The 72,089-nt window shown below is 42.8% G+C and overlaps 1 protein-coding gene across 1 annotated transcript; it reads left to right on the top strand.

Annotated features, from left to right (window-relative positions):
- The first annotated feature begins 3,629 nt into the window (after nt 1–3,629).
- ice1 (KIAA0947-like (H. sapiens)) lies at nt 3,630–40,715 on the top strand. The gene is made up of 14 exons (XM_055659106.1): nt 3,630–3,945; nt 12,609–12,667; nt 14,083–14,117; nt 16,969–16,987; nt 18,453–18,564; nt 19,771–19,847; nt 19,941–19,978; nt 20,478–20,560; nt 21,376–21,412; nt 21,499–21,555; nt 22,326–22,418; nt 22,578–22,966; nt 25,520–30,563; nt 40,553–40,715. The coding sequence occupies exons 1-13, from the start codon at nt 3,835–3,837 to the stop codon at nt 30,368–30,370; spliced, it is 5,961 nt and encodes a 1,986-aa protein (XP_055515081.1). The 5' UTR covers nt 3,630–3,834; the 3' UTR covers nt 30,371–30,563; nt 40,553–40,715.
- The last annotated feature ends 31,374 nt before the right edge of the window (nt 40,716–72,089 follow it).

Consider the following 72,089-nt stretch of genomic DNA (forward strand, 5'->3'; position numbering starts at 1 on the left):
TGCCAGCACAAAGGTCCAAGCAGCAACGGGGCTTTATGAAGTTCTATTACTCTGTCATTACATACATTGACAAGTGGTTTGATTTCTCACCAGAAAATGTAATGATGAAACTGAAACCGATCGGCCTCTATGAGGAGCTATCCTATACTGACCTGGAGCAGGTGGTGACTGCCCTCAAGTGACAGAGACGGTCAATATGAACCAACTCCATGAAGTTTTGTGCTAGCCGGGAGGAATACAGAAAGCCAGACAGGATACCACAAAATCCACCAGTGAGAAGTGGGTGGCAGTTTTCCAAAACATAGTGAAAGCCAACTTGATCAACATGTTCAGGATTGTCTCATTTGTCCTCAGTGCGTCAGGCTCAAATGCCTTTGTAGAGAGGATTGTCTCTCTGGTGACCAGACTCAAGAAACAGATGCAGCACAGAGCTGATCTAAAATGAACTTCAAATATTTGTGAACTGTGACTGGTCATGTAAGGACTTGTCTCTGGCTGTACAAAAGGACAAAGGACTGCTTGAATCAGTCAAGGGCAGCAAGTCTTGACTGATTCAAGCAGTCCTTTGTCCTTTTGACAGACCCCCCCCCCCCCCCCCGTCTGACCCATTGGAGGGTGGGGAGGTGTCCGTCTCCCTGTCTGACCCCGGATTTGCACAGCCGAATGCTGCATAGGAATGTAATGCTGAGGCTCTATAAGGCACTGGTCAGACCATGTTTGGAATATTGAGAGCAGTTTTGGGCCTTATATCAGTAGATGGATGTGCTAGCATTGGAGAGGATCTACAGGTTAATGAGAATAATCCCAGAAATGAGTGGGTTAACATATGATGAGCATTTGATAGCACTGGCCCTGTACTCGCTGGAGTTTAGAAGGATTGGTGGGCACCTTATTGAAACTTACTGAATAGTGAAAGGCCTAGTTAGAGGTGATGTAGAGGATGTTTCCAATAGTGGGAGAGTCTGGGATAGGGTTGCCAACTGTCCCAGGACATCCTGTATATTGGGCTAAATTTGTTTGTCCCATACAGGACCACCCTTGTCCCGTATCTGACTGCTACTACACCGGTCGAGGGGACTGTCCGGTCAATCAATCAAATACTTTATTGTCATTCAAAAATACACCAACAAATGCAAGTCTGAACGAAATTTTGTTGCATCTGGCTCACCGTGCAACGTAAAATAACAAAAGGATAAAATAGATAAAAAGATTAAATAGATTAAAAGATAAAATAGATAATAGTGGCGGCACATTATATGGAATTCAAGAGTCTGATGGCTCAGGGGAAGAAGCTGTTGCAAAACCTGGCCGTTCTGCTCCTTATACTGCGATATCTTTTGCCCGATAGCACCAGAGTGAACAGTCCATGATGGAGATTTGTGGGGTCTTTTATAATGCCGTTGGCCTTGGACCAGCAACGTTTGTACGCAATGTCCCGGATTGAAGGAAGAGAAGTCCCGATGATTTTTTCAGCCATCCTCACCACTCTCTGCACGGACTTCCAGTCGGAGGCTTTGCAGTCCCCAAACCAGACAGAGATGCAGCTGGTCAAAATGCTCTCTATGGTGCCCCTGTAGAAAGTGGTGAGGATGGGATGGGAGAGGTGAGCTCTTCTCATCCGGTGCAGAAAGTGCAAACGCTGCTGCGCTCTCTTAACTAGTGATGCGATGTTTTGTGACCAGGTCAGACTGTTTGTGATCTGCACCACCAGGAACTTAGTGCTACTGACCAACTCCACATCAATGTCATTAATGTGTTGTGGTGTGTGACTGTGCCGGTTTCTCCTGAAGTCAACGATGACCTCCTTTGTTTTGTCAACATTCAGGATCATATTGTTCGTGTTGCACCAGTCCACCAGTTGTTTCACCTTCTCCCTGTAAGCCAGTTCATTGTCGTCCCGGATAAGGCCCACCACTGTTGTGTCATCTGGTTACTTCATGATGTGGTTTGTACTAAACCTGGCACAAGAGTCGTGGGTCATCAGGGTAAACAGCGGTGGACTCAGGACACAGCCCTGAGGGGAGCCAGTGCTCAGAGAGATGATGTTGGAGGTGTTGTTTCCAACCCGCACTGACTGGGGTCTGTCAGTGAGGAAGTTCAGTAGTCAGGGGGTGCTGAGGCCCAATGAACCCAATTTGCTTACCAAGTGCTGAGGGATGATTGTATTGAACGCTGAACTAAAGCCCACGAACAGCATTCGTACATGTGTGTTCTTCTCCTGTAGATGTTCCAGGCTCAGATGGAGTACGGAGGATATGGCGTGCTCTGTGGAGCGGTTTGGCCTGTAAGCAAACTGGAACGGGTCAAGTGTGGAGGGAAGTCTGGAGGTAATATGGTCCCTGACCAGCCTCTCGAAGCACTTTATCATTATGGGAGTGAGTGCTACAGGGCGGTAATCGTTGAGACATGTTATTGCGGATTTGTCTGGGACTGGTATGATGGTGGCAGTCTTGAAACACGATGGGATGACAGCCTGGTTCAGCGAGGTGTTGAAGATGTCAGTAAGGACATGTGCCAGCTGATCAGCACATTCCCTGAGCACTCGCCCTGGAATGTTATCAGGGCCTGCCGCCTTCCGTGTGTTCACTCCTTTTAGGGTCCTCCGGACCTCCACTGTATCAAGACTGCCTGTTCATCATAGTGAGGAATACCTTTTCTCGCAGGTGTGTTGAATGCCTCGAACCATCCAATATATTTATTGAGTTCATTGAGGAAATTTATGTTGGCTTCACAGGGTGGTGGAGCAGTCTTATAGTCCGTGATGGTTTTTATTCCTGCCACATGCATCGCGTCTGGCCCTGCCTCACCCATCCCGACATAGTGCAGCCCATGATGTGCAGCAGCAGCGCCTCGCCCGCGGCCCCGTCGGTCGGCAGCCCAGCCAGCTGTTTGTCCTTCGGACCTTCGTTTACCGCCAACACCACCACCCTTCCTTCTCATGGCTGATCATCGGTTCATGAGTTGGCGGGGTGCTGGACTTGCGTGTGACGTTGTGCGCCGGGGCCAAAACTCCTCAGCTGGCCCACCGGCTGGGCTTTGTGTGCACCCCCTCACTCAGGCCAACTCTTCGTTCACCCAGCCATGGCCGAGTCGGTCAACGAATTGCCATCGGGAATTTTTCCCTTTACTTTGACATTTTGTCACTTATTTGGGAGTGAGAAAGTTGACAACCCTAGTCTGGGACCAGAATAAAAGGGCATCCCTTTAGGAACGAGCTGAGGAGGAATTTATTTAGTAATGGTGACAAATCTGTTGAATTAATTGCCACAAAAGGCTGTAGAGGCCGTCAATGTATATTTTAAGGCAGAGATAGATGCATTCTTGATTAGTACAGGTGTTGGGGGGAGTTAGGATGGAGAGATTGAATGGCCAGGTAGACTCGATGGGCTGAATGGCCTCATTCTGCTCCTATCACCTGTGACCATGTGATTGTGACGCAGCTTCGCTCACAATCCACCATTGTTCAATCAGCTGATCCGAGACAATCGGGGCCTCGCGTCGCTGCAGCTGCCCGAGCCACTGCCTGTGCTTGAACGCATTTACAAAATAACGCCCGGCCCGCGCGCCCGCCCGCCCGTTGTGTCCCCGCGGCCCCTCCCCCTCCTCCTCGCGCTGTTGATGCGCCGCTCGGGGCGGGCGGGTGCGGGTGCGCGCGCATGGTGGCCGCGTGGGGTCCTGAGCAGCGCGCGGCGCGTTGAGTGAGACGGACGGCCGGAGGGAGGGAGCAATGGAGGAGCAGAGGCGGCGCCGGCGGTGGCCGCGGACATCGGCCCAGTGACCGATCCACCCACTCACTCAGCTCAACTCAGCGGCGGCGCTCGGCTGCCCGGCAACATGATGCCCGGGGAATCGCGCTCGCAGGCGGTCGACACCGGGCCCGGCTCCGGGGACTCGGGTTCCGGCTCGGGCCCCGGACCCTGTGGGAACTGCCAGAGCTTGCAGCAGGTAGAGGGGCCGAGCGGGCGGAGGGGGTCGGGCTGGGCACGGAGTGGGTGGAGGTCGGGCGGGGCTGCTGTGGTGTGAACCCACTGTCTTCATTCGCATCGCCTGCCCTTCAGGTCCGGTCACAGCACCTTCATCAGTTCAATCCTATGATCATTCTGAAGAATGGTCCCGCCTGTCCATCTCCCTCCACAGATGCTGCCTGACCCGCTGAGATCCTCCAGCACTTTGTGTTTTGCTCATCTGTCGCTGTCCGCCCACTCTAGCAGGTTGTTTTGGTACTTGGTGCGGCATTTTACAACGTCGTCACCCTATGTACAAACATTTTATTTTCTACACGGGGTCATTCATGTCGAGTAGGTGACCCAGTGGACCAAGGTGGACGTGAATAGGCGACGTATCCTAGTTTCGGGACCCTTCTTCAGACTAAAACCCCATAACGACCAGGTCCGCCAGAGATTCTGCCTGGCCCACTGAATTGCTCCAGCACTTTGTGCTCTCTACAGTCCTGAACTACTATCTACCTCATTGGAGACCCTTGGACTATCTTTGATTGGACTTTACTGGCTTTATCTTGCATTAAACATTATGCACATTACAGTACACAAAGCTGAAGGAACTCAGCGGGTGCAGCAGCATCTATGGAGCGAAGGATAAAGGCAACGTTTCGGGCCAAAACCCTTCTTCACACTTCGCTACATAGATGCTGCTGCACCCGCTGAGTTCCTCCAGCTTTTTTGTGTACCTTCGATTTTCCAGCATATGCAGTTCCTTCTTATGCACATTACAGTGTTCCCTTTATCAAACACACTGTCTTTCTGCTGTAACTAGTTAGCGTGGAACACAAGCTTTTCAGTACACGTGACAATAAACTAGACTCAATTTGACAAAATTCCTGCATTTGCAGTTCCTTGTATAGGGTGATTTCACGAAAGGTCACTGGAGCGTAGATCCGCACCCACGTGACCGATAATCAATAAGTCAATAATGCCTTACTTTCGATGAAATTCAGCGAGCTAACGCGATAATTCCCGATATTTTGGACCTTTAAATCTCCACGGCAAATGTCCGCTGTTCACTTCCGCTGGATTGGCACCTTCAGCTCCCTCTTTATTTTACCTTAGTTTCTATTTTTTTTACTGTAAATCTAGGTAGCTGTGCCTCACGATCACCCCGACTGGCACAATAAATTGCAGATCAAAACCTGGCCGTTTTCTATGTTTTTAACGGGTGGGAAAGTGCGTGTTTTCCCATCCACTAACATGTACCGGATGTCTAGCATGTCCTCCACTTGAGATTTTCGGTCACGTGGGTGCGGATCTATGCTCCAGTGACCTTTCGTGAAATCACCCTATCGCCAATCATGTAGAGATGAGCGTGCAGCATGTTTTTGCCAACCATTAGTAAGCCTCGAGTGATCAACGGATGTGAGGATACTATATTCTTATGGTCAGGTCTCATCCCCTAAACCTGCAGCTGCATTAAATTGATCTCTGCCTTAGATTAATCCAGCATTGTTTTTGAAGGTTATCTTTGCAACTGCTGTTGGAGTAGCCTGTTATTTCCATATATAACCACACAGGGAATTTTAACAGTGTATTTTTTGTTGTTCTTGATGATTTCATGGTATATCAACCTTGCTTTTTTTTTACTAAGTTATCAAAAGTTGTGCAGCTAACAATTTCCCAATTGTTAACTTCCTGAATTGCCCCAAACTATCTAAAATATAAAAGATTGACCGGCTGAACCCATCCCTTTGTGATTCTCCCTTGAGAGCCCATTTTTTCCTCTTAAGTTCATAAACCCCAACTCAATTAGTCCTCTGTCACCTGAAGGATCTTTTGATGGGAAAGAATTCTAGATTTGAAACATTCATAACTAGCTGAAATTCCAGGCAGAGTTTGGAGAAAATAAATAATGTATATTGCCTATCAATAATTCTCATTTATGAATGCGGAAGGAACTTTTCATCACAACTTATTCACGTGAAAGGCTTTTTAAGTTGCTTTTAAAAAAAAAGTTCCTCTAGATCCTTACAGCATGTTGGGTCGAATTTGGTTGATCAGAAATTAAATGCTGATGTTCCTGCAGGTACCGCTGACAGGATTCCATCTTAATTTCCTGTGATACTAATCACTTACAAAGAGATATTCCGAATAATGCTGAGGCAGGACCTTGAGCATTTTCTTTGACCTCTTAATCCATTGTTATTTCTCAGTCATTGTTGGCTATAGTAAATAGATGATAAAGAGCTGCTTGGTTTATTATTATTGTCACTTGTACTGAGATACAGTGAAATGCTTTGCTTTGCAAGTATTCATTCAAATCACACCATACAGGAGTACAATCGGGCCCAGTGGAGAGGAGAGAAGAGGTTCGTGCTTGAATAGGTTGGTCAGTTTCCTGAGGCTGCGTGAAGCATAAATGGTGTAGGTGGGTTATGGCTAGGAGGCTGGTTTGTTTGATGGTCTAAGCTGCATGTAAAATCTGAGCAATTTCTTGCAGTTTTGGCGATAGTGAAACACCTTTTGAAGCCACTGGTAACAATGAAAAAGACTAATATTTCTAAGTCAAGGTATTGTGTGTCTTCAAGAATAAGTAGGTATGATAGTGTTCTTGTGCCAGCCATGATATTAAAATATCCGCTTTCTGTGAAACAGTGGGGTGGGACTGATGATCGAGGGCGCCGATTGGACGAGAGAGACTTGGGTTAGTGGGGAGGGGGGGAACCATGATTATTCAGCTCGATGATTGGAGGAATGAGGTGTTGGTCAGGGGCAGAAGTAGGGGGGGTGGGACTGAGGATAGAGCGCGGTGATTGGAGCAGGGAGACGTCCTGGTGGAGCAAAGATCATAGAGTGGATTCATTGTCCGGTGCGGCGTAAAATCAGACAAGGGATTTTTCCAACGCCCCGTGGCCAAATTGCGTCGAAGCGTTCCCCCGATGTTGAAGCCCCCGCCGAGCGATGAAAGGCCCCGCGAACGGGCCGATTGAAGCCCACGATTTGGGCGGACAAAGCTGCTGTAGCTGAAGTTCGGAGTCAGTCACCAACCAGGTCAGCTCCCGATGCAGGGCTCGAAATTAACGGTTGCCCGGGTGCCATTGACCACTCAAAGCGCCGCCAGGCAACTAAACGCCGAGTCATTTTGCCCGGCTTGGCTACCAGATACTGGTTTGTACCGAAGATAGACACAAAAAACTGGAGTAACTCCGCGGGTCAGGCAGCATCTATGGAGACAAGGAACGCGACGTTTTGTGTCGGCGGTGACGACTGTATTGCGTGAGAAAGATACTAGGTGTGTGGTGACGAAGGGTCACAGTGAATGACGGGCCCTGAACAGCGGCCGCGACAGCGGCTTCATCTCCTCCTCCTCCCGCACCCCGCCCGTCCTGATAGCGGCCGCTGCTTGCAAATCTACTACCCGGCGCTTTAAAAAAAAACCCTACCGCACGCCGAGGTCGGGAGGAGGGAGAGGCCTCGGCGTGCGGGAGGGTTTGTTTTGAAAGTGCCGGGTAGCGGGTTTGCATGCAGCGGCCGCTATCAGGGCAGGCGGAGTGCGGGGGGGGAGGAGGAGCCGCTGGAGGCCGCTAGCGGGTTTGCAAGCAGCACCGCCGACACAAAACGTCGCGTTCCTCGTCTCCATAGGCTGCCTGACCCGCGGAGTGTGGTGATGGGTAGCCAAGCCGCTGCTGTGGCTGCCTGCTGCGCTTTGAGTGGTCAATGGCACCCGGGAATGGCACCCGGTCATTCGCTCCGACACTTCTGAAGCAGCTGCACCAAAGTTACTATAGCTATAGGATCTTTGAGCTGCACCGTTGGGAGGCGGTGGGGAGGAATTCCCAACGGCGAAGGCAGCGGGCGATGTTGTCCAAGGAGCGCTGACCTTCCTTCCACCCCACCTCGCCCCCCTTCTCTCTATCTCTCTCTCTCTCTCGTACGCCCCCTCCAACCCCCCTCCCCCCTTTACCCTGGGACCCCTCCTCTACATCCCGCACTGATCCACATTACCGCTTCTATTCAGTCCTCGCTGACATCCCCTGTGCTCCCCTCCCCATCTCCCCCCCCCCCCCCCCCCCCCCCCCCCCCCCCCCCCCCCCATTTATTCATCCTGCGCTGATCACCCTATCCACCTCGCATTAATTCTCCTGCCGCCATACCCCGCCCCCCCCCCCCCCCCCCCCCCATCTATCCTACACTGGTTCCCCAATTCACCCTGTACTTACCCCTTTCCCATCCATCCTGTACTGATTCCCCATCCATCCTGTACCAATCCATGCACCTTTCCCCATTCATCCTGTAGTGATTACCCATTCATCCTGCACAGACCCTCCGATCCACACTGTACTGACCCCCCCCCCCCCCCCCCCCCCCCCCCCCCCCCCCCCCCCCCCCCATCCATCCTGTACTGATTCCCCCATCCATCCTGTACTGATCCACCCATTCAAGAAGAATGGGGGGGAACAGTCTGAAGAAGGGTCTCGACACGAAACGTTGCCTATTTCCTTCGCTCCATAAATGCTGCCTCACCCGCTGAGTTTCCCCAGCACCTTTGTCTACCCCCATCCATCCTGTACTGAACCCCCCCCCCCCATTCAACACCACTGACATCCCCCGTGTTCTCCCATTACCTACTCCAACCAACACGTACTAATTCACCTGCCTCAATCCATCCATTCTGCACCGACTGCCTTCTCATCACCCCGCCCCCCGCCATCTATCCACCCTGCACTGATTCACACACACCCCCTTCCCTGACCCTATTGTCCTGGAAATGTCTTCAGAGCGAATATTGACTGTTTGATAACGGAATGCAAGCAAATGTGTTTTAATTCCCAATGTTATTATTTGTTTTAATCCATAAAGATGGATTAATTAAATTGTGAACATGTGAAACATTAAAACCGCAGCGTTTGATTGTCACTGCTACCGTTGACACGTTATTACAGAATTCATTTTAACGGCTCTTAATATGGAGTATCAGCACTGTAGTTATTTAATGAGCAACATTCACAACTATACGTACGCATATATGTTACCATGGTCCAGGAATTATTGACGCAGGTTGATCATATGCTGAATAATCCAACCATATTTTTGTTTGGAAGTGGAAAGAACTAATAGAAATTGCATTAATTGCAATATATAAAAAGAGTTGAGATACTGTCTTATAATTTTGCTGCATGTCATTGTGGGATATATCATGTCTTGATTGGTGAATGTTTAGTTTGTGACTTTATTTGAAGCAGAAATAATATGTGAATGCTTCATTGAGTATAATTCCGACTGGTAACTACGCGCTTCGTCCGAGCACATTATCTCACGCGTCATGCAAGCCATCTTAGATGACCACCTAAACTGTCATTTGGCAACCTAAAAAGCTGCCAAGGTTGCCCGGCTGGCAACAGGGAAAAAAAGTTAAGCGAGAGCCCTGCGATGGTACCGTCCACAGGGAACACGGCTGAAGCCCCCATAGCCTCGCCATAAGAAATCGTGTCCACCCCATGTTTTGATAGCGATTTCCGCCGCTGCTCAATACACTTGCTATCCTGAAGAAACAACTGCATTTTCGCAGCATTTAATATTAAACCAGTCACTATCTCTCTCCTCTTCCATTCGAACAAATTTCTACAAGTTCCTGCATCTCATCGAAGATTGAATGCAACCTCTTTTAGATGGCAAGATAAGGAGAGAAGAAGGTTGAAATGTGAACCCAGAGGAAGGGATATAGGTGGAAGGAGAGCACGATTGTGGGAGAAATGCGTGTGCATCCAAGTGGGTCTCGGGGAAGAGAGAGGATTGAAGTTTGTAGTATTCATACTGTTGAGTTGAATATGCGGATATGGCATACTATTCTTCAAGTTCATTTTTTGGCATAGTTAGTGTTGTTTCCTTTAAAAATCCAGTTAATTTCTCTATGGCTGGGATTAGGGTCTGTCCCAGGATGAAAAGCTGATGTTTAACAAATGGCTGATATATTGGGCCAACAGAAGGATCAGTCTATAGGAGGGATTCCATCAGTGCAGAGGTATTAGATTGTGATTTAGTTTATGTCATTCATCCATAGAAATAAAAAGTACAAACAAACCAAAACCTTTAAGGAAAGTTGGTCATATGGATGAATGTAACTATTAAAGCATCAAAACCTCCAGTCAGGCCTGTAGCTCTTGGCAGTTTGACATTTTAATATTTCAACTCGGACATGGTTTTATGGCTGCATTAAAATGCTGATATCAAGATGACTTTCATTACAGTAAATTTGAACATTTGCGCAAAATGGTGGTTAGGCTGTACTAGGGATATTGTGCGTGTTCTGGATACCACTCTAAAGGAAGGATGTGTAGATAAAGGGGGGCAGAAAAGGTTCACGAACTGGAGAGCCTGACTTATTAGGAGAGATGGAATATGTTGGGATTGTTTTCCCTGCAGTAAAAGAAGCTGATGGGGTAACCTGAAGAGAGGTTTATGAATTTATAAGGGGACCAGTTTAGCTAGTCAGTTTATTCCCCCCCACCGTAGGGGAATCTAAAACTAGAGGGCATAACGTTTAAAGTGGGAGAGAAAAGATTAAAAGGAGACAGGAGGGGCAGGTTTTATAGAGTGTGGGTATATGGAATGAACTGCCAGTGGAGGTGGTAGAGACAAGCCAGTTATACAAAAAAAAACATTTCAACGGGTACATGGATTGGGAAATATTTGAAGAAATAATAGGCCGTGTACCGAGGTACAGTGAAAAGTTTTTGTTGTGTCAGCGGAAAGGCAATACGTGATTACAATTGATCCATTTACAGTGTAAATGGGATTAGCTTAAAGGCATCTTGGGCAGTATGGGTGACTACACCGATGGGGCCCGTTTCAATGCCGTATAACTTGGACGTTTTGTTTCTATTTTTTTCAAATCTGTATGTGGACATTGAATGTTAGTAAGCAGGGGGTAAATTATCGAGCGTGTTGTACGTCTTCCAACAGCTGACTGGGCTGCACTGCTGATCTCTCTGGTGCATTTTCAGGAAGGGGAAAGATAAGTTTGGTATTGGGCTTCAGGTTAGCCCAATGCTTGAAATCTGATAGTCCCGTGAGAAGATGAGCTATAGGAACAGTTTAAGAAATAACAATTCAGTACAGGTGCACAACCTTTTATCCGAAAGCCTTGGGACCAGACACTTTTCGTAATTCAGAATTTTTCGGCTTTCGGAATGGAAGATTTTTAGCGTAGATTTTAACGGCTGGCGCAGTGGTAGAGTGCTCGGCTCATATACGCAAGGTCGCGAGTTTGCGCCTCGATCCCGGCAGTTACTCGATCGCGAGTTTGAGTCTTCAATGTAGTTTTTTCTTGCAGAATAGGAGAGAATAGGGAGGGTTAGGCTGGGATCATTCTCTGCGAGATGATCTTTGTGCGGGAGACAAGTGTAGGAGAGGTGTACTGACTGGGTGGGCAGAACTTTGGAAGTGATTGCCCACCATTCTCAAAAGCCGCTGTGTCTCCCTGTCCCTCCAACTCCAGAGGAATCCGCTCCCCGATGGGCCGCTACGGCGACAAGTGGCAGTTCGCCCACAGCCCGAGCTGCGCCCCCTCATCTGCAACCCGGGTTCCTCTGGAGTTGGAGCGGGGCTGGGCTAGAGTTGTTGCTGGCTGCGAGTCTCTGGGATCTTTGTGCTTGCAGTGGGCCTGGGGGTCGGTGTCCCGATGAGGCTCCTGTACAGGTCCTGTACAGGGGGGTGGCCGGAGACATCACAGCCCGAGCTGCGCCCCTCATCCGCAACCCCAAGACCAAGACGTACCTTGCACACCATCAGCTTCTGTCCCTACGGGGAGCGTGTTCCTCTGGAGTTGGAACGGGGCTGGGCTGCTGCTGGCTGTGGGTCTCTGGGATCTCCGTGCTTGCAGTGGGCCTGGGGGCCGGTGTCCCGTTGGTCCTGACGTCTCCGGTGACTGGCACTGACCTGCTGGCAACTCCGACGTGAAGACAGTGCAAAGCCCCCGCGCCGGTGCAATGGGCGGGGAGCTGGAGAGGGGAGGGAAGGGGTCACACACATGGCCGGGAAGCAGAGGGGTGTAGGTGGGGTGAAACTGAAGGGAGCGACAATCTGCTGCTGCCTGCCCGCTGAGTTAAAAAGTTCCCATGCAAGACTCACGATACACTGTATCGCGAGTCTACCGTGGGAACTTTTTAACTCAGCGGGCAGGCAGCAGCAGATTGTCAATTATTAACCCTCCTGCGCAATATACCCTCACCTTCTCTTTTATGAATGGGAATTTAGTTCCCCTTTCTTCGAGGACCGACCGGAGGTTCCGCTGTCACCTCTGCGGGCCGCCCTCAGTGAACGTATTCAAGGACCGAAAAAATGTCCGCTATTCGGAGCTTTTCGTTATTTGGAACTTCGGATAAAAGATTGTGCACCTGTAGTAACAATTACAACATTTATATGAGAGAAAGTCAGTTAGAGGGAAATAAACGGATGAATGGAAGTGATGGGAATGGTCCAAAATCCAGTGTAAACTCAATATCAACAATGTCAGTTACAAAACAGAACATTATGAGTAAAATTAGATTTTAGTATGTATTGTCCTTGATTACTTTCGTGTGCCTGATCCAAAAGTATGAACATAATAAAACATTTTTGTATTTTCTGCATTTTGATCTATAGCTTTTGTTTCTCTTTCAGAATTTAAATGAATACGTAACTGCATTTATTGCACTTAAACAAAAAATTATTGATACAGAGTAAGTATATGAACTAACAGCTCATGTTATCAAATATTTCATTATTTTCAGATCAAGGAAGAATATTTTAAAAGCCTCAATTATTTCCATTCTACTTCTGCAATTGAGAATTGAAAGCTACATCTTCAGTGTTCTGGCAGCTGTTTACTGATATATTTGTGATATTAATGTACTTAAGATCTTATTTGCAGCAGCACTGCGAGTGTGTGACCATCTCTACAACACTGCCTAATTGACTTCCACAGAAATCCACATATTTCCCTTTGTTACCTTGTGCACGAGGTATTCTAATGCCTATTGGTCACTTTTATCATCCATCCTACATAAACCTTAGCGCATTCAAAGCTCTGCTGTGTGTGTCATAGGTTGCAAAGCATGCCATCAGTTTTTAAATTCTCACCTTTACTTTTAAATTCCTTCGTAATCTTGTCCCACACTATCTTCTAGCCGCACATTTTTGAGAATTCAATCATCATCCCATTCTGAATAGGTATGATGCAAATCAACTCTCCCATTGATTAAGTTTCCTTTGAGCGTCTCTGGCATTCCTTCGTAATGCCAGAGACTTGGGTTCGATCTTGATTACAGGTGCTGTTTAATACAGATTTTGTACATTCTTCCCGTGACTGCGGGGTGCTCTGATATCCTGCTGCATTCCAAAGATGATCCCCAAAATGTTAGTAGGTTAATTGGCTTCTGTAAATAGTTCCTAGTGTGTAGGATATTGACTGATTGCATCATGGCCTGGTTCGGCAACTTGAACGTCCAGGAGTGGAAAAGACTGCAAAATGTTGTGACCACTGCCCAGTCCATCACCGGCTTTGATCGCCCCACCATCGAAGGGATCTATCGAAGTCGCCGCCTCAAAAAGGCAGCCAACATCATCGAAGCCACACACTCATTGCACAATTGTCATCCGGAAGAAGGTACAGGAATTTCCAAGTTCAGGAACCGCTTCTTCCCTACAGCCATCAGGGCTATTAAACACAACAACAAATAAGCTCTGAACTGCAACAGTATCATTATTATTGCACTATATTTGTTATTTATTGAGATTGAATATGTGTGCATGTGTATACGCACACTGAACTTTTTTTCTTCTCCCGTTATGTACTATGTTTACATATTCTGGTGTGCTGCTGCAAGCAAGAATTTCATTGTCCTATCTGGGACATATAACAATAAAACACTCTTGACTCTTGTCTTGAACTAGTGTATGGGTGATCATCAGTTGGCACAGACTCGGTGGGCCAAAGGGTCTGTTTCAAGCTGTATCTCTAAAACTAAAAAAATATGGTCAATACTCCACTGAAACATCTTGAAACATTGTAAATGGCGCTGTCTCATATACAAATTTTTTAAATGTTTTTGTTTGCTAATACTTTCTCTGACATGAAATATGTTTCTCTTTCCAGCCGTGTTCTCACAGAATATCAGAAAAAATGTGATGATATCCTTTGTACATGCAGAAAAGGTGTATTCAATATTGCATTTTAATTTCAGAAATGGAAACGTCAGTTTTCTTCTGTAGATTCTGTTTTCTTAAAGGTACTTGCTTTATGAAATTCATAGTTTGCTGTTTGATTGTCCCAACTGTTCTGATCTGGAAATTAGTTCCAATGCTTGTTTGCATATTTTAAATGGCTTTAATAACATGCATTGCTACTTTTAATGATTTACTTTTTATGCTTAAAAAAGTCCTTGAATCGGGAAGTACCATCGATACTTCTGATTTAGAAAACTGGGTTCAAATCGTACTCAGTCATTTTTTTGCATAAATTCTGAGCTGATATTCGAGTGCAGTGCAGAGGGTGTTACATTGACAACTGACAGGAACCTTAGAGTTTTCCAAGCAGTTTTGTGAAAAGCTTTCATACTGCAGATGCACACTTTTCGAAAACAGGCCACTCATACCAATTGGAATCATTGCCTTCTTGCCTGAAATGCTATAATTTGATGCACATATACAGGTCCTAGTTTGGTACAAATAAAATTCTTGTCAACAGACAAAAAGCTGGAGTAATTCAGCGGATCAGGCAGCATCTCTGGAGAAAAGCAATTGGTGACGTTTCGGCTCGAGACCCTTCTTCAGACTGAGAATCTTCGGTTTAAACCAGCATTTGCAGTTCCTCCGTACACAAAGTTCTTTCAAAAAATTTTTCAAAGATTCTCAGCTCCGGTGGCGCTGGTGCCAGCAGCCTCCACCTACAGCCCGGTATCTTTTTGTTTTTTTGTTTATTTAGTTATGTTAAAAGTGTATTTTTTTGTGTTTTTTGGTGTTTTTATGTGGGGGAAGAGGGCATGGTGCGGGGGATACCGTACTTCAGCCGCTTCCTGGTGAGGACGCGACTATTATTCGAGTCGCGTCCTCCCCCCCCCCCCCCCCCCCCCCCCCCACAGCGGCCTACCTACCTGGATTGGCGCGGCCTTTCCTGCCGGGATCGACCGGAGCTCCAGCAGCGGCGGGACAGTGCTGGAACATCGCGGGGCTGATGATGCCTTACCGGGGGTCGCCGTCTGGAGCCCGGAGTGCTGGACCTGCTGCACCAACATCATGGAGCTGCGGTTTGCGGAGCTCCCAACGCGGGCGGCGCTGACTACAACGCGGGGTCCTGTGACTGCCCGGCTCGACCTGTGGACTCAGGTGCTGCAGACTCCGGCAGCGGGAGGCGGCTGATCAGGAGGTCCGGGCCGCTGAGGAGGAGGATGCTCACCGTCGGGGTTCGGCGTCAGCGTTCCACCAGCCCGGCGTGAGGGCCTGAACATCGGGCCACCTGGGGCGGCAACTGCGGGTGCTCGGAAGGCCCCGACCACGGATGGACACGGAGGGGAGGCTGGCTGGACTATGGTGCCTTCCTCACCTGGGTGCCATTTATGTTATGTTGTGTTGTGGACTTTCTGTGTTTGTGCTTTTGTTAAATTTTTAATTCAATTTCAATTTTATTTTTAATATGTTTTATTATTTATTTATTATTTATTTTTATTATTTTTCTTGTGGTTTTTTTTAACGATACCGCCTGTATGGGAAATTCATTTCGTTGTCTCAAAGTGACTCCAGCTTTTTGTCTGTTGACAAGAATTTTATTTGTACCAAACTAGGACCTGTATATGTGCATCAAATTATAGCATTTCAGGCAAGAAGGCAATGATTCCAATTGGTATGAGTGGCCTGTTTTCGAAAAGTATGCATCTGCAGTATGAAAGCTTTTCACAAAACTGCTTGGAATATTGTTAATTTGCTGAACACTAAAAATGCAGATTAAGTTCATCAGCTGGTAAACATTTACCATTGCCAACAAATATATATTTAAACATCATAAACTCTAGGTGTGCATAAATACCAGCTGAATTTACAAAGCTGTTTAAGTTAAACAAAGCAACTTCTTGCAGTTGTCAAGGTATTTTGGCATTGTTTCATCTTGTTTTTTTAGTAAAGAATGAATTAGAAGAATTATATCGATATCATAATCTTTGTTAAGTACCTTTTTGTTCAGTTTATATTGAAGTGGTGGAGAGGTTATGTAATTTTGTTATTTAAGTGTTAATTGAATTTCTTTTTGAAAGGTGAAAATCAATATACCTGAAATCTTTGAATGCAGCACACATTCTTTCAAAGATAATATCGCTGAAAATATAGCTGTTGAAATATCACAGATTTCCACAATGAATATGTGAATGACTTAAACAACCAGAAATTTATGTTAGCTTGAGAATCATTTTTGTTTAGAAGGATATGGGATAGTTCAACCAGAAAAAGTGATGGAAGCAGATTTAAAAGTAGTTTCCAAAAAGAAAGTTATAATTAGGACAAGGTCATGTTTTTGTTTTTGTTTTTGAGAAACAAATATAAATGAATGTCTTTCAGGGGACCAAGTATCAGCTTTATATGTTCTAGCATTCCGTAAAGTGTCAGTACCTCCAGTTTCACCAAGTGAGGTGGGAAATGTTTTAAATATTGGATTATTGTCAAGAGTTCCATTCAATGTTTATGGTTTGGAATTTTTTGGAATTAATTTTACATTGTGTTCTTTACAGTAAAGTTTGCATAAACAGTGCCAAAGAACAACGAGGATATTTTGCTCTGTATTAAAAATCACCTCCGTGTTCGCACTGTATTCAAAATAATTTTAAGTATGGCACAGAGTAAATCCACTTAATTAACCTTGTGATATTCAAATAATTAAAATAATATGTTTGAGGGTGCACTATAAATAATGTACATGCTTTTATATCTAGTAATTTAGTTTCTCATTCTTTTGTGTAAGTAAAAGATGTCTGAGATTTTCTTAACAGATTATTACAGCTCCAGAAAACTGAACGGTAAGGAATGTTTCCATTTTTTTGCAATACAATTGCATTATACAATTCTCTCAGAACTGGGGACTTTTAGCACTAAAGTTATTTCCATGAATATTCTTTGTGCGTTCCTATTTATTTTTATTTTCATTTCATACAAACGTACCCTGGCCAGGCTGTCGAAAGAGGAAAGGTTTTACTGGCTTGGCTTGCATCCGCTGATGTTGAGAAGAGTGGGAGAGGATGTCACTCATTATTTCTATTAGAGTATCGCTCATCCCAAGTTGTCCCCTGGGAAGCTGGTGACAACTGACTGGTTTTCCAAGCCATTTAAATGATTAAATGGCTGGTTTGCCAAGCCATTTAAATAGGAGTCAACACAGGGTTGATTGAAGTAACTTAAAAGACTCGAGAACGTAAGGATGGCAGATTTCATCCACTTAAAGAAATATAGTGATTCTTGCCTTGATGAGATTTCACAAAGTAATTTGTACATTTTAACTCGCCTTACTTTTTTTTTAAAGCTCATACTGGCTGCAGATGTAGTACAATAAAGATGAATGACACTGTATGCTGAGGTACTAGGTTTGCTCTATAAGGAGAAGTTGACTAAACTTGGCCCGTATATTCTAAGGTTTTGAAGAATGAAAGGAAATCTCATTGAAAGGTACCAAGTTTTTCCATTGCACAATGGATTGAATGCTTGGAATGTGTTTTGCCTGTCTAAAGGATCTAGGATTAGGGTAAAGGTCTCAGAATAAGGGATAGGCCATTTAAATCGATGATCGAGAGAAATTTCTTCATTCAGACTTGAACTTTTGGAGACATATGAGGTCTTAGCACTGATTTTATTCAGAATGGAATCAATAGATTATGGATATTAAGGACAGCAAAGGATTTGTGGCTATTTCAGGAAAGTAATGTTAAAGTAGATCAGTGGATCTTGACAAATGCTGGGACGGGTTTGATGTTTTTTACTCCTATTGTTTCTCTTTTCTGAAGTTCATTTTTCTCTGGTTCTAGATATGCCAGTTAGCTTCAGTAGCATCCCCAGGGAACATATATCATAATGTAAGTTTCAGTATCTTAAAGTGCAGGGAGCACTGGAGCCGAGACTAGTTCTATCCACATCTAATATCCACTCAAATGCACTTTCAGTAAGAGATAAGATAGTAATCAAACAAGATAAGGGATAATAATGTCCTCGTTGTAAGCACTAAAATGGAAAATAAATAAAAGCCTTTGAGCAGTTGGGTGATTACTTTTTAAAAAGAAAACACAAACTTTAAGAATTTTTTGGCAGAAAAGTCCAAATTACCACCAAGATCCACATCCTTTTCCCTTCTTCTGAGATTACTTTTAAGCAAATAGTTATGACCAAATCGTGGTAAGATTCTACTTATTTATTTATTTATTTATTTATTTTTGCTTGCGGTGTGTTTAATCCCATTTTGCATTGTCCCATTTCTTTTTTTTTCCCCTTCTGCAGAGATCGGAAAACACTCCGAGATCAACTGGATGAGTCATTACAAAGAAGTGTACCTCTGGAAAAATGCAGGGAAGAAATGGATGCAATGCGGGTAGAACTGGAAGAAAAGAGGGTAATATGATTTAGGATAAAATTGTTATTGTACATCAAATTAGAAACTGGTGCTATTTTGGTTTTTAATTAATATATCTCTGATTACCATATTTCCCGACAATGAAGATGCACCTGCGTGAAGACACACCCCCAATTTAAGTTGCTAAATTTTGAAAAAAGGATGGCGGGACAGGATCAAGGGTTTGGTTTAGTCCAGGGGTCGGCAACGTCGCCTGCGTGCCCCGGGACTGGCTGCAGTTCCCAGATCCCTCAAAACCCCGGGACTAGCTGCAGTTCCCAGGTCGCCTGCGAGCCACGGAACTGGTTGTAGTGCCCAGGTCGCCTGCCCCGGGACTACTAGAGAGAGAGCGAGCCCGGGACGGAGCAGCCAACCTTCCGCCCAGTAGCTACCTGCCAATCACTACCTCCACCGGTTGCACCAGTGCTGAAGCATACCGTGGCTGGCCGGCCGGCAGAAGGCACTGAGGTGGCGGCCGGTTCCGCTATCCGTTCCCGGCGGCAGCTTGCAGCCACCCGAGCTACTTCCCTCCCGGCCACAAGCGGTGGCTTCGCGCCCGGAGCGCCACGGCAGCGGTGAGTGAGATGCCAGCATGATCCCCGACCCCCTCCTTCTCAACGCTCCTGCCCTCCCCGCAACCTTACCCCTGGCGGCCCAGCCAATTTGTACAGCCCAAGCCGTGCTGACCCAGGCCAGACTCCCCACAAGCTGTGAAAGGAGTTCACAGCGTCGTCGTCGTCGTTCCCCCCCCCGCCCCAGCGGCGCTGTCCTTTTACAGCCGCTTCCCATCAGCTGCCAGCAATGAAGGACAGATTTGGCTATCCCTCAGTACAGCAACATCGTTCTTGATGTTGTTGTACTGAGGGATAGCCAAGTCTATCTTTCTTGGCTAACGACCTAACCTTCGGCCTCCAAGACGCAGGTAAATTTCCATGCCTTATTTTTGGGTAAAAAATTGCGTCTTCATTGCCGGGAAATATGGTAAATTGGAAATATTTGAAAGTTTGGTGTAAATTTGACAAAATGAATGTCTTAGGTCTTAGGATAATGGATTAAGTAATGCCAAAATCTCATTTTACAATAAAAGCACACCTCGGTGCACGATCAAATATTAGAGTATTAACCAAAAAAAAAAAGATTCCACCAACACCACCACCCTTCCCATTTCTCAGTTTCTAATAAATAGTTTTATGCATTTTCTGACAGAGTTCCATCAAGATGTATCAGCAGACACATTTAGAATTCAGTAAATTGGAACAAGAGCAGATAAAAAATGATGCGTTGTGAGTAGTTTTCTTAATTGGCCCTCCATAAATTCTATTATTATATTTTAGTTATCTTACCTTTTATGGTTTCAACACTATTTTGTATTTCAGGAAGAAGAAATTGGAAACGCAGATTAAAAAACTGGAAGGTAATTACTTTCAGAAGTTACTGTCAAAAAGTTCTACAGCAATCTGTTATAAGTATACACACGGAATCTGTTATAAGTATACACACGAATGGTAAATGTCCATCCAGTCTTTGGTAAAAAGAAAAAAATGTATACAGTGGAATGCAATATACAATATTGTATTTATCAAATTAAAGCAGATCCTACAGTATGAACTAAACTCCCCCCCCACACACACTTCTTTAACCTACAGCAAGTGAAGATGTGAGAAATGATAGCCCAAGCAGAACATATTTCAATGAAGAATCTGAGGTTTCAAATTAATCTAATCTAAGTGGATAAATTTCATCTTGATAAAAAAATATTGTGTTTCTGTTCAATTAAGTAGAACAGTCAAGTATGACCAGAAGCATTCCTACTATTTGTCACATGTGAATAATTTGATTGTCTTGTGTGACTGCCCTGTGAATTAATTGCCACCATTTTTTTTGGTTTAAAAAAAAATTCCATTCAAATGAAGAAACAACGACTAAACAAAAGGGAGAAATAAAGCAGTTGAAAAAAGAGAAGACAACGTTGGAAAGAAATTTAAAGAAAACTCAGGTAAACATAAAATATAATTTCAATTCCTCCCAACATCAAATGTTTCCATGTTAAACTTCACTTGCTAAGCTTTTGCACATTTACCAAACAAATCTCTAACCTGCTGCAGGATCACGATATACTCTTCAAACATGTTTCTTGAATTTGTCCATACAAATGGGTTGTAGGATTTGCCTACATTTAAATGTGCCAACTCATCTGCCAGGCTAGGCTTTTTGCTATCTGATGCTCTGTTTCCCTACAGAGTCTAAACAACATAAGGTCATTGACACCCGACCCACTGCCATGCCTGGATCGCCCTTGATGACGGGGAAGGTTTATGATTGCTAAGCAGGATTAAAAACCAGACCTACCATAGGTTGAATGACCTGGGAAGGAATCTGCCAGCCAAAGGCCATTCAAGCCTGGAGAGGAAACCATCTCACTAACCTGCCCAAAGAATTTCCAAGAATAAAAGCAACCAAAGGAACCTTGCATTTCAAGAACTTCTGTTTTAATCAATCACAAAGATGTGCTAGCAGACACGGTGACTTGAGACGGACTAGATGAAGATATTTGGTATTAAGGAGCTACAGTAAAACTAGTAATCTGACACGTTCACAACTTTAGTAGTGTATGTAGTTTATGCACAACAGCAAAAAGCAAAATCACAGTGTGGTAAATGATTTAATTTATCTGGTAGATGCTGGGAGATAATACACAAAGATGATGGGATGCCACAGCATACATGAATATTTTTCCACCTTTACGTAAAATCTTTGTCATGAAGGTTTGTGCATTTTTTTGAGAATGATAATGTTTTTCAAAATCAACAGGAAAAACTGCTAGTTCGACAGAAGAATGGTGTAAAAGGTAAAATCACAATGTATATTCTTAAATACATTTTCACCAATTTGGCGTGTAAGAGCTTTTTAATATGTCTGCAATATGTTTTGCAGTTTTGAAAGATGCAGATTCAGAGAATTCCAGGCAGGAAGTACCAAGAGTAGACAAAAGTAAGTAATTCAGTATTCATGTAGACTTTACATTATTCATGTTTTGATTTTAAAATGGTTTTCATTATGATTAACATCACTACGGAAATGATTTGTATCTTTGCTCATAATTTAATAACAATATATATTTTCATTAGGCTGTGAATAGCCAAATGTAAATGTACCAATTCCATATTTAATTGACAAGATGTGAGTATGCTAATTGTAAATACAGTTTATTTTAATACATACTAGCTGAAATGTTTCAATGATGTGCTAAGATGTGTGTAATTTACATTTGTTGAACATTGGAGTGAATAATCATGTAATATTTCACTGAGCCTAAATGACACAATACATGAGAAATTGTTTATAAAATCTCAACATAAACTGAGACACACAAGATTGCAAATACTTTAATCTGGAGCAAAACAAATCAAACTGTTGGAGGAACTCTGGTGCAACATAAATTATATTGGTGATCTAAAAACTTCAAGTTATTTAGTGGTGTAGTAGGATATTCACTGTTTTTGTTTAAAAATAAATAAATAAAATGAACATGATTTAAAATGTCGCTCCAATTTCACTTTTTCTACCCATATTGAAATTACTGATTTTCGAACCATTATTTAAAAAAGTGAAAGACTGGGGCCAATGTACCTGAACTTTCAACATGTGCTCTTGATAGGAAAGTATTCATATTGGGAACGTGGCATCAAATAATTCTGTTAAGTTTAATTAGCAAAGTTAAAATAACAGAAAGGTGCATTAACTGCTTTTTGTATCAACAGATAAAGTGAAATTGTTACTTGATGAAATATGGATGTGCATTGAAAGGTCCAGTGTACAAGAGAAGCCAAGCATGGAAGCCATGTACAGCCCAGGTGTGCACAATTGTTTTATCCTTTCATTTGGTTATAAGCATTCCTTCTGTTCATCGTTAGAAATTAAGTGATTGTGATGGTTGGTTGGGAGTGATGAGCTTGTTTTATTGTAATATGTTCCATTTGAAAAGCAATAACGTTTTATTCTATACATTATAGATACAAAACCAAAATCATGGAAGAAATGCAAGATTCTTAACAGAAATGGAATTAACCCACATCACAGCAGTCCACTGAAAGAGCCATCATCTTCATCGTTGCAAAAGCTGAAATGTGACCAGGAAAATAATAATCAGAGTGAACTGGATAAGTGTCTGATTGATGAAGGACTGAAAAACAATGGTGACAGTACTTTCTGTGATGAGAAAACTGTAGAAGTGATGAGACATCAAGATCCTGTTGACAGTTCAAGTGCGGATACTGATAGTGACACTGAAAATGATGCTGAGCAAGATGCTTTAAGTCTACAGCTGCAAGAAATTCTTTTTTGGACACAACCTCTTCCACCTCAATTGTCTCCATTGCCATATCCGTCACCTTCTGGAAAGGCAAGTGTAAACAAATGTTGCACGTTATTAGAGAACAATTTTATACATTATCAAATAATTCCAATAGCTATAACCTATAATTTGTTAGATCATTAGGGTCATTGTCATGCAGCATATAAACAGGCCCTTCGGCCTAACTTGGCCATGCTTACTAAGATGAATCTCTAAGCAAGTCTCATTTCCCCACATATGTCCCTCTTATTGTTTCCTGTCCATATGTCTGCGCAAATGACTTTTGAATGCTATTGTGCCTTCCTCAACTACTTCCTCTGTCGGAGCCAAATACTCACCATCCTTTGTGTGGAAAAAAGTTGCCCCTCGGGCTTCCCACACCTTAAACCTATGCTTTCTATTTTCTAATTTTCCTTGCCCTGAGAAAAAATCTGCACTTTCACTGAATGCCCTTCATGATTTTATACACCTCCACAAAGTATCTCCTCAGTTTTCTCTGCTCCAAGGAATAGTCCCAACCGGCCCAACTCAAGCCCTCCAGTCCTGGCAACATACTCGTAAATCATTTCTGCAACGTCTCCAGCTTAATGGCATCAAATACTTCAAGTATGGCCTTGCCACTGTCTTGTCCAACTGTAACTTAAAGACCCAACTTCTATAATCAATTCCCTGACTGGTGCAGATCAGTGTGCCAAAAGCCGCTTTCACCATCCTATTCCCCTGCAATGCCACATTCAGGGAACTATGTTGTATTCCTAGATTCCTCTGCTCTTTAACGCTCCCCCACGGCCCTGCCATTCATTGTGAGGTCCTGTCCTAATTTGACTTCCCAAAATGGATTTATCTAAATTGAGCTCCATTAGCTTTTTGTCAACCTGCTTGCACAGCTGATCAAGGTTTCGAAGGAATAAAGGTAATGCAAACCTTGCTGTTAATTTTGTTTTGCAATTGATTTATCTTTGTAAAGTTATGATGTGAACTGTTAAATAAAAAAGATTTAAAACAATGTAGAGCTAGGGCTAGGATTAGGGTCAGTCAGTCGATCAGTCGGTCGGTCGGGCTGTGGGTAGGCCGGTGAGTGCTGCGAGGGGTCGGTCGGGCCGCCGGTGTGTGCTGCGAAGGATTGGTCGGGCTGCAGGGCCGCTGGTGGGTGCTGCGAAGGATCGTCCGGGCTGTCGGTAGGCCGGTGTTGCAGCGAATGAGCGGGCAGACTGACGGAGCCGGCGCTATGGGGGGCTGAAGGCGGCCCGGGCGGCGTGCAGGGCAGTGCTGCTTCCCACCATCATCACCATGATGATCCAGAAGAGCATGCTGGCTGAGCGGCCACACGTATGGAGCCGGGGGGGGGGGGGGGGGGGGGGGAGGGAGAGAGAGAGAGAGAGAGAGAGAGGGAGGGGGGGGGGGGGGGAGAGAGAGAGAGGGGGAGAGAGAGGGGAGGGGGAGAGAGAAAGAAAGGGGGGGGGAGAGGAGAGGGGGGGGGGGGGGGGGGAGAGAGAGGGTGCCTTTTTACTTCAACCCAAACAACCATTTGCAGGCAGTGATTTTTTCCTCAAACTAACCATATTTTCATTTTCAAACCACATTATGGGTACTCACAGCTGTGGAGACATTTGTTCAGTGTTATTCAGAGCTCTGATTGAGGCACACCACTTGCAGAGACTGATTGAGGCACACTTGGGAAATCAAGTGAACCAATCCTGTGATATCTTCAGATGCTGAAAATCTGAAACAAAAACTGCCAGAAAATTCGGCAGGTCAATAGACAATGGGTGCAGGAGTAGGCTATTCGACCCTTCAATATGATCATGGCTGATCATCCCCAATCAGTACCCCGTTCCTGCCTTCTCCCCACATCCCCTGACTCCACTATTTTTAAGAGCCCTGTCTAGCTCTCTCTTGAAAGTATCCAGAGAACTGGCCTCCACTGCCCTCTGGTGAGGCAGAGAATTCCACAGACTCATTACTCTGTGTGAAAAAATGTTTCCTCATCTCTGTTCTAAATGGCTTGCCCCTTATTCTTAAACTGTGGCCCCTGGTTCTGGACTCCCCCAACCTAGGGAACATGTTTCCTGCCTCTCGCGTGTCCAAACCCTTGATAGTCTTATATGTTTCAATAAGATCCTTCTAAATTCCAGAATATGCAAGCCCAGTCGCTCCATTCTCTCAGCATATGACGGTCCGGCCCTCCCGGGAATTTACCTTGTGAACCTACTCTGCACTCCCTCAGTAGCAAGAATGTCCTTCCTCTATTTAGGGGACCAAAACTGTACACAATACTCCAGGCTGCAAAACTGCACCCAATACTTAAGCAGCATCTGCAGAAAAGAAACAAGTTACCATATTTGTTTAAGAAAGAACTGCAGATGCTGGAAAAATCGAAGGTCGACAAAAGTGCTGGAGAGATCTAACAGAAACATAGAAATTAGAAATTAATGTTCTCCTAATTCTGATGAAGGGTCTTCAACCTGAAATGTTAAATCAGTTTCTGTTATCACAGTTCGTAGCATTTTCTGTCTAGATAAGTGGTTAATGTCATGTTGCTTTCAAATAAAAAACAATTTGAATGTCAAATAAATATTATTTTCTTTCTTTCTTGTGCAGCAAAGCATATTTGGAAACATTACGGATTCAAGTGATGATGAAGGTGCTGCTCCTAGAAGAATCTGCAGCGAGGGTTTTTCAGAGGCTGAACATCCTGATAGTTCTGCTTGCTCCGAGGCAGTGACAACTGATCAGTCATCTTTGACGGAAGCAGGCGTTTCTGAAAGTACACCCGAAGAGTCATCTGCTGAGAAAATGGATTGCACTAAGACAGAAACTGAAAATGTGAACATAGAAGGTTTGACTGACACCAAAACAGAGGATGAAGTGTCATACCCTTCTTTGATTGCTGGAGATGCTCAATGTAGAAGTGAGAACAATACTGAAGCACAGTCATCACTTGAGGAGACACAAATGAACTCTGACATGACCACCTCAGAAATTCAGTGTGTTCATACACTTCTCACACTTAATGGTTTTCGTGAAGAGGATATGACATCTCCACTGCACAATTATCCCGAGGGGTTGCAGGAGAATGACGACTCAAAAAATACTGCCATTTTGGTTACACCTAACCGTAAAATAGTGGAACTGACAAGTTCAAATCCAAACAGCAAAAATGAAGTTAGAATAGATGCACATATTAAGGAAGGGGACACTGAGGATCTTATTTTACAAGAAACCGATTCTTGCAGCCAGCTAGTTACAACCTCTGAAGAAATGGAGGTGGAAGAAATTCACTACAAAACGTCTACATGTGACAGTCAAAAAAATGAACGTACCAATGCTTCTGTGTTGGTTTCTGATAATGAGCACACAAAATCAATGGATGTGGCAAAGGGGCCAACAGATGTTGACATGATGGAAGTAGTAATTTCACATTCACAGCTTAACAGTACTGTGGTAAATGGTGTTAGTCAGGAACAATGCATTCCTGCAAAGGATATGGAGATGGAGGAGGTTAATTGCAGTAGTTTTACATCTGACAAACTGCATGCTGAATGTACTCAGACTTCACTACAAACAGTTGATGTGGAGTTTACTCAAGGAGAGTCACCATTGAAGGAGCAAACACCTAAAATGACGGACACATCACCAAAAGCCGAGGAAACTGGTGTTTCTCAAGGCAATTTTAAGACTTTAATTTCTACAGAGTTAACGATGGAGGAAAATAATTCTGCTGGTTCAATATCCCCAAATGAAAAAGATAAATCACCACTAAATTCACTGCTGGCCTCAGACGTTGAGGAGACTTTTAATAAATTTGAAGTAAAAGAGCAAAGCAAACTTAAAAAAATGAAGGAGATAGTACTGCCTGGACATTTGGACTGTTCGACAGAAACTGATCAATCTCTGGATGAGTCAAATAAATATGTTTCTGTAGAGAATAAAGGGAAAGAGAATATTAATTATGTTAACTTAATATCTAATAGTCAAAAAAATAAATCAATAGTAACTTCTACCCTACATAATGCCACTGGAGCAGAGGAACAAAATAGGCATGACAGAATGAAAGGAACAACTGTACTTGTCACAATTGAGAGTTCAAATACTGAGGGTGGATCCAAAGACTCTGTTTGTGCTAGAGATGTACTTGGTCCCACTTATTTTAAGGATGAACTTGCAGTATCTTCAGAACAAGAATTTATTCAACAGAAACGATCAGACTCAATAAAGGAGACGAGCAGTTCGGTGGACATGGCTTCTCTGGATTTTGATGGTCCACAGGTAACTGATGTCATCCAAAACAGTTCAACGTATGACGTTCATATTAGAGACATGGAATTAGATTTCATTGAGTCAGGATGTGACAGGCCACAAGATAAATGCATAGCAGCTTTAGTCCCATTCAATTCTCAAGTCAAGTCTGCGATAATAGATCAAGATTCTTTTGGCCAAGCAGAGGAAAGTTCTCCATATGTTGAGTCTGATAGTTCAGTGTCACTGGGTGTTATTTTGGGTGAGGAGGAGTGCATTTCAACTGAGGAGATAGAGGAAGAAACATTGAAAATATCTATACCTTCTCAATGCGCGCTGATTTCAATTCAGTCCTGCAATGTTGAATCGCAAAGAAATTCTATGATAAAAGACGAGGATATTATTACCAAAACAAAAGAAGCATCTATATTTCTGAACACTGTTACCACAGAAGTGCCGAACACTTCTGTGGAAACTGAACTTGCTCAGGACAATTCCAGAGAGTGCACTTCTACTAAAGAAATGCCCAACGAACATGAAAATAAGGATAAACTTTGTGTACATTTCAAAAGCTTTGAAGTTACTGAATGTGAAAGCCAAGCTGATGATAAACAGAAAGATCAGTTAATGGAAAATAATGAAATGGAGAGAAGTGAAATGGGAGAGGTAAATCATACCCTGAAACCATCAGGGGATTATTTATCTTCTGGTCAGACTTCTCCCCATTTTGATGCCTTCTCAGATGAATCCTCAAGACCAAATGTGGCACAGAATATTGCCGAGCAATGTCCTCCTCATTCTGGGCAGGTCGAAGCTGCTGATACTGCAAATAATACAGCTTTGGAATTTGAGGAATATTCCAGCATAGAAAAAAGTAAGGATGAACCTTTAGGAAAAGCACTCCTTGGTAATGGGATCCAACAGCCAGTTCTGAAATCTTGTTCCCCTTCAAAACAAATTTCTCAGATGAATCAAGGCCCTCAGACCCATGAGACGGGAGTCTCAACGCTGGTTAGGAAAATCAAGAAAAGAAAGCAATGGAAAGCAATCAAAAAGAGTCCAAGATCCATTGAAGATACACAGAAAACTATTCATCATGAATTGGATGATAAGGATATGACAACTGAAATTGCCACACCAGAAAAAAGGGTGCTTGAAGTTCAGGCTCAGAATTGCAAAACTGAAGTTGGGCAGCACGGCCTCTCTAAGCACATTACTCTGCGTGGTATTGACTTATCTTTTGATTCTGAAAGTGCATCAGCTTCTAATGAAACTGATTGTAATAATAAAAGCACAACAAATGTTGCAGAAGAGTCAACAGCTAGCCACCCTGACTGCAATGAAAGTAAAACTAAACAGCTCACTTTAGATAAAGGGCTTTCACAAGGCCCCTGTCAAACTCCAACACTTAACATGCCCAACAATACAAATGTAAATTATGAAGCTGCAGGAAATGGTGATAATGCTATGTCAGTAGAATGTGCAGATTCAGATTTGGATAACCCTGCACAAAAGGTTTGTGACAATGAAACTTACTTGGAAACAAGCCCTAAGAGTGACTTGTTAGGCTGTACACCGATAGAAAATGAACATTTGGAAGGAAATGCTAGCAATCGAGATTATCCAGTGGATGTGGAGATATCGGAAAGCTCCTCTGAAGTCTGTTCCTATCAGGATACTAGCATTTGTATGAAAGAAAACCTTGGCATCGAAATCAACAGTAAGAGCATTGGAATTACTGAGGAAATGGCTAATTTCAAGGCGAGTATGAATAAAGTCAATAGTTCTACAAACAATACCATAACAGAAGCTTCCAATTACATGCAGCCAGTACAAAAAGTAGATATCTCAACACAAACAGAGCTAATATGTAATGGTTCACAAGTTGTGCTTTTTACAAGGAATTCTTTGAATACTCTTCCTCAGATCGGCATTAAGAAAGAAGATAAAGATAAATTTGCACTGGCAAATAATGTTTCTTCCCTTCCTGATGCTACTTCAGGCCACCTGAGACCTATTAGATCAGCATCAGTGCATGAGAAAGAGGCATTATTTGAAAGTACAATTGATGGTACAGTGAATTTGAAGTCATTTAGAACTTCAGTAGGTAATCAAACCTGCAAGACTGCAAGTGGCAGGAAAGGACATTCAAATAAGATTTTACCAAATGCTTTGATTGATGGAGATGCACAACAAGATGCCGGTTTACAAAAATCAGAAATACGGTCTACCTACAAAAGGCGTGCAGCTTTAAGAAGAAAGAGCAAAGGTTTGGATCCAAACAGTCTACCTGTAGTGAATCCCGAGGTTTCCACTCCAGTATTTTGCATGCAAGAAATCCATCAAGTGATGTTAGAAATGGGACAACCTCTGCCACCGTTATTGCCACCACTTATAGCCACACCTCCAAGAACCATAAGATCTACAAGAGTACAATCCCCTCGTCTTGCATCATCCAATGCATCATCTCTGTGTTCCCCTGAGGATGACTTTGTTTCTCCTTCAAAAGAGATCTCAAAGACAGCTTCAATTTCACCTCTGTTGGATCACTTACAACAAAAGTCTCCTCCAACCCATTCCCCATCCCCTTTAGAACTTGCAAGAAATGAAAGAATCCAGTCTTCTCCATTACAGTTTTGCACTACAACCCCAAAGCATGCCGTTCCTGTGCCTGGGAGACTACCTCAGACTGCATCAACGTCAGCAGGTTCAACTTTACCTCAGGAGAATTCTGTGAAAATTCTGGATGCTATGTATCCCAATCTCTCTGCCCGAGCACGAACTTTAAATATTCTCCGTGGTAATGTTCAGCTTAGCATGCGTGGCTCTGCAGGTGGTGAGAACCAAGCCGGTCCAATGAACCAAATCATGGGGTTCAAAGCAATCAATTCAACCCCAACTGCATTTGTAAAAGCAGGAAGCAATTCCAGGTCTGAAGGGTGTGTTAAAGAATTGGAGCAGCAGAAGCCAATTAATGTTAGCATGTCAGGTGCCGTGGAAAAATCCAAACAAGACCAAAAGGCTACCAAAAGATGTGCAGAAAATGATGTAGCAAGCAGAGCTAAAAAAGTGAAAACTGAAGGCAATTGTCAGCATGAGGATTATACTTCTGATTTAATCGCCCCAAAAGAGTCCTCCACTGTAGATGGTGTTCAACAAACCAAACCACTTTGCAATAGGGCCATAGAGCCAAAAAACAACAAATACAACTGAAGCTTTCTCCCAGCCTTGTGAACCTGTTGATGCAAGTGAAGAGGCTGTAGCCAGTGCCTTAAAGAAAATTACTGAATCCTGCTTTGACCTACTCCCTGTTATACGCAGCCATGTGTTCGTTGGGAACATTCCTCAGCTCCCAGTACTGCGTGATGAAGAGAAAGAAGTGATTTATGAATTAAGTGGCAATAAGGTAAGCATGTGGTTTGTTCTGTTACTCTGCTGAAGTAAAAGATGATCCCAATGTCAAATTAGTTTTGCGGTGGTAATTGATATGTTATGGATGATGAAATATTGAACATTTCAAATAATTCCAGAGAACAAAGAAGTGGATTAAAGTTTCTCTGACCATTGCTCTGAGGTTTAAGATGACGATTTTAAAATTTCAATACCATCCTCCTCCACTAATTTTCCTTAATATCCAAAAATATATTGATTTCAATTGAATATAATTACTTCAGAGGCTCCACTGCCCTTTTAGAGAATTCCAAAGATTTGTTGTAATAGGCATAGAGTACCGAAACAGCCCTTTGGCGTAACTCGTCCAATTTGACCAAAATGCCCAGCTAAGGTAGTCCCATTTACCCATGTTTTACCCGTCCTCTGAATAAAGACATTTATTCTCATCTTTCTCTGAATAACCAAACCCTCATTGTGAAACCGTGACCCTGTAAAACGTCATAAAAATATTTTATGTTTTATATCTGCATTGTTCAAAGCCTGGAAGTATAGATCCACTAAATCAGTAGGACAGGTAGCATCTCTGGAGAGAAGGAATGGGTGACATTTCGGGTCAACCATCACACCAAGACCTGAAACGTCACCCATTCCTTCTATCCAGAGATACTGCCTGTCCCGCTGTTACTCCAGCATTTTGTGTCTTTCTTTGGTGTAAACCAGCAGCTGCAGTTCCCACATACACACTATAGATCCAGTCTTAACTTCTTCCCATACTACAATACTCCCATTTCCAGCAATCCCCCGTGAACCTTTCAACTCTTATCGTACATATGTCCTTGCGTAGGAAGGAGATTAGGCTCCTATACAGTACAACAGGTGCTATTTCACCAGAGCTCTATTTATTTGCAATGTTTTTGTATTCAAATCCACTTGCAATAAAGGCCAACGTATCATTTATGTCTTAATTGCCTGCAAATTTACTGTCCGTGATATATGTACAGGGGCAACTGGGTCCCTCTGAGCACCAACACCTTTCATTCTCTGACTATTTAAAACAATTATTCCACTTCTATACTTTTCTTTCAAAGTGAATGGTTGCACAATGTTCCCACGTTGCATTCCATAAGTATATCCTTGCACATTTGCATGGTTTGCACAGCCCCCTATTAGTCTGACAGCATCCTGAAACCCCTGGGTGTTTTTGCAACCCACGCTGTCGCCCAGCTTTACATCAGGAAGAGAAACTGATGTAAAGCTCATCAGTTTCTAAACTCATACGAAACAATGGCACCTACATTTCAATATAAATGTGCTATTGGGAAGTAGGAAAGAACTGCAGATGCTGGTTTAAAGCGAAGTTAGACACAAAATGCTGGAGTAACTCAGCGGGACAAGTAGCATCTCTGGAGAGAAGAAATGGGTGGCGTTTCGGGTCCAAACCCTTCTTCAGACTGAAGAAGAGTTTCGGACCGAAATGTCACCCATTCCATCTCTCCATAGATGCTGTCTGTAGCGGCAGATTATTATATCGTTCAAGAGATTACTCCCTCTAGCCACTTAAGAGAACATGGGGTAAGGAGAATGTCGTAATTCGCATGTCAGCTTTCCATGAGACTTTCAGAGCTTCTCGAAAGATAAATCCTCATAACAGTCTTTTGATTAATAGGTTTGAAGATAATGCAAAGCTGGGTGGCAGTGTGAACTGTGAAGAGGATGTTAAGAGGTTGTAGGGTGACCTGGACAGGTTGAGTAAGTTGGCAGATGCCTGGCAAATGCAGTATAATATAGATAAATGTGAGGTAATCCACTTTGGCGGAAAAAACAAGGGGGCAGATTATTATCTCAATGGGGTTAGGTTAGGTAAGGGGGAGGTACAGCGAGATCTTGGTGTCCTTGTCAGTTACACCCAGCGAGACCTGGGTGTCACTGAAAGATGGCGTGCAGGTACAGCAGGCAGTGAAGAAAGTTAATGGAATGTTGGCCTTCATAACAAGAGGATTTCAGTATAGGAGTAGAGAGGTTCTTCTGCAGTTGTATAGGGCTCTGGTGAGACCACATCTGGAGTATTGTGTACAATTTTGGTCTCCTAATTTAAGGAAGGACATCCTTGTGATTGAGGCAGTGCAGTGTAGGTTCACGAGATTGATCCCTGGGATGGCGGGACTGTCATACGAGGAAAGTTTGAAAAGACCAGGCTTGTATTCACTGGAGTTTAGAAGGAAGAGGGGGGATCTTATAGAAACATATAAAATTATAAATGGACTGGAAAAGCTAGATGCAGGAAAAAATGTTTCCCTATGTTGGGCGAGTCCAGAACCAGGTGCCACAGTCTTAGAGTAAAGGGGAGGTCATTTAAGACTGAGGTGAGAAAAAACTTTTTCTCACAGAGAGTTGTGAATTTATGGAATTCCCTGTCACAGAAGGCAGTGGGGTTAGGTAGAGCTTTAGGGGCTAGTGGAGTCAAGGGATATGGGGAGAAGGCAGGCACGGGTTATTGATAGGGGACGATCAGCCATGATCACAATGAATGGCAGTACTGGCTCGAAGGGCCGAATGGCCTCCTCCTGCACCTATCTTCTATGTTTCTATGTAATTTCTTTATTGTTGAAGAAAAATAGTAAGATATTCATCCAACCTTCCCTGACTCGCACACTTTAATCTTAGTCAAACTCCAGCATATCGCTTTTAAACATTAGAAAATTCCTCATGTCTCGGCAAAACTCCACATGGTCGAAGGGTGTTCCTTCTAGCCATGTTGAGCTCTAAAACTAAACTAACAAACTAAACTTCTGCGCAAGAGAACCCAGAAGCAAACACGCCCCCGACTACGTAATAAATCCCACCCACATAATTACGGGCAGACTAAAATTTAAAGGCAAATGCCGTAATTAATGACACATAAAATAAAGCCAAATAGCCACTACACTGTGTGTTGAGCTACTCCAGCATTTTGTGTCTACCTGCTATTGTGAAGTGTTTTGGTTTGCCATGATAAAGTGCTGTTTGTGACATGCTTTGATTTGCCTTGAGAAAGTGAAAAATTATTAATAAAATGCAGGTATTGTCTGATTTGTTCTGCTTCTCATTCCTTCCACATATCTCAAAAAATAAGCTCTGGAATGAAAGATTCTGAAAAAAGGCAGTATGTAATCGATGTATGCAAAACAAGATATCTGTATTTTTGTCAAGAAATCATTAAAGGGTTCTTAAGGAGAAGTTATAAAATAGTAAAAAATTAGTTGGAGAAAAAAAACGTAACGAAGCAATGGGCATTAAATGACAAAAAATCTGAAACCTGATCTCACCCATTGAACTGTGCAGGATGTTTGAATTGTACCATTTCATATGTAATTTTTGGAATTGCACTGCTCAGCAATTGAGAGAAAATTCACTTTTAAAATTGCAATGATTAGTAACTTCAGTTATGGCTGATTGTTTGATGTGAAGTATAGAGATGTTGGTGAGATTACAGTAAAGTTTGAAAACGATACCTTCCTGCAAGAATTCCTCAATGGTAGAATAATTAAGGGTAACAGGATATGTGGTCTTTTTTTATGGTTTCTCTGTAGATATCCAAGACTGCCAAGTATTCCTTCATCATACATAAACCGGGACACATTTATAAATATTTTCTAGAATGGGGAAACCTGGGAATTATAGACCATCTCAGGGCTCTCACTTAACTTTTTTTCCCTGTTGCCAGTTGGGCAACCTAGGCAGCTCTATAGGTTGCCAAATGATAGTTTAGGTGCTCATTTAAGATGGCTTGCTTGACGCATGCGATAATGTGCTCGGACGAAGTGCGTAGTTACCAGTCGGAATTATGCTCAATGAAGCATTCACATATTTTTTCTGCTTCAAATAAAGTCACAAACTAAACATATTCACCAATCAAGACATGATATATACCACAATGACATGCAGAAAATTATAATACAGTATCTCAACTCTTTTTACACATTGCAATGAATGCAATTTCTATTAGTTCATTCCACTTCCAAACAAAAATGTGGTTGGATTATTCAGCGTATGATCAACCTGTCAATAAATCCTGGACTATGGTAACATATATGCTTAACCATGCACACTACAGATTGATGCAAGCATGTTTTCTGTGAAGGACTGAAAATTACCATGACATGGCCATAGCATGGGTCGTTATTGCTATTGGCACAGAAACACTCTCGCTTCCCACATAATTTATCCATTACAAAATATACAGGTTGCATGGAAATTTCTAAAGGCATTTTATGATAATAGCTGTTAAAACCGACTATACCCATCTGACAGCCCGCATACCCAACCCTCCGAGTTACTCCAGTATTTTGTATCTATTTTCGGAATAAACCGGTATCTGCAGTGCCAAGCCGGGCAAAATGGCTTGGCGTTTAGGTTGCCCGGCGGCACTTTGGGTGGTCATTGGCACCTGGGCAACTGCTAATTTCGAGCCCTGCATCTAATCTAACAGCTGTCATTTGCTAATTTCTAATCTCCAAGTGATCCAATGATACAAATTTCAACTGTTAATATCCACCTGCAATTTCATGCTGCCATTCATATTCCTATAAAATGCTACTTACCATTTTGAGGAATGTGGATGGCAGCATTCATTTGCAGGTAGATATTAATAGTCGGAATAAAAAGGAAAAATGGTACCAAATAGATTCCAATTCAGGTAAATTTAAATGTGATTGCACTTTGGCTGAAAAAAGTTTGCCTTTTAAAGATGGTGTAAACCAACTTTCAGAGTCCAAGGAATTAAAGGCTATAAAAATGTTAAGGAGAAATAAAGTAAATATTGTGAAAGGGTAATAGAAATGCACCTTCATTTGGAGCATTGGAGAACAGGTGGTGTAGATTGGTTACTTCTTACTTCTTACATTGTAGTGCCTGTTAGTAGAAGCTCCTCCTACTATGCTGTTTATAGTATCAGAAGTCTGCTTAAGTAATACAGTCTTAGTAGCTGCTAGTTACTGTAACCATACAGATGAATGCTGTGAGTGAACTTTAATAAACATGTGTTGTATCTTGATATGCATACGACTCGACACATTACATGGTGTCAAGAAGTAGTTTCTTACCCACCCCGTTTAAGTTTATCGGGTTTTATTTCTTTCTCATTGTTTATGTGCCTGTTTTCTCCATCATGGCAAACTCGTCTCGCCATCCTGGTCCTCTGATCTTTGACTGATATCGCCGAACGATGGCGCCTTTTTGAGCACGACTACACTCACTACATTCGTATTGTTCATCGCAACGATCCGCCAGAGGTACTTGTTTTTGTACTCTTAAACCTTGCTGGCCCTGAGGCAATGAAGCGTGCGAATCGTTTTACTTTTGCGCCTGCTGTTTTAGACCAAAATAATCTGGTCCAGCTGCCTGCAGAAACGAGTGATGACCCTGCTGTTCTACTTGCTAAGTTCAGGCAGCTATGTGACCTCCCTTCGATCTCTATCATCAAACGCACCAAGTTTTTCACTCGTTTCCAATAGCAGGACGAACCCATCGAGTGCTTTATCAGTGGCTTGAAGCACATGGCTGCGCGCTGTCGTTTTGAGAATTTTGCAATCTGGTCCGCGACAAACTCATTGGAGGTATGCTCAGTGACAAAGTGAGAGACGAGCTGCTTCGTAACACTGTACTGACTAAATTAAGCCGAACACGCCGACGGATTGCTGAGATAATTGCTTCTCACACAAGGACTGTTACCTCTGGGCAGAGCTCCCAGTCTAGTGCAAACCTTACTGATACATCCTGCCGTAACAAGCCTTCACAGCCTTCCCCTCCCTGGCAGCAACAAAGGTCTGCTGCTCGATGCCCTAATTGTAACAATTCCCATGCTCCAGGTTGGGTATTCTGCGTTGCGTATGGTACAATTTGCAACTACTGTAAGAAATTCAACCACTTCGCAAAACGTTGCCGTTCCCGTGCGACTCGAACAGTCCCAAGGACAAATGTGCACCTGTTAAAACATGAGCCTACTGATAACGAATACCAAGAGCAAGATGCGCCATCGCCTGCTCTCCTCTCTGAGAGCCAAGATAGCAGTTCAGCCACTCACTCCCTCCTCCCTTCCTCAAACGAGCAGCTCGACCTTGAAGTCACCATGATTGTTAATAACAAGACTGTGAGCATGTTGAACAAGCTTCTGCCACGCTACGGCCTACGGGAGTGATGTTCTGCACCAGCTTGGAGAAACTGATTTAAATTGCATCATAGACTCAAGGTATCATACCCTTAGGTTTTTTTTATCGTCCGAGGGGATTCCGCAACTCTGCTTGGTATCAATAAATGCCACGATCTGGGCCTAGGCTACCTTGGCCGTGCTATCCATCAACTCTTTCTCGCTGAGGGCCCCACTCGGCAGATACTTTCACAATATAAAGAACTCAATATAAATCACTCCTGTGGTCCGAGCCCCACACCATGTTCCGCATGCCATGTGCGACAGAGTACATCATGATCTCCAGTGGATGGTCTCCCTGGGTGTCATTGCTACAGTTAAACATAACATAGAAACATAATAGGTGCAGGAGTAGGTGCATTCGGCCCTTTGAGCCTGCACTGCCATTCAATATGATCATGGCTGATCATCCAACTCACTATCCTGTACCTGCCTTCTCTCCATACCCCCTGATCCCTTTAGCCACAAGGGCCACATCTAACCCCCTCGTAAATATAGCCAATTAACTGGCCTCAACTACATTTTGTGGCAGAAAATTCCAGAGATTCACCACACTCTGTGTGAAAAATGTTTTTCTCATCTCAGTCCTAAAAGATTTCCCCTTTATCCTTAAACTGTGACCCCTTGTTCTGGATTTCCCCAACATCGGGAGCAACCTTCCTGACCCATCTGACTGGGTTTCCACTATGGTGGTTGCTACGAAAAAAAACAAGGAAGAAATCCGGATCTCATCAACCCCAAGGTCGTCAACACAGCAATCAAACGCCCACACTACCCTATGCGAACAGTAGAGGAAGTTGCTGCTCAAATAGGCAACGCATCCGTGTTCTCCATTCTGGAAGCCAAAAGCTCGTTTTGGCAGATCCCGCTGGACCCAGACTCCAATCTTACTACGTTCGGCTCCCCCTTCGGCCGTTACAAATTCCTGAGCATGCCCTTTGGCATCAACTCTGCCAGTGAGGTCTTCCAGTGCACCATGGAACAACTGTTTGCGGGGTATCCATGCTCCATAAATGTTGATGACATTCTCGTTTGCGGACGCCAATCTGAAGAGAATGCTAGACCGTGCCAAAGACATTCAGCTCAAACTCAATCCCCTAAAATGTAAGTTTTGGGTCCCGGAAGTTACCTATGTTGGGCATGTTTTCACAAGTGATGGTCTCAGACCAGATCCATCAAAAACTACTGCCATCAACAAAATGCCAGTGAACTTTAATAAACATGTTGTAGCTTGATACGCGTACGACTCGACACATCACAGGTGGTAAAAGAATTGTACAACTATGCAGAGACTTGGTTTGATCACAACTGTGCCACTAGTATTTCCAGACTCCAGTCCTTCAGAGGAATGTTTTGGCATCGGAAGGAAATTTATTGTCAAGTTACTTGAATAATATCTGAAATCGGAGATTAAAGCATGAAGAAAGAAACATGTCTGTTGGAATTTAGAAGACTATGGAGGAAGAATATTTAAATTTTAAAGATATTAAGGGGAAAGAAAAGGATCAAGGGGCACAGTACTAAATATTATTACTGGACCAATTGCTAACCTTTTCCCTAAGGAATAATCCATGGAGCTGCAGTTTTGGGTTCTGTCAGAAAATATGCCTGGGAACAATGGTAGAGAAAAAAAAAAGTTTATATAGGATATTTAGCATGATGTTGTATGTGAAAATATTGTAGCTCAAGTAATCAATGTGAACCATCACAGAGAGGGAGGAAACTGCAAGATTAATGCAATATAAGTAATATTTGTCGATTTCCCGAAGCAGTGGATTTTATTAGTGTTTATAATTTGAAATTGGTCGGCATAGGAATTATATTATATTAACAACAGCACTCTATAATATTTGGGACAAAGACCCATCATTTATTTATTTGCCTCTACTCCACAATTTGTGATTTGTAATAGAAAAAAATCACAGATTTCAAGCAGTCATTGCATGCAAAGGATATGCAATAAAATACTAAACGCGACTACAATCATTTACGTGACATTGCTGTTTCCCAAACATTATAGTGCCCTGAAATGGGGGGGCTATTTATAAACACTACTGTAATTTCTACACCGTGAAACCAAATTGTATAAAAACGGCCTTTATTAAAATCTGACAATGTGCACTTTAACCACATGTGATTTTTTTTCTATTACAAATTTTAAATTGTGGAGTACAGAGGCATATAAATAAATGATGGGTCCTTGTCCCAATCATTATGGAGGGTACTGTATTAATACCACACATTTTAAGGCTGTATGTTGTGAGTACTTCGCTGCATTATGTTCTTTGTCAGGTATCCCTTTAGTTATGGTAATTGTTCAATGAATGCATAAAAGTGGAGCAAACCAGGGTGGAATTGTGTGTGTGCGAGAAAAATAAATCAATTTGAGTTTGATGCTGGCTATGTGGCTCCGTAACAAAAAGAAAATTTCTGTATTTCAAAATCTGTGAAAGATTGATTGAGGGTAGACGCAAAATGCTGGAGTAACTCAGCGGGTCAGACAGCATCTCTGGAGAAAAGGAATTGGTGACGTTTCCTTTCGAGAACCGTCTTCAGACTGATGTCAGGGGAGTGGGCGGGACAAAGATAGAATGTAGTCGGAGACAGTAGACTAGTAGGAGAAGGGGGAGGGGATGGAGAGAAAGCAAGGGTTATCTGAAGTTAGAGAAGTCAATGTTCATACCGCTGGGGTGTAAACTACCCAAGCAAAATCTGAGGTCCTGCCCCTCCAATTTGCGCTGTGCCTCTCTTTGACAATGGAGGAGGCCCAAGACAGAAAAGTCAGATTGAAAATGGGAGGGGGAGTTAAAATGCTGAGCCACGGGGAGAACAGGTAGGTTAAGACGGACTGAGAGCAGGTGTTCAGCGAAACTATCGCCAAGCCCCCACTTGGTCTTGCCAATATAGAGAAGTTGACACCTGGAACAGTGGCTACAGTAGATGTGGTTGGAGGAGGTGCAAGTATACTTTAATACTGTGGCAGAAATTATTGAGTTAGTTGTTGAATTGCCTGGCATTGCTCCGTTGGAATAGATTAAATACAGTCTTCAAGAAAAACACCAATACAGCATAGGGTGCGGTGAGAGGCATCGGTGGGAAGATGGAAGATGCATGCATGAGGGCAGCACAGTGGAGCAGTTGGTAGAGCTGCTGCCTCATCATGCCAGAGACCAGGATGCGACCTAACCTTGGGTACTGTCTGTGGGGAGTTTGCATGTTCTCCCTCGGACCACGTTGCTTTCCTCCGGATGCTCTGGTTTTCGCCCACATCCCAAAGAGTTGTGGTTATGTAAGTCCATTGGCTCTGTAAATTACCCCTTGTGTGTAGGAAATGGATGCGGAAGTGGAATAGTCAATGAATTACGTTTATAGAAACATAGAAAATAGGTGCAGGAGTAGGCCATCAGCCCTTCGAGCCTGATAATCTTCAATATAATCATGGCTGATCATCCAAAATCAGTACCCTGGTCTGGCATTTTCCTCCAAATCCCTTGATTCCCTTAGGTCTAAGAGCTAAATCTCTCTTGAAACACTCTTGTGGTGAGGTTAAGATTTCCTATTTTGAAGGAAAACGGGGCTTTGTTTTCACTTTAGTAGAAGAGATGTTGTGATTTTAAGTTAATTGCTAATTTTATTGTGTGGGATTGGATTGTTTTTTTATTCTAATCTGGAACTAATTGAAATTAGTGTCTCTTCTGAAATATCAGTAGGGCTGAATGGCTTATTCCTGCACAAGGGTTCTGTGTAAAAAAAATCAGATATATTGCAGTTGTTAATTGTTACTGCAAATATAACATTATTTATTTTTTTAATGTCAGGACTTAATAGAAGCTTTGCTCTTGGCTATCATTAAGAAGCTGAAGGTTGAGCAAACTGCCCTGGATGGTAACGATCTTCAAGCACTTTCTCGAGTTTATGTTGCAATCTGCCGACACCAAGGGGATCTTGAAAGAGCTCGTCTTCTTTCCTACAGTATTTTAAAAGAAGGTAAGAAAATGTGATACAAATTGCCTAAATAAACCAATGGAACCTCTCAATTTGGATAATCCTGTGAAATGGCACTGGACATTAATCAGATGTCCTCAGCAAGTAAAACTTCCCTGAAAATTACCTGAATTGATTATACTTATTCCAAGTCACAATTGTTATGGCAATTCAATAGAGTTAGAGTTTAATTTATATTGGGGTTTATACAATATTCCCAGTCATGTGTTCCCACTTCAAATAATGGATGGTAAGAGTGAGTTCTTAACAGTTCTTCCTTTACATTTTCCAACCACCGTTAAATGCAGATTTTTTTAAATCACCCAGGAAACGAGGGAGAAAGCTGTGGTTGGTTTGCAAAGCCCACAAATCTGATACGTTTTTATTCATTGTATTCCCCCACTGCTTTCCTTGCACCCAGTGCACTAAATAAAGGCACATTTATTTAGAAAGAAGAGTGTATGTGTTGCAATCAGATATGGAAATGTTTTGTGTTCAGTGTATATTTCGGAAATTAGATGCAGAACTTGGTAGGAGTTCATAAATGGACAATAATTCAACTCTGTTTCCCTATTAAAGATAAAGTAGGATTAATTTCATTGCCCTGATTTAGAACAGTAGTGCTCAACTCTTGTTGCAGAGAGCTATTCATAAGAAACTATTTTTGGTTTTAATTACATATAATCAGTGATATTTTAATCCTTTTTCAAAGTCACCAGTACCACAGTTTATGAAGCTCCAATCTCTGCTTGTTCGCAGCCTTGCTCACTGACCCTACACTGTCAACTGCTAATCTCAGATTGGTCCACTCACAAAATCTTTGGTTCTCCTCTCCACTTTACTGGAACAGTGCCCAGCAGACCTGAATTCTGTTGTTGTATAAAAGTAGTCCATTGAATGCTCAGTGACCAAACTTTTGTTGACTTTAATCAAAATATCAGTTGTGAAGTTAAACAAAGATGCAAAAAACTGCAGATGCTGGAATCTGGAGCAAAAAATAGTGCTAGAGACACTCAGTAGGTCATGTTGTTGTTGTGGAGGCAAAGTGATGGTCAATGTTTCGAGTAACAATGTATTTGTGCATTCTGTAAAAATGGAATGCCACGAGCAAATATTTCCTATATTACTTGGCTCAACTAAGTAGAAAAGGATGAGATTCAAAACAAGCAGCTAGGTTCAATACACATTACTCAAACTCCTGATGTCATATACTCCTTTCTATACTCTTTCTATACTCCTTGGAGAATAAAGTCACAGTTGTATAGTTCAGAAATTTGCTTTTCGGCCCACCACGTGAATGGTCCCTATTTGCCCATACATACCAATCCCATTTGCTTACAATAGGTCCACATCAATCAGTTTTATTCGTCACATTGCACATAAAGTGCAAGTGAAATGAATTTGCCAGCAGCGGTACAATGAGAAAGAACACACAAAAACACAATAAAGTTTTAACACAAAAATCCACCACAACATTCATCACTGTGGTGGAAGGCACAAAATTTGGCCAGTCCTCCTCCATTTCCCCCCGTGGTCGGAACCTCAACCCTCCGCAGTCGCCACTGCGGGCGTCCGGATGATAAAAGTTAAGGTAAGTCCTGAATCGGTGCCTCCACCATCGGAGACCGCGGCTTCAGATTGGTGTAGACCGCAGGCCAGCGGTCCGTGATTTAGAGTTCGCGCCGCAGCCAGAAGCACCGCAGACTGCAGGGCTGGCAGTCGAAGTCGAAGCTCCCCTCCAGGGATCCCCAGTGAGGAACCCCGCTCCCGATGGTAAGTCCATGCCGCGCCCGCGGTAAAAGTAGGCCACGGGCCGGCAGTCGTAGTGGAAGCTTCTTCCTCTCCCGGGTCCCCAACGTGAGATCCCGGGCTGCGGACGCCACGCCAGCTGGAGTTCTGCAGACCGGCTTCAGGCTGCTAGCAGCTGCGGGCCAGCGAAAAGGAGCGCTCCCCTCCGGCGAGCCCCAGCGAGGGCTCGCCCGCTCCACACCAAGAGTCCGCGCTGCGCCTACTGCTGAATTCCTGGGCGCGTCTCCAGGAAAGGCCGCACCGATCCTCGTTGTTAGGCCATGGGGGAGGCGACATGGAAAATGTCGCCTCTGCGTGGAGGAGGAGACCAAAGCGATTTCCCCCACACCACCCCCAACACAAAATACACTAAGAAACATTAAAAACATACATTTAAAATTTTTTTTAAAAAGGTGAAAAAAAACACACGCTGCTGGCAGGGCGCCGGCTTGCAGCGCCCCCACCGACCTCTCCACATCCTTCTAGGCTTTGCCATTTTAAGTGCTTGTGTGAATGTCTCTTAAAACTGGTCTGTATCTGACCTCCACCACCACTACTTCTGGCAATAGGTTTCAGGTATCAACTGTTTTCTGTGGGGGATTCCATGTTCTCTTCAAATCCTCTTTAAAACTCCATCCTCTCACTTTAAAACTATGCCAATTTGTGTTTGATACCATCATCATGGAAAAACAATCGACGATCTACCTTTGTATCCGTGTTATCAGTTCACCCCTCAACCTCCATTGCTCCAAGGAAAACAGCAGGCTTATCCAAATTATCCCCATAGAATCAGAGAGTGTAGGATGGGATATTGTATGTGGGAAGGAACTGCAGATGCTGGTTTAAATGGAAGATAGACCCAAAATGTTGGAGTAACTCCTCAGTGGGACAGACAACATCTCTGGAGAGAAGGAATGGGTGACTTTTTGTGTCGACCCTTCTTCAGACTGATGTTAGGGAAGTGGGAGGTAAATAGTGTATAGATAAGGAAGTGTAATGTGTGAAAACAGGACGGGTAATGGAGAGAGAGAGAGAGAGAGAGCATTATAGTGGTCAGCAACGGGGCGATCAGGTACGTTTCAGCAGACTGAGCAGAGGTCTTCAGAGAAACAATTGCCGATGTACAGGAGACCACACCTGGAACAGCAGATACAGTAGATGAGGTTGGAGGAGGTGCAGGTGAACTTCTGCCTCAACTGAAAAGACTGTTGGGATCCTTGGACGGAGTTGAGGGGGGAGGTATAGGGACAGGTGTTGCAACTCCCATAGTTGCAGGGGAATGTACCTGGGGAAGGGGTGGTTTGGGTGGGAAGGGACGAGTTGACCAGGGAGTTGCGGTCTCTGCAGAAAGGGATGGAGATAGGAAGATGTGGCTAGTGGTGGGATCCCGTTGGAGGTGGTGAAAATGTCAGGGGATTATACGAAGGCTGAAGGGATGGAAGGTGAGGACAATGGGGACTGTGTCCCTGTTACGAATGGGGGGGAGGGGGAGCAAGTGCGGAGCTGCGGGATATCGAGGAGACCCTAGTGAGGGCCTCATCTATAATGGACGAAGGGAGCACCCGTTCCCTAAAAAATTAGGACATCTCTGATGACCTGATATGGAACACCTCATCTTGGGCGCAGATGGGGTGTAGACGGAGGAATTGGGAGTAAGGGATAGTTTTTACAGAAAGCAGGGTGGGAAGAAGTGTAATCTAGATGGCTATGGGAATCAGTGAGTTTATAATACATGTAAATGGGATACTTTATGCTGCTAAGGACTGCTGAATAGTCGCTGTGGATAGTGCGAAGTACTGACAGACCAACACTAAAGTCCAAGTACAATGATTCTATGGCAATGTTGTTGGTTGACTCAATATCTTTAACCCCAACAATGACAAGTAATCTGCAGGTGCAAATGAGTGCGTTTGATGTGAAATGGCTTGACATTTTGAGGTATTTTTCTGAGACCTCAGATTTTGTAATGTTGAGACTGCAATGTATTTCATAAATCATGTAATTTGTAAAGAACTATTTTGCTCTTGAATTTAAATTATTTTTTTGTAGGTTATGAAGTGAATATCTAAAATTCTGCTTCACTAAGTATCTTCTGTTGAATTTTAGAAACATAGAAACATAGAAAATAGGTGCAGGAGGACGCCATTCGGCCCTTCGAGCCACTCATTTTAGTAATCATGGCTGCACCGCCACTCATTGTAATCATGGCTGATCATCCCCTATCAATAACCAGTGCCTGCCTTCTCCCCATATCCCTTGACTCCGCTAGTCCCTAGAGCTCTATCTAACTCAGTTTTGTTTGGTTTTGTGTTTTATTTCTATTCCATCTCGCATATGAAATGTTTTTTGTTGTTATTATTCATAAACCTGAAGTGTGGAGGCCACAGGTGTAAATTGCTCACTAACTTTGCACTTTGGTATGGTTTGTTTTTCAGACTTTCCAGACTCTAGCAAACTCCTGTTGCTCATCTTAAGTGTTTGGCAAAATATTTTTTCTATGCAAGGACCAGTTAATAAAGCTATGCAAGCTGTTGCAAAGCAACGTGCCAAAGGAGACGTTCTGGATTGTTTGAGTGCATACCTCAACTGGGAGAAGGTAATGTCTATTACATTTACAGGGACATTCCCTTCTGTGCCATTAGTAGTTGAATAAGTAGGCATATAACTTTTTTGTTTTTATATAAGGAAGATATAATGCATAATCACTTGCTGCTGCGGTTGCAGTTTTGCTTCTATCCTTATCAGCAATGAAGTTAGTCACAACATACATTTTGGGTATCTTGCTCCTAGTGCATAATAGAATCAAACCTATTTGAAAGATTATTATTATATTTTGCAAAGACATTTCTTTAAAGTAAAAGTGCAAGTATTCCAGATTCATTATTAAAACTATAGCCGTGAAAGATGTTTAAAAAGGACAATCTTCAAAAGTCATAAGATCATGTGATAGGAGTAGAATTAGGCCATTCGGCCCATCAAGTCTACTACGCATTTCAATTATATCTGATCTATCTTAACTTCCTAACCCCATTCCCCTGCCTCCTCCCCGTAACCTCTGACACCCGTACTAAACAAACAGCTCTAGTACAGTGCTTGACTTGCTTGTTCTTCAAAGCCCGGGGGGTAGAGAGAAGAGGCGCCCGATGCCCGAGAGAAAGCGATGCCCAAGCTTCAGGTTTATGAAGGGAGGGGGGGGTGGAGGTGGGGGTGTGGGGCGGTGACGCCACTCGCAGGACAATCGCAGCGTGAGCAGAAGGCAGATCCATTGTGACGTCATCAGCGAAAGCGCCGGTTTATTTTCTACGCTTTATCGGATTTGTGAGCATTTTCATGAATAACTCGAGAAATAAAGGAAAACATTTTCAGGTAAGGCGATTTCGGACTCTAGGGAATAAATCTCTATCGAGATATGTGAAAATGTTACCGTTAAAACGTTGTTTTTTCGAGAAGACGTGACCACACACACACACACCCTCAAGAGGGCAGACATGAATGTTTCCAGTATTTTCTGTTTATATATCAGATTTTCGCCTGAATGATAATAATGACTAAAACTGGAAACCTAATTTGTAACTTCAAGTGGGTAAGGTGGGCCGAAGTGCCAGTTTTCCATGCTGTATAATTCTGACTGTATGACTATGACTCCAGTGATATAATAATGTGTCTCTCAAATTTATACCATTCATTTCATATATATCTAGCCCCTCGTTTATTTATTTTTTTTGCAATTTTGTTTATTCTAAATAAATTAAAAATGAATAGTAACTGGTGCCAAATGATGCAAATAATTTCTAACGTTTTTTACTAAATTTGCAGATGATTTCAAGGTTTCTGTTGCCCCTTAATTATTTTTAAGATTGGTGTTTTTTTACTAAGATAAATCCTCAATAATTATTTAGAATTCCTACTTTATTTTATTTCTTTGCAATAAATCCCCAATATAATTCTTAATTTAGTTTAGCTGCTCATTCTTTTTATATACTTGTAGATGTTTTTCCTATGTTTTATAAGATTTGCTAGTTTATTCTCAGACGCTATTTTCTCCTCTTAATAATCTTTTATTTATTGGATTCATTCGCAAGTTGCAACGGTGAAAGAATATTGAGCTATTCCATTGGCAGTCCTAGATATGCTTTATTTATTATTTTTGTATATTTTCTAGAATCCACCTTTGGACATAAGTAGCTTGGTTTCAAGTTTCCTTGTTGCAATGCAGCAGAGTCCTAAAGTAAGATTCCAAACAAGTAACGAATATGGAATGGATTTCAATGGTGATATGTGGGAGTTGATATCTGCCATTGATCTGCTATGCTCTCAACAGCAGTGGACATGGACACATGACTGCTTCATAAGGTACTACTTTCATTCTCTTTAGTCCAATTACTAAGCATGGAAGGGCCAAATGGCCTACTCCTGCACCTATTGTCTATTGAAAGTGAACAAATACTACTTTTCAAATAACAGTGGGACTATTGCACCAATTTTAATATATCCTGATATTTGTATTCAATGTCTTCCATATATAATGGTAAAACAAAGGCTGCATGAAACATCTCATCCACGGTTCAATTTCTAATAGCTTCATGAGCTGCCTCATAAGAAACGCTGTCATAAGTCTTGGATCCCCAGACTTGAGCAGGATGCAATCTGCAGGGTTTATATTCATAACTGCTTCTCGAAAACATGTACCATACATAACTTATGCATGCAATGGTGGTCTCCTGAGTGAAAACCAAGACCCTTGAAAGACTGTATTGGTACACTCAGCATTGGCCTATTTAAATAACGATGTAAACATTTTGGAACATTTTCAATTTACAATTACACAGCACCAGCGTGAGAGTTAAGGGCCTGTCCCACTTTCACGACATAATTCACGACCTCTGCCGAGTTTGCCCTTGACTCGTACTCGCAGCATGGTCTTCACGAGGTCGTAGGTAGGTCGTAGGTATGTTGTGATGCTAGTCATGGGTACTCATGGCATAAGTAGGTCTGGGCGTTTTTCTAGCCTGATGAAGAATGTTCGCAAGTAAAAAAGGTTGTGAATTAGGTCGTGAAAGTGGGACAGGCCCTTTATAAGCCTTGAAATGCCATTGTAGAATGCCTTGCTATTAAAATAATTGTTCTATAGGATCCCATTAAAGCAAATTTTAACAGTTGTTGATGCATATCATTTAAATGGTTTGTCAGTCTGTCTCTGTCTCTGTCTGACTCACCATGAGCTTGACTTGTAAAACAATCACAGAGAAATTAATAAAAGATGATGAGCAGTGTTCTGTAAAATTGTTCTTTGCGGGATATAATTTCTTCCCTTTCTTTGGAATTTCGAAAAATGTCAAATACATAAGTTATGTGTTTTACTTTGATATTATTTTACTGAATAGTCCTGTTCCTGGTTTAGCTAGGAAGTTTATGGTGTGTATTTTACCTTCAGAATGGTGGGTGACTGCTCTGTTTTTTTTTACCTTAGGAAGGAAGTGTGGCCCGTGATGGATAAATGGATGAAACGCAGAAAAGGACACAGAAATGTGCTGCATATACAGGATGTTACTGTAGCAGGCGTCATGAGGCTTATTGGTAATTAATTTGATTGCTGATGACTTGGCTTATTTGTTTAATTTCAGTTCAGTTGCATGCTAAACAGCAGAAAGACGATACATGATATGGGAATAACGTTTAGTGCAAGACAAAGCCAGTACATTGAAAATCCTTCCAATGCAATAATCAATTAAATCCTCTGCAGATGATATATTTTGCCATGTTTTTTTCTCTTTAACATTATTTTTTAAAGTATTAAAGAATGCAAACATTCACAGAAGCGATCTCTTCAATAATATTGAGATTATCGCCTTTGTAAATGTGCCATTTAATTGCAAAGGTTTGCAAAAGGAGGTTATCAAATTAGATGTGGCTTTTTTTTTGTGAAGTGTTGCTAATGGATTTTACAGCAATTAAGGCTATTAATGTCAAGTCAAACATTTGTGTCGTCAACCAGGGGAAAATTTAGTAGAAATAATGGAGGAAATCAATGATTGGCAGCACTACCCACATCAACCAATTTTAAGGCTATCCAATGGTTTCATATTAAATTTCTGAAATTTAACGTATTTCTAAAATGAAATTTAGCAATCAGCCAATCATAATTTGCAGCTACAATATTTGAAAACGTCTCTGGTGTATCTTGGCATAAGTAGCCTTTGCTTTTTAAACTCCATTGTCTTTGACATTGTACAACAAGGTCTAATGTAATCTAATGCAAGCTTGAAGGAAAACACTCCATCTTCCAGTTTGGCATGTAGCAATCTGAAGGGTTTGAATCAATTCTCACTCCAGCCTTTTCTGCTTTTAATGCAGATTCCTGACATCAGCAATTTCTCGATTTTCAGTTGCTGATCAGGGATTCTCTTTCTTTCTATTTGTCATCAGAATTTTTGCTCAGTTTTTCTGTATAGTCTGACCTGCTGGGTATGTCCAACAGTCTTACATTAGCAACACATTACAGACAGAGACTTAATCTGATTTTATCTGTCACATTACATCATCTGGTCATACCCATTGAGAGAGATACTCTTTGTTCCAGCCATCCCTCTCCTCGGCATTCTCTGCAACCTAAAACTCAACTAACTTGACAATGTTCCAGGTCTGAATAGTTTAGTTTTCCACAGATCTGCTGAGTGTTTCTGGCATTTTGTTTTTTATTTCAGATTTCTGGCATCTACAGTGTTTTGATTTTGATTTGAAATGAGTGCTTCACTGTTTGACTTGCTCTGTTTGTGTCCAATGTAACGCGGTTGGTAATACTTTTGCATCAGAGTCACGGGGTCGAGAGTCCCTCACAGAGGCCGGAGTAAGAAAATCTATGATGTTGCTGCAGTGCTGCAACTATCACCATCAGCTAGTCCACCACCATTCACTGCATGAGGGATGGGAGTTTCAGTAGACTAAAGTTTAACTAGTATTGATTAGATTAGATTAGATTAGATTAGACTTTATTAATCCCCTTATTCAGGGGAAATTCAGATGTCCTTGCAGCACACTAATAAAAATACAACATAGTATTCATGAAGAAATTCAACACCAAACATAAAACATCCCCCCACAGTGATTCCCACTGTGGGGGAAGGCACAAAGTCCAGTCCCCATCCTCTTGTCCACCCAAAGTCGGGCCTATTGAGGCCTCCACAGTCGCCGCCACGGCGCCCGATGTTCTCGCGGGGTGATGGTACTCCGGCGTCGGGAGAACCCCCAGCGGCTTGAGGTGCCAGGAACGGCCGCCTTCCCACCGGAGCCCGCGGCTTCCAAGCCAAACTGACCGCGCCGGACGGAGCTCCACACACTGGCAATCTCGGCGAGAGATCCCGGGCTCTGGGATGTAGGTTCAACGTCGCAGCTGGCCGCTCCGCAGAACCGCGGCTCAACGATGATCCCAGCATACTGGAGTCCCAGCGCGGCGACCCAGGAAAGGCATCGCCCGCTCCGCGACAGCGCTCCAGCGCCACGCCGCCGCCAAAGCCGATGTCCTGGGCGGGGGCCCTCAGGAAAACGTCGCTCCAGGACCCGCTGGTAGGCCGCGAGGACGTGTCGAAGACACTGCTCGGAGGAAGGCAACCCCTCCGACCAGGTAGGGACCTGGAAAAGCAGTTTCCCCCTCCCCTCCCACCACCCCCCACACATAAAAAGATTAGACCCCCTGACTGTACACTTAACGAACTAAAAATAACAAAAAAGAAGGGAAAAAACCGGACAGCTGCAGGACAGGCAGCCGTTCAGGACAGCGCCTCCTCAGGAATTATTGGCATGTCAACTAGAAAAAAATCTGATACAGGATATTCATGCAATGAACACAATAACTCCCCAAAGATTTGTCATAATTCCTAAGGCGTTAAGAGTATGATAGAGTACTCCTCAGTGGTCTGGATGAGTACACCTGCCCCTAATAATTGATTGCTTAAAAATTGGGCAATAGAACATAGAAAAGTACAGCACAGAAACGGGCCTTCAGCCTACAATGTAAAAATTGCCTGAAATCCTCGCTGGGGATGGGAGTGGAGGCAGATATGATAGGAGCGTTTGTGTATTTTGGATAATCAAATTGATGTGCAGGAAATGGAGGGATATGGATTATGTGCAGGGAGATCAGAGTTAGTCTTAACCATGTTGTAGGCTGGCCCTGTTCCTGTGCTGTATTTTTCTCTGTTCTATTACCCATCGTTAGTACTAAACATGAACTCCCATTTCTCTTCCCACAGGTGCTCCTGACCTGCTGAGAGTTCCCAGCAGTTTGAGATTTCATTTTATATTTCTAATATCTGCAGCAGATTGATTTTTTTTTTTTTTTTTCAATCAAATATTTCAGATATTTTGCTAACTCTAATGCTGGCTTGAATTGTTTTCTTGAACATTTGGTTTTAACTGAGCTCCATTTAATTATCAGGATGCCTGGGTCAGCAAGGACTGAAGAAAAGTTCTACAATGGCTGTACAAAATATTGCAGCAGTAATCAACACGTTCCTCCAACAGGCTTTTCAAGAAGGTATGTTTTCCCCGGACATATCACTCTCTTCTAAAATTTGCTTTGCTTAAACTTTCAAGCAGATCAGATAACTTCAAGAACTGCTTTTTATTTTACCCTGAAACTCCATTTGCAAAATTATCAACAAATGAAACTGACAATTACTTCATTGTTAAAAGTAAGGATTTAAAAAGTTTGCAGCATGTTTAAAAGTGTCCCTGATCACTAATTTGATTAACTTGCAAAATAAATGTAATATTTTTATACATATATAACTTTGGACACCAAGATACACATAAAATGAATGTAAAATACATATTTTTAATTTAAACAAATGCTGATTTCTTTTGTAAGTTTCTGGGCATGAAAATATTAAAATATCAAATCCAATACTAATGGGGATACCTCTTGCTTGCCTGTCATGGATATTCATCAATAAATTTCAGTCCCCAAATTTCACAGCACCATTATAGATAAGTGCTTTAAAAAAAATCACTGCTTCTGATTGTAAATAGTACAAAATGTTTGTATCATTTTTTGATTAAATGTTGTACAGAACGTAATTGTGATTTCTGATCTGCAACATTAGGTGTACCATGGCCTGTGCAGTTATCAGCAGCTTATGCCGTTTATGACCTGGCACCTAGTAACCCAAACGGAGCTCTGGAGTCCCTTCAGAAGTGGAAAGCATCAGTCACTGAACCAATCCCTCCTGTGGCAAGCAAATGTCTAATGGAACTGGAGACTTTGTGTGAAAGATTAAAATTTGAAAGTCAAAACCTGTGAAAATCGCATCCAACAAGCTGCTGAACTGAAAGATAGATGAAAGGCAACTAATTTATTTCACCCACTTAAAGATGATAACTTAAACTGCTGTAAAATATTTGAAATAAATCAGTATTGGTATTTACAATTTTGAACATAGGGTAAGTACTGAGATCCACCTCAACACCCTCTCTCCTCCATCATCACCCAAATTCCTTTCTTCATGTGGAGATGTGAAGCAAGTGATGATACAATCAGGAATTGCAATTGTGTGACACCTGAATGGAGGGTGATTTCAGCATCAATTTTCAGAGACAACTTAAAAGAACTTTTGATAAACTTATTCTATCCTTTTTTTTAAAAAGACTACGTAATTGAAAAATTCTGTTTTAAACAAACAGTTGAAATTTTGTAAAGTACCAAGATTTAAGCAAACGCTAGATTGTTAATTATTTGCCAATCGAGTGCTTCTTGTAGAAGGCCAGGATTCCAAAGTCAACCTCACTGATGATAATCCTATCCCTGAAATAATCTGGAAATGCTAGTACATGGAAAGATGTTTTCCAAATGCTTAAGAGCTTTAGTCACCCACCATCTGAAGTTGTTTTAAGAATCAGTCATTTTTGCAACATAATTAGTTCAGTAGGACCGCAATTTGCATTGTTCATGTACCTCAGGCTGAACCGTGATGAGGTTCGACAGCATCACGTTGTTCATTCCATAGTTCAACTCGAATCCTTTTGTTGCAGCAGAATACTCTGCTCTTTTTCATCAATCCCTTCCTATTTTGCTATTGATTATATACCTTCTCTCAAAATTAAACAAAACATGCATACAGTTGGAGTCTTATCACACTGAAGGCAGCAATCATGCCTGCTCTTTACAAAGAGTTAATCAATGATTCCACTTTCTGGCTCTTTCCCCAATTCTGAAACAAACGTGATACAAAGTCACTGGGCGCAGAAATACAGACTTTAAGATTAGAAATGGGCTCATAAATGCAGACTTTAAGATAAGAATAGAAAATAGTTAAAACAACAAAAATATATTAATTAAATAATAATAAATATGGCTTACTTCATTTTAAACCTTATTATTAATTTCCTTTTGATTAATATCTCCTATTTCATCCTAATCAAAGGTTTGATAAAGACAAGAGACCATGGTTTGAAATAACACTTTCCCCTCCTGGAAAGGTGGGGTGGGAAAATATTAGGTCCGGATTGTGCCACTGAAAACCATCCACTGACACAGCAATAAAAAGCGTGCATCGGTACAGGTAACGGGAATATATACAAGGTATTTCTCAGACTAGTTGTTACTTTTATCTCGGAACTCCTACATTGTGCAGAGATTACAGTGTGGCCCAGGGGAAATGATTGAGGAATCATAGTTAAAGTGAATTCTCTCAAAGTATTTGACCATGTTACTTACAGAGAGCAGTGTGGTGATTATTTCCTTTGTTTATATCATCAGTTGAGTTGATTAAAATCAAAAATTGGAATAGCACATTCTTGAAAGTGTCACAGAAGATACATTTTGAATTCTTGAACACAGACTATAATGAAGCAATGTTAATTATATCTTGGCCTCTGAGTAATTACAGTATTTCACCTTTTAAGTCTTAAAACCTTAATGCTTTCAAACTCTGCAATGGAAGATTTCAGGATGTGAAGAGATACTACAAGCTTTTCTGTTATCAAGGCAGTTTACTAATTTCAAAAAACTAGTAAGTGTTAGCATTAATGTTCCTCACCAGCTGTTAATAAGTTTGTCGACTTTAAGTTAAAAACATGTGCATACATGGTCAATATGTTATTTAGATGTATAAGTAGGCAAAGGTGAGAGTACTGAGAGTGAGATAAAATAATATTTCATTATCAGCCGTACTTCTAAAGAAAACAAACATTTTCAGAGGGAAATGTTGGAGGTCCAGCATTATGGGATGGGTAAAGGAAGAGAAACAAGTATGCTTTTGCCTTTGAGCTGCTCTAAACATTTTTCATATTTTACTTTAACTGCGTTCTTTACCACCTTCCATCTATCTCCAGCTGTACCGCCATTTAGTGATTATTTTGTGAGGATTAACTTCTCCATTTTGGATTTTGTAGAGAGTAATTGCAGGTTGGAAATGGGGAGATGGCCACATTTATGCACTGCAGGATGGGGTAGAGGTATTGCGAGCAAGAGAACAGGAGAGATTAAGTTCTGTTCATACCACACCTTAAATTATTCCCAGTGAGCCACTATCCAAATTGGTCTTTCTATTTACACTGTACTTACAAATTGAATTCAATAGGATGTTTGGTACAATAATAAAAATTTGGATTAGAAAAAAAAGGATGAATGACCACACAATTCACAATAAAGTAATCGTTCGCCATATTTCCATTTCACTTCAGACCATATTAGCTAAAGCTATGAATCTGTACCTTTGTGCCATGGTAATTTGGTATATTTCTTTTTATGCAGTTGGATAAGAGAGTACAGATTTAAACAATAATATCTGTGTATATAATGTATTGGTTGGTGCTTTCAATTGAGTTTCCCCAAGTCTCTGGATCAGCAGAACTTAGATTAATATGCCTTGCTTATAGCTATGTACATATGATTATTCATAGTGGAAAAACAATGTTTTTTTCTGTAAATGCATGTAATTAGATGAAACTTTGTTTCTGAATATTTTTGTTCCATTTAGGAATGTTTTATGTATAAAGTCACAGGTGCAATGTAGGTTTTGGGTTCTGTACAAAGATTACTGAGTAAATATGTATAACACTTGCGAGAATTTTTTTTTACTTTTTATACAAACTCTTGAATTTTTGTGTGCAACACTTTTTATATTAAAGTAAAATATGGAATCACATTTCTTGTCTGTTTTGAGGTTTTTTAATGCTTAGAAGGACTAATATAAATTGTGATATTTAACAAGCTTTTTAAAAATACATTTAAACATTTAACAAGCTTTTTAAAAATACAAACATTTAAAGTTTATGCCTCATTTCCAATCTCTACCATTTTGAAAAAAATGAAATGAAATGATTCAACTTATTGTCATTGTCAATGTACAGTACAGAGACAACGAAATGCATTTTTAGCATCTCCCTTGAAAGGGAGACACAGGGCGTCGCGGTGTGCCCGCGCCTGCCGCCATTCCATTACAGGCAAAGGTGGGTGAAGTGTCTTGCCCAAGGACACAACGACAGTATGCACTCCAAGCGGGATTTGAACCGGCTACCTTCCGGTCGCCAGCCGAACTCTTAGCCCATTGTGCTATCTGTCGCCCCATTTTCCATTTTACTGAGCTATCCAGAGCTAGAATAAATCTCTTTTCACCATTTACTTGTATGCTAAATTTAACAAAGTCACAAAAGGCATTATTTCAAATGTAACACCTCATTTAGCATTAGCCTGACTATGGGTTGCCTGCACAGACACCGCACCACAAATATTCCCTGATGTATCTTTGCGTTGATTCTCCAATTTGGATTCTTTCTCCAAAACATTCCTCATTTGGCAGCACAACACTTTATCAAATCTCACCAACTTCTTACTATTTGAGAAGAAGAGTCTTGACCCCAAAATTAAGCGGCCTGATCTGCGGAGTTCTTCTGCATTTTGTTTTTTGCTCGATTCCAGCATCAGCACAGTCTCTCTTATATTTATCTTAAGTCATCGGGTTTTATTATTTAGTGCCAGATATTCTATTTTTTTAAAGGATTATTCCCTCTTTAGTTTTTAAGATAATGCAAGCATCCTATTGAGTTTTTTTTTAAATGGATTTACCCCCCCCCCGTATCAGCTAGAGCTGCCCATGAGCTAAATACTTGGGCTGAGTATCAGGGTAGGAATGACATACATGCAACTACCCCATCAACCACCACCTGCCCTGCCTAAGTTTCCCACAATGGCCTTATTAGCCATGACACAACCCATGAACCTGGAGTGGAAATAAGTTATCCTGAACCCTGAAGGACTAATACAGGTGCACAACCTTCCATCCGAAGATCCAAATAACGAAAACCTCCGAATAGCGACATTTTTTTTGTCCTTGAAGAAAGGTCCTTGAAAACGTTCACCGAGGGTGGCCCGCAGAGGTGACAGCGGAACCTCCGGTCGGTCCTCGAAGAAAGGGGAACTAAAGCCCCATTCATAAAAGAGAAGGTGAGGGTATATTGCGCGGGAGGGTTAATAATTGACAATCTGCTGCTGCCTGCCCGCTGAGGTTAAAAAGTTCCCACGGTAGACTCACGATACACAGTGTATCGTGAGTCTTGCGTGGGAACTTTTTTAACTCAGCGGGCAGCAGCAAATTGTCGCTCCCTTCAGTTTCACCCCACCTACACCCCTCTGCTTCCCGGCCATGTGTGTGACCCCTTCCCTCCCCTCTCCAGCTCCCCGCACATTGCACCGGCGCGGGGGCTTTGCACTGTCTTCACGTCGGAGCTAGTGCCAGTCACCGGAGACGTCAGGACCAACGGGACACCGACCCCCAGGCCCACTGCAAGCACGGAGATCCCAGAGACCCACAGCCAGCAGCAACCCAGCCCCGCTCCAATTCCAGAGGAACACGCTCTCCGCTGTCCCCGTAGGGACAGAAGGTGATGGCTCGGGCTGTGACGTCTCCGGCGACCCCCCCTGTACAGGAGCTGAGACTGGGAACTGTGGGGTTGTTTGCAGTTGCAGAGGGAGGGGGCAAGGGCGGTAAAGTTCCCAGTCTCAGCTCCATTCCAGGGGGGGGTGACCGGAGACGTCAGGACCAACGGGACACCGACTGCAAGCACGGAGATCCCAGAGACTCACAGCCAGCAGCAACTCTAGCCCAGCCCCGCTCCAACTCCAGAGGAACCCGGGTTGCGGATGAGGGGGCGCAGCTCGGGCTGTGGGCGAACTGCCACTTGTCGCCATAGCGGCCCATCGGGGAGCGGATTCCTCTGGAGTTGGAGGGACAGGGAAACACAGCGGCTTTTGAGAATGGTGGGCAATAACTTCCAAAGTTCTGCCCACACACTCAGTACACCTCTCCTACACTAAGTCTCCCGCACTAAGATCATCTCGCAGAGAAGGATCCCAGCCTAACCCTCCCTATTCTCTCCTATTCTGCAAGAAAAACCTACATTGAAGACTCAAACTCGCGATCGAGTAACTGCCGGGATCGAGGCGCAAACTCGCGACCTTACGGATACGAGCCGAGCACTCTGCCACTCCGCCAGCCGTTAAAATCTACGCTAAAAATCTTCCATTCCGAAAACCGAAAAATTCTGAATTACGAAAAGTGTCTGGTCCCAAGGCTTTCGGATAAAAGGTTGTGCACCTGTACTACAGCATTCAATTAAAACACGTGGTATGAAGTTTATTTTTCTGATAGGATTGAGATAGGCAGTGATAGTGTTATTTCCTGATTACTGACTATTAGCAGGTTGTTTTAATGCCCAAAGAATGGTGATCATACTTTGTAAATAAAGAACACCTATTCCGCTATTTTCCCGTATTTCATTGACAGCAATGAGCTTAAGGGAGTGGTGTGTACAGTATTATTAAGACCATCAATGATATCTTAATATTTCAGGATTTCAATTTACAACTCTGAACACTTACTGCAATGACCAATAGATGGGCTGCGTATTTCACTTTATTCCTTTGTATTTTTAAATGTCAGCACATACCATACATTGGGGGGGCACCGAGGATGGGCAGCATAAATTTATTTTGGCACTAGCGATGTTATGGGAGTAAACCGTACTGCAGGAGATATGCCTAGGATCTGCTAACTGGGAGAGATGAGGAGGGTGAGATTTGCTTTATTAGATGATTTCTAGGGTTCAAACAGTAATGGGAGTTGTCCCTGGTCCTTATGGCAAAGTGGGAGTCAGTGAGTTGTGGGTTCCAAAAGCCCTAAGACAGGTACTGGACCTGTCAGAGTAATGAGCAGCACAGTGGCATAGCTAATAGAACCGTTGCATCACAGCACCAGAGACTCAGATTTGATCCTGATCTAGGTCGTTGTCTGTTTGGAGTTTGCACATTCTCCTTGTGACCATGTGGGTTTCCTCTACGTGCTCCGGTTTCTTCCCAAAGACCTGCATCCTTGTAGGTTAATCTAAATTCCCCATAGTGCATAGGTAGTGGATGAGAAGGTGGGATGGCAGTAGTATGATTGATGGTCAGCGTGCACATATCAATGAGTTCTCATTCTTCTAAAAGCTTGTAAATGCAGACCTAATGGACTGTTGATTTGTAGTCCTTGTAATAACAGTGGCCTCACACCGTCAGGTTATATAGAGTTTATTGGGTACAAGCAATACAACTTCTCACTTAAGAGTTCACTTTAAGACCAACGGAATGCAGCAAACCGTGATGTTAACAAGCTAGTGGGCGTAACTACAAATGCATGACTCATAACATGAGCCACTAATCTACATCCCTCCCTCTTAAAGAATCAATAACATTGTATACCCATAACTAAGCAAAGCAAAAATCACAACGTAATTCACAAAAATCACTATGTAGTCAAACATAGTCCGGATACTTCACGACCGGCACGTGTACGATAGAGGCCATCTCAATTCCTCTTCCCCAGGGAAAGAGCAGGCGATTTCACCGCCGTGGGGGAGTGGACCAACGCCTCTGGAGTCGAAGCAGGAGACTGTGGCACAGGCGAAGATGGAACAGACAGAGGAACTGTCACAGGCATGGATTGTTGTGCTGGCAAGAGCATGTGAGGGCCACCAGATGCAGATTGAAATGAACTTGTACGATCTGGATAAGGAGGAGGGATTGGCTCGTTCACAGGCAGAAGATGCAGCGTGGTACGAATCTGCCTTGACAATAATCGTTGAGTAGGTAAACCCAAGGCAGGGTCGCGGGAAATGTTGCGTAAATTGAGCAAATCCGGGAATATGTCAGATTTAGCCCTGTGAGAGCGTTCCATGAGTTGTTTTGCACTTCTGACAGCCCGTTCAGCCAGCCCGTTAGACTGTGGATATTCAGGGCTGCTGGTTATGTGGTGGAAATTCCAGCGTTTGGCAAACTCTCTGAATTGTTGGCTGGTGAACTGACTGCCATTGTCAGTCAGCAGCTTGCCTGGAGGTCCGTGGACGGAAAAATGACGAGATAATTTTGAAATCACACCAAGAGCCACAATTCTGTTAAGTTCACTTTGTACACGGTCTCGCATAGCATGGGGAATCCTGTGAGCCGGACGAACAACTGGGATTGCCTCAGGGTCAATAGTAATCGTGTATCTCACAGGCAACCTGCCCAACTCGTCGTTAAACAAATCCTTGTATTGTGTTAAAATGTGATGTGTGAAATCACAGTCTACAGTCAGTGGACAGACTGAAAGGCTGAAGAAAATTAAACCCATGTCATGTCATGGCATGCATTGGCACCCAGTATGGATGATACCTTCTCGCGTACCACGTAGAAATCCAGGATATGGTCACGCGCGTTGAGACAGCAACGTAACTTTACTTTGCTGATAGGGTGTAGTGGAGCACCGTTAAACGAGATAAATGATGCAGTTGTCTGCGTTAGAGCTTCTGTGTTTTGCAGCTGTTGGAAGACAGTCAGCGAAATTGCATTGCAGCGAGCTCCGCTATCAACTTTAAGATAAAGAGTTTGGCCGTTAATGAGCAATCCGACCTTGGGATCCAGTTTGGACGCCAAGCCAGACAAAGCATGCACGTTAATCTCTGTGCTGTCACCGTCTGTTTGTGCGAACCTGGAGCTTGGATATTCATCCTGGTTTAACTAGTAGACATACTGTCACATTTGAAATCTGTTGTTTCGTGACCTGCAGCATTTTGCAAAATTATTTATTTTATTGTAAAATCTACATTTGCCATATGCAGGGCACCGGTTGCGAGCTGCAGTGTGAACCGCCACAATTAAAGCAATTAGCAATCCATCTTGGGCTGTTAACTGGCCCTGGAAAGGGTGAGCAGTAGGTTGATTAGACACGCTGGCTGCATTGACTTCACGAGCAGCAGAAGATGTGAGTGTTTTAATGTGGCCGTTAATTCAGCTATACGACAGCGTTTTTCAACTGCTTCTAAGGTCAGGCCAACCTCGCAACAATTCATCTCGTAGTTTATCATTCAATATGCCATGTATTAAGCGTTCTTGTATCAAACTATTTTCAATCATTTTGAATTGCGACATGCTTCAGTGCACTGACATATAGCTCGACAGGTTCTCCTTGTTTTTGACACATTGAGAAAAATTTATATCGTTCAATGCTCACATTAATTTGTAACTCACATAGTTGTCGGAATTTACGTAGGAGACATACGGGATCACGGTCAGACTCTGCTGGAATCTACACCATTAGCGTCTACTCCAGCCGGTGCATAGTGAAATCTTCTGGCACGTCGAGCAGCTTCAGTGCCTGAAGATTTCTAATCTCTTCTCATGCGATCTTTACAGGTGAGGCAGAGGTTCACTTGCACCTTCTCCAACCTCATCTACTGTATCGGCTGTTCCAGGTGTGGACTCCTATATATCGGCGAGACCAAGTGCAGGCTCGAAGCTCGTTTGAACAGGCCAAACACTTCCGCTTAATCCGCCTAAACCTACCTGATACCTACCTCCCGGTTGCTAAACACGAAGTTGCCAAACACGAAGATTAAAGTATATGAGTCGGGGAATAAGGTTGGATGTATACCTTATTATTTATCTTCAACAATAAAGTAACTATTAATCAAAAGACTGTTATGAAGATTTATCTGTGAAGAAGCTCAGAGGGTCTCGGAGAGTTTATATGCGTATTACAACATTCTACTTTAACCATGTAATCTCCTTAGTGGCTAGAGGGAGTAATCTCTTGAACGATATAAAAATCTGCCGCTACACAAATATCATTACCTTGAAACCTGTTTCAGATTATTTAAAGGCCTTAATTATAATCTTTAATAATATTTTACCAATTATTCCAACACAAGGCAGCCTGCAAGAAATGAGCCCTTAAAGTCTCCAAATTTGATCCATAGTTCCTTTGCTAATGTTTCTATTCTATGGCGGTGCAGGCTCGAAGGGCCGAATGGCCTACTCCTGCACATATTTTCTATGTTTCTATTCAGAATGTGTATTTACTTATATTATGTATTCTGCAGTTAATTAAATTTCAAACAAGCAGTTACAGCTGACATATTCAAGTAGCATCGCAGGAAGAACAAATAACCCATGAGCTCCCACCATAAAACCAAAGGATGTTTTAGTAAATTCAATTATTTTCAATTACTTTCCACTGTGCTCTTACTTGCCGTGAATGCATTCTCACATTTAGCACTTCACTGACACATTCTAATTTATTTCACTTCATCCAATTTAAAAAAACGATAAAAACAAAACAGTAGTAATAGTATTAATTCTGCATGATAGCCAATAAACCTAAATAATTAAATGTAAGGAAACTCAAAAGTCAGCTTGTGTCAGTACATGAATGCAGGTGGGGCCAATAGTATTTTTTTATTTAGACAGGCATGTGTGAAATAAACTGGAACAATCTTTTGCAGCGTTTCTTGAAATGCCAACCTTTATACCCCACTCTGCCTCGGCAAGACCAGTACAGCTGACATATTCAAGTAACCCGTATTCCCTGACATAATATGTCAGTATTCCCTGACATAATCAAGGACGAGTCACACCCTGGCCACTCACTCTTCCCCCCTCTTCCATCAGGCAAAAGGTATAGAAATGTGAAGATGTACACCTCCAGATTCAGGGACAGTTTCTTCCCAGTTGTTATCAAGTAATTGAACCAATCCTACCACAACTAAAGCACAGTCCTGAACTACTATGTGCCTCATTGGAGACATTCAGACTATATTTGGTCGGACTTTACTGTTTTTTCTTGCTCTGAACGTTATTCCCGTTATCATGTGTCTGTATACTGTGAATGGCTCGATTGTAATCATGTATTGTCTTTCCCCTGACTCGTAAGCACGCAACAAAATCTTTTCACTGTACCTCAGTACATGTGACAATAAACTAAACTAAACTACATCTCCGACAAGCCTATAATTGTGTAAATGCCATTTTCCAAGACCTGCACTGAATTCACAAACAATCTAGGAGCAGTGTTATAGAAGCTGCCCGTTAAAGCCAGCTGCAGAAACCTGCGTGTTGCAGCCATTTCTACTAACTTCCCTCTGAGCATAATTTAAATGTAAAGAAGGTAGAATTGCTAAATAAGTAAAGCTTCTCAGAGAGAAATTAGTTACCATACAATTAATCTTGTCTTGATTTGATTCAATTCTGGCTTATTTATTCCTACATAATTATTCTAACCTATTTTAATTAGCATCAAATTACTCAAATGAATGTGCTTCCAGGCCTTTTTTCTATGATCATAGTTTGATTTAAGCATTCAGCCACCATGCTGGTTATGAAATTAAAGCTTCCTAAATAAGCTCACCAGAGCATTCACGCCATCATGAATTAAACAATTTGGAAGAGAAGTGAACAGTAGAGAGGAAATGTAATATTTACTGATTATGTCTTATTGCTTTATAAAGTTGTTTAAGAATTTTAACGCTATGCAAGGGAGAGCAGTTAATCAGGGTAAAACCAAATCACTAAGGGGTTGTTGGCATTATAACAAATAGCCTTCTTCTAAACTAGAGTGTTCCATTTAGTACTCACAAGTGGTATCCTCTACTCTGAAGATGTAATGTAGATCGGGTTACTGTTTTAAGAATATCTTTGTTCAGTCCCCAACAATGAGTGCGAGCTTTCAATTGCCCACAATGTTAATTATTTATCCCTGTGCCATTCTGACCACTACCATTGGCTTCCTATGTTTTTCCACTGATGCCCAATACAAGTATAAGTAACAGAAGCTCATCTAATATCTGGTTCTGTTACAGTCCTCTGGATTCTTTTTAAATCCAACAATCTCAGATATAGTGCATACAGAAAGTATTCAGACCCCTTCACTTTTTCCACATTTTGTTACGTTACAGCCTTAGTCTAAAATGGATTATTATTATTTTTTTTATCATCATAATACCTCATAATAAAAAAGCTAAACCAGGTGTTTTTGCAAAGTAATTAAAAATAAATAACTGAAATGTCACATTTACATAAGTATTCAGACCCTTTACTATGACACTCAGAATTGGGGTTGAGGTTCATCCGGTTTCCATTGATTATCCTTGAGATGTTTCTACAACTTGATTGGAGTCCACCAGTGGTAAATTAAATTGATTGGACATGATTTGGAAAGGCACACACCTGTCTATATAAGGTCCCACAGTTGACAGTGCATGTCAGGGCAAAAAGCAAGCCATGAAGACGAAGGAATAGTCTAGACCTCCGAGACAGAATTGGGTCGAGACAGTGATCTGGGGAAGGGTATAAAACAATTTCTGCAGCATTGAAGGGCCCGAAGAGCACAAAGGCCTCCGTCATGCTTAAATGGAAGAACTTTGGACCCACGAGGACTCTTCATAGAGCTGGCCAAATGGAGCAATCGGGGGAGTAGGGCCTTGGTCAGGGAGGTGACCAAGATCTCGATGGTCACTCTGATAGAGCTCAAGAGTTCCTCTGTGGAGATGGGACAACCTTCTAGAAGGACAACTATATCTGCAGCACTCCACCAATCAATCCTTTATGGTAGAGTGGCCAGACAGAAGCCACTCCTCAGTAAAAGGCACATGACAGCCCACTTGGAGTTTGCCAAAAGGCATAAGAAACAAGATTCTCTGGTCTGATGAAAGCAAGACTGAATTCTTTGGCCTGAATGGCAAGTGTCACGTCTGGAGGAAACCAGGCACTGCTCATCACTTGGCCAATGCCATACCTACAATGAAGCATGGTGTGGCAGCATTGTAAGGTATTCTCGTCTGAGGTAAGGCTTTGTTGTGACTAGCACAAAAGACAGGTCCACACCGGGTTTGTGTTCCAGAGCAAGAGCCCGTTTATTCTGCAATCATTGCCTTTTATCTTGTAGGTCACGACCTCAGTCACGAGGCTCATGCACGAGTTTCTGTTACATTGATTGCAAAGACATCACAGACTTCACATCTCCCTCTTTACTTTTAAGATGTTACAGGCACTTGTATTTACATTATATACATATTACATTTATTACATAACGTTATATACATATTACATTTATTACATAACGTAGCAAGAAATCACATCTCCCTCGTCATTTTACAGATCATACATCTCCCCCTTTTCACGTTGTTTATCAATTCCCCTTATGTCCACTAAATTTTACACTCTAGCAGAGGGCCTCTCTCAACTGCCTTCAGCTGCGACTGGGAGACTGGCTCCCACCTCTCGTCTAGCTAGGCTTCTGGGGACTTCTTCTGGCATCTAGGAGATGGGCTCCTCTGGCCATTTCTCACCCCTGGGAGACTGGCTCCTCTGACTAAGTTTCTCCTACATAAAGACCCTTCTGGGAGACTACTGCTGGATTCTGGAAGACGGGCTCCTCTCTCCAGGTTTCTCCCATCTGGGCGTCTGACTTCTGATGCTCCATCCACGGCTATCCAGGGTTTTTTTTACACATTGCTACACAGGGCTACAAGAGAAGAGATAATGAACTGCGGTAATCACCTGCAGCTGTTGAAAACACAATTAACAGACACAAACTTAGTTTGGCCTCGATGAGCGAGAAGAGAAAAGATAATTAACTGCATGATCAAGACAAAACATTGATTGCCCCCCAATTAGTACACCTGAATCACCTGTGCAGACTGAACAGTACCAAATGCATGTTTTTTTAACTCACAGCACAATGGCAGTGTATATCAGTAGAAAAGAGCAAAATAATTACACCGTTCTGTATTATTTTTACGTCCAAAAGAACCGAGGCAGTACATATCTGTGAAAAAAACCCAACAGTACCAAGGCAGTATATATCGGGTAAACCACACCCAATTGGGAGAGACCAATTTCTTACAGCATGTCATACAGCATTTCAATATAATTTATTTTACAGCACTTGTACAGCACTTCCACATGTGTCTGTGTCTTTGCTCTTCGCTTCTTCTGTTGTCACTTCATCTCTCTGCAGGTCCAGCTTCTCTGCCCACCGTTGGCTCTCAGGCTCACCTGGTTGCTGCCATGCCGGTCGCTACTTCTCCCGTCGGGACTGCACCTCTCGTTGGGCTGCACCTCGCTCCCCTGTGTCAGGACTGCACGTCTCTCCACCGCTGGTCACTCCAGACCTCCGATACTGGTTGCCTGCTGACCTTCCTCTTTACCTCGTTCCCCTGCGTCGGGGCTTTCACGACCGGGCTGACACTCCTTCCGGCCGGGCTCACTCTGTTTCGTCGGTCTTGTAGTGGCTCCACTGTCCTGTTTGAACCTTCCTCTTTTACTTCTCTTCCATGGAGGCTTGAGGCTTGTTCTCCTCTACTTCTTTCCCTTTTTTTTGTTTTCTTCTGACAGGTATTCTCGTCTGATGGTAATGCTTTGTTGTGACTAGCACAAAAGACAGGTCCACACCGGGTTTGTGTTCCAGAGCAAGAGCCCATTTATTCTGCAATCATTGCCTTTTATCTTGAAGGTCACTTGACCTCAGTCACGAGGCTCATGCACGAGTTTCTGTTACATTGATTGCAAAGACATCACAGACATCACAAGCATCATGCTGTGGAAATGTTTTCAGTGGCAGGAACTGGGAGACTAGTCAGGATCGAAGGAAAGATGAATGGAGCAAAGTACAGGGATATCCTTGATGAAAACCTGCTCCAGACTGGAGCGGAGATTCACCTTCCAACAGGACAATGACCCTAAGCACACAGTCAAGACAACGCAGGAGTGGCTTCGTGACAAGTCTGAATGTCCTTGAGTGGTGCAGCCAGAGCCCGGACTTGAATCCGATCGAACATCTCTGAAGAAACCTGAAAATAGCTCTGCATCAACGCTCCCCATCCAACTTGATAGAGCTTGAGAGGATCTGCAGAGAAGAATGGGAGAAATTACCCAAATACAGGTGTGCCAAGCATGTAGCACCATACCCAAGAAGACTTGAGGCTGTAATCACTGACAAAGGTGCTTCAACAAAGTATTGAGTAAAGGGTCTGAATACCTATGTAAATGTGATATTTCAGTTATTTCTTTTTAAATAAGGGCCTGTCCCACGAGCATGCGACTCCATGCAGCAAGCGTGACCCAAAAGGCCGGTCCCACCAGCATGCGCCTGCATGCGGCAAGCACGACCTAACATGGTCGCTTGAGCCATACGGCCTTGCGGGGCCGGTCCCACTTCGATCGCCGGAGCCGTATGTAGTTGTGCGGAGCTGATCCCGACATCGCGCGGGGCTCCAAAAAACTGACCGTGTTCAAAAATTCTGCGCGGCAACGGCCTGCCGGCCCGCAGCCACCTCAACGCCGTACATCACACGCGAACTTCCCACGGACTTCGCTCGAACTTCATGTCACTAACTCGACCGCCGTGCGGCCCCCACTTCTGGTTTGGTCGCGCTTGCCGCATGCAGGCGCATGCTGGTGGGACCGGCCCTTTAGGTCACGCTTGCCGCATGGAGTCGCATGATCGTGGGACAGGCCCTTCACTTTGCAAACATTTCTAACCCATTTTCGCTTTTATTATTCGCTTATATATATATCATAACAAAATGTGGAAAAAGTGAAGGGGTCTGAATACTTCCTGAATGCACACCCCCTGTGCAAGTTGTGTGCCTCAATCAGTCTCTGCAAGTGGTGTGCCTCAATCAGTCTCTGCAAGTGGCGTGCCTCAATCAGAGCTTTGAATGACACTGACAAATGTCTACAGCACTGTGAGTACCCTTAATTTGGTTTGAAAATGAAAATATGGTTAGAGGTAAAAAAGCACTGCCTGCAAATGGTTGTTTGGGTTTGGGTTGAAGTAAAAAGGCACTCTCCCCCCCTCTCCTCTCCTGCCCCCCCCCCTCCCCCCTCTCCCCCTACCTCCCCCCTCCTCCCCCCCCCCCTCCTCCCCCCCTCTCCTCTCCTCCCCCCCCAATCCTCTCCCCCCTCCCTCCATCTCCCTCCCCCCCCCCTCCCCTCTCTCCCCCTCCCTCCCCCTCTCCCTCCCCCCGTACCTCCTCCTCCTCCCCCCCCCCCCTCCTCTCCCCCTCTCCTCCCCCCTCTCCTCCTCTCCTCCTCCCTCTCCTCTCCCCCCTCCCTCTCCTCCTCCCCCCCCCTCCCTCCCCCCCTCCCTCTCCTTCCTTCTATCCTCCCTCTCCTTCCCCTCCTCCCTCTCCTCTCCTCTCCCCCCCTCCCCTTCCACTCCCTCTCCTCTCCCCCCTCCCTCTCCCCCCCTCTCCTCTGCCCTCTGTCCTCTGTCCTCTCTCCCCCTCTCCCCCCTCCCCCCCTCCTCCTCTCCCCCCTCTCCTCTCCCCCACCGTCCCTCCCCCCTAAACCCCCCCTCTCTCCCCTCCACACACCCCTACCCTCTCCTGCTCCCCCCCTCGCCCCCGCCCCCTCATCTCACCCCCCTCTCAGCACTCCCCCTCCCCCCCCTCTCTCTCCCTCTCTCTCTCTCTCTCTCTCTCCTCTCTCTCTCTCTCTCTCTCCCCCCCCCCCTCCCTCTCTCTCTCTCGTGAGTGCGGGAGGGGGGGGGGTAGTTAGTGTGTGACGCTGCATGCCGCCTCCCCCCCCCACAACCGCACGTTGGGAGAACAGACCCAACGGGTCTGCACTTGGTCTAGTATATATATATATGTATATATCTTTATGCACAATTTCCAAATGGTTTAAATTGCAAATGTGGAACGATTCTGCATTTTACTAGTATGGTTTATGGAAGAGAAAGGCGAGGCTTGATTCACAAGGAATGGAATCACAAGGAATGGAATCACACGTCAGTCAACCCCAAAATTCGTACTCAGCAGTTTAATAGCATTTCATTAATTTCAGGCACACATTTTCTGAAAATTGTTTTGGTGCATTGGTTTTTGTGCAAGATGATAGATGATTATGAATTTGAATTCATTCCTCTTTGCCATTCATGAGCTCAGTACAGCAATTATTCATTACAGAGATGTTAACAACTGATCCGTTGCTGATATATGTGCTTTGATTGAATTCCTGATTTCAGGATACTGTGGATATTGTGAATACTCTAAGCAGACCTCTGATTTTCTAAGCAGTAGATGGCGAAAGATCTAAATTTTAAATTACTTTGACAACTCATTGGTAAAATCCACTCCGCTATTATGTTCTGCTCTTGATCTGTTCAAGAGCTCCAGCCCATTATTTTTTTTCTGCAACACAATGATTCAATTTCATTCAAATAGTGCAGTGCATTCAGGAGCTGGGAAAGTACAGCAAAGGGCAACTGAGAAATATTAAAGCTTCTCCTTGGCACAACAATGCACAAAATAGTCTCTGTTTCCAGTCTATGTAAATTTCAGAGCTGATAAAAGATTTACATTAAGTTTATTGGCCTCAGTTCTGCAGAGACTTCAGAAGATTTGTCGACCACGCAAAATACTTTCTTAATGACCTTCCCAAAGGTTAATGCCATTTCTAATACTTAAATTAGTTAAAATTAGGAGCACCGGCATTTAATTGTGATACCCTTATAACTAGTAAAAGTTCAATACTTAGCAAAAGAATAGTCCATTATATCCAAGTTGTCCAGATTCAAAGGAGTTATTATCCAGTGTGAATGTGTCCTTTTACAAAGATAGCTAATGTTTAAAACACTTTTCTTCAAAAGACTACCATTGCAAATGTCATAAATTTTGATCACCACTTTCTTTTATTCAAAGCTGAACATTTTAATTTGTGCATTTGATGGGTTTTACAGCATATAAGCTGAACTACTTTGATGGATCAAGTATTGTGTCAGGAGTGGTTTAGGTTAATCGAGAACTGAATGTCATTGTACTGGGTTTTATGCCCTTGGCTGAAGAACAGTCATATTCCTGATGCAGCTTTAATTTGAATATTATCAGGACAGCCACTGTATTAATGCTGAGAGATTGTATGTATTATGCAACGCTATCTATACAGTGCCCTCCATAATGTTTGGGACAAACACCCATCATTTATTTATTTGCCTCTGTACTGCACAATTTGAGATTTGTAATAGAAAAAAAACCATATGTGGTTAATGTGCGCTTTGTCAGATTTTATTTAAGGGTATTTTTATACATTTTGGTTTCACCATGTAGAAATTACAGCTGTGTTTATACATAGCCCCCCATTTCAGGGCACCATAATGTTTGGGAGACATGGCTTCACAGGCGTTTGTAATTGCACAGGTGTGTTTAATTGCCTCCTTAACGCAGGTATAAGCGAGCTCTCAGCACCTAGTCCTCCAGTCTTTCCATCACATTTGGAAACTTGTATTGCTGTTCATCAACATTCAATGTTGTGCCAATGAAAGTCAAAGAAGCCAGAATGAGAATGAGAAACAAGAATAAAACTGTTAGAGACATCAGCCAAACCTTAGGCTTACCAAAATCAACTGTTTGGAACATCATTAAGAAGAAAGAGAGCACTGGTGAGCTTACTAATCGCAGAAGGACTGGCAGGCCAAGGAAGATCTCCACAGCTGATGACAGATGAATTCTCTCTCTAATAAAGAAAAATCCCCAAACACCTGTCCGACAGATCAAAAACACTCTTCAGGTGTCAGGTGTGGATGCGTCAATGACCACTGTCCGCAGAATACTTAATGAACAGAAATACAGAGGCTACACTGCTAAATAGATGGCCAGGTTACAGTTTGCCAAGAAGTACTTAAAAGAACAACCACAGTTCTGGAAAAAGGTCTCGTGGACAGATGAGATGAAGATTAACTTATATCAGAGTGATGACAAGAGCAAAGTATGGAGGAGTGAAGGAACTGCCCAAGATCCGAAGCATACAACCTAATCTGTGAAACACGGTGGTGGGGGTGTTATGGCCTGGGCACGTGGTAGTAGCATAATGATATTCACGAGGAATTCAACGTCTTTGAACACTGAAGTATTATAAACAATTCTGAATCCTTGTTCTCAAAACAGTTTAATTAATTCCTTCCCTCCCTGTATAATTAAAAATAGCATTCATCTATCTTGGATATTAAATCATATCATTCAAATATGTATTAAAGTTGACATTAGCTTAAGAACTAAAGAATTTCATAGACACACATTGAATATCACAGTGTGATTTCAACTTACTCATTTCTTTTAAGTGATTTTTGCTCAAGGGTGACACTTTGATGTTGATAAACGGGTTGATATCACTGAATTATGTAAGGTGCAGGCAGAATTAAAGAATAATTCTGAACTTTGCTAAAAGAGAGGAGGAATTCGAGAAGACATACTGTGCAACTCTATTCTCTGCATCATGTTCACAATATACATCCTGAACTCAATTCATATTAGCAATGTTGTTTGAAACCATTCTGTAGTGTATGTGGGTGGATGTCAGAGGGGGTAAGGCCCCATAGCAGAAGCGTCCATGTCGCGGGGCTGGAAACTGGAAGTATCCCGAGATAATTCTGCTACCTCCATCATCTATTGCGACAAGTGATGGCTTCCACTGATTGTCGCCGGAAGCTTACGTCCTTTTCAGGACATACGATGACAGCGAGGCCAACATTTGTAACAAGATGGACACAAAAAGAAGAGGGGGTACATATCAGTGTTTCATACTCAAGATTGCTTTTTGGTTGCTTCTATTTCCTAGATTCTCTGATGAAGAGTGATTCTAAGACAGTGAAGTTTTACATCAAAAGGAGAGCTCTGCTCCAGAGATGCTGCCTGACCCACTCAGTTACTCCAACATTTTGTGTCTATCTCTGGTTTCAGTTTTAGTTTATTCACGTGTACAGAGGTACAGTGAAAAAGCTTTTGTTGCGTGCTAACCAGACAGTGGAAAGACAAAACCTGATTACAATTGAGCCATTCACAGTGTACGGATGCATGATAAGGGAATAACCTTTAGTGCAAGGTAAAGCCAGTGAAGTCTGATCAAAGATAACCCGAGGGTCCCCGATGAGGTAGATAGTAGTTCAGGACTGCTCTCTAGCTGCAGTAGGATGGTTCTGTTCAGTTGGTACAACCCAGCATCTGCAGTTCCTTCCTAAACATATTTGTGAACCTCTTCTGCACCACTTTAAAGCCTTCACATCCTTCCTATAATGCAGTGACCAAAAATTGCATTCGGATGGGTAGAGGTTATCTGGTCAATGGATTAATTGGGACTGTTGGAGCGAGTAAAATGGAGTAACAGCTATGAGATGAGACACGTTAGAAGTAAGAATATGCATAAAGGAAAATGGAAAGATCTAAAAGCCAGGTAAATGAGACTTGTCCAGATAAGAAAGTGCAAATTGGGAGATCGAAAAATTGTTCCAGTGTTATGGAAAGGTGAGTTACGGATGAATCTGCCGAATCTGATGCGACAAGAAAGCTCCCACTTTTTTTTTTTTTTTTTTTTTTTCTCTCTTTTTTGGTTCAATTCTACCAATGTGCCCTGCGGTAGAAACAATAATTAGAACAACTACCCTCTGATGCAGACAAAGAAAGCACTTTACCTCAAGTTGGAGAGCAACAATGTGCCCTGGTAGAAATTATGGAGCGGTTCCTCAAGTTTACATTGGACATTAGTATAACAGTCCAGATGGACATTGAGAGATTGGGCAGAGTGAGACTAGAATGGAGAATTATGGACTAGTTGGGCCAAAGGACCTGTTGTGTGCTGCATAACTTGATGATTATGTGACTGTAGAGGTAACAGGAAGCTTAGAATTGCCCTTGTGATCTGAACGCACGTGCTCTGCAAAGTGGGCACCAAATCCATGTTTGTTCTCCCCAACATTGAGTAGACCAAATTGTGAACAACAAATGTGGCACACCGGATAATGCATTTGGTCACTTATACAAGCATCTACCATGTGCTATCTGAATGGGGATATAGCTATCAGTACATGATACCAGCAAATGAATCCAAAATCATCAAAGATTCACTGTATGACATTTTTCTCCTATGGCAATCCATACAGTGTTTCTCAAAAAAAGGCCGTTCAAAGCAATAATCATATTTGAAGTCAATAAAACAGAATATCATAAAGTACAGCACATGAACAGGCCCTTTGTTCCACAATGTCTGTGCTGAACATGATGCCAAGATAAATTAATCGCACCTGTCTGTACATGATCCACAACGCTCCATTATCGGCATATCTGTGTCTATCTGACAGCCTCTGAAATGCCACGATCATGTCTGTCTCAACACCACCACTGGCAAAGTGTTCCAGGCACCCACCACGCTCTACGTAAAAGAAGGAGTCCCACATATCTCTGCATCTCTACACTACACTAAATTGTCCATTTAGTGGGTTCTTAATGCATCATGTTATAAAA

Source organism: Leucoraja erinacea, chromosome 2, assembly GCF_028641065.1.
Source record: "Leucoraja erinacea ecotype New England chromosome 2, Leri_hhj_1, whole genome shotgun sequence".
Lineage (NCBI taxonomy): Eukaryota > Metazoa > Chordata > Chondrichthyes > Rajiformes > Rajidae > Leucoraja > Leucoraja erinaceus.

What these genes read in the sequence shown, in the direction of transcription:
- ice1 (XM_055659106.1), top strand. Translation starts at nt 3,835, where the DNA reads ATGATGCCCGGGGAATCGCGCTCGCAGGCGGTCGACACCGGGCCCGGC. An exon ending in GCAGATTAAAAAACTGGAAG is followed by an intron (nt 19,979 to 20,477) that starts GTAATTACTTTC and finishes ATTCAAATGAAG; the next exon opens with AAACAACGACTAAACAAAAG. An exon ending in GAAATTTAAAGAAAACTCAG is followed by an intron (nt 20,561 to 21,375) that starts GTAAACATAAAA and finishes CAAAATCAACAG; the next exon opens with GAAAAACTGCTAGTTCGACA.